Source organism: Lycium ferocissimum, chromosome 9, assembly GCF_029784015.1.
Source record: "Lycium ferocissimum isolate CSIRO_LF1 chromosome 9, AGI_CSIRO_Lferr_CH_V1, whole genome shotgun sequence".
Lineage (NCBI taxonomy): Eukaryota > Viridiplantae > Streptophyta > Magnoliopsida > Solanales > Solanaceae > Lycium > Lycium ferocissimum.
The window spans coordinates 8981133-9046427 of record NC_081350.1 but is presented as its reverse complement, the minus strand read 5'-3'; the positions used below and the strand labels follow the sequence as shown (position 1 = coordinate 9046427).

The 65295-nt window shown below is 34.9% G+C and overlaps 2 protein-coding genes and 1 long non-coding RNA gene across 4 annotated transcripts; 2 read left to right on the top strand and 1 right to left on the bottom strand.

The window, feature by feature from the left end:
* Positions 1-17610: 17610 nt before the first annotated feature.
* LOC132029599 (uncharacterized protein At4g33100) lies at positions 17611-21811 on the top strand. 2 transcript variants are annotated; one of them, XM_059418875.1, is made up of 3 exons: positions 17611-18018; positions 18683-18767; positions 21691-21811. In XM_059418875.1, exons 1-3 carry the CDS (start codon positions 17924-17926, stop codon positions 21745-21747), a joined length of 237 nt encoding a protein of 78 aa, XP_059274858.1. In that variant the 5' UTR covers positions 17611-17923; the 3' UTR covers positions 21748-21811. The 2 variants fall into 2 exon arrangements, with proteins under 2 accessions (XP_059274858.1, XP_059274857.1); XM_059418874.1 differs by lacking the exon at positions 21691-21811 and adding an exon at positions 18852-19264 and having other exon boundaries at positions 17629-18018.
* A 2696-nt stretch (positions 21812-24507) lies between these two features.
* LOC132029595 ((S)-coclaurine N-methyltransferase-like) lies at positions 24508-40318 on the bottom strand. Its single transcript, XM_059418866.1, has 8 exons — positions 40032-40318; positions 26693-26801; positions 26315-26539; positions 26080-26179; positions 25875-25985; positions 25682-25765; positions 25055-25113; positions 24508-24960 (listed from the first exon to the last, which is right to left on the bottom strand). Exons 1-8 carry the CDS (start codon positions 40216-40218, stop codon positions 24768-24770), a joined length of 1068 nt encoding a protein of 355 aa, XP_059274849.1. The 5' UTR covers positions 40219-40318; the 3' UTR covers positions 24508-24767.
* Positions 26816-37352, top strand: LOC132029596 (uncharacterized). Its single transcript, XR_009407874.1, has 3 exons — positions 26816-26897; positions 27187-29559; positions 37247-37352. It is a non-coding gene; the product is annotated as an uncharacterized LOC132029596 (long non-coding RNA).
* Positions 40319-65295: the final 24977 nt, after the last annotated feature.

Here is a 65295-nt window from a genome sequence, read left to right as displayed (position 1 = left end):
CCGTTAGGTCATTATGTGTCTTTTGACCATTTTACCCATGTTGACCAATTTCTCACACTATATGAAAATTGAAGGATTTAGAATCCTTAAGTGAAAGTATTTGACCAATAGTTGACTTTTAGGTAAACAGACCTTTTTCGGATTTTCGTCGATTCCGTGAGGTCCAGAGGATCGATTATGACTTGGTGGGGCGGACTGTTCAGTTCCCGTGGCGTTTGATTGCGTTTTAGGTTCTTGGTTGGAAATTTGGTTTTATTCGTTTGGGGGTTGACTTGGTAAATTAGACATCTGTTGGGAATTTCGAGGCCACGGGTGAGTTCGTTGCGCGTTTTTATGTGTGTGTGCATATCTTGTGTATAGGAGGCCTCGGATTTATGTCGGGATTTCGGGAAAGACTTGTGAAATATAAGATTTTGCTAGATCTGGTGTGACCGCTAACGCGGGCTTAGTGACGCCATAGCGGTACCGCCATGGCGGGGTTTTGACCGCCATAGCGATGGGATGGACTTTTTTGTTTCCGCCATGGGGGATGGTCTGACCGCCGTAGCGGGGCCGCTATGGCGCAGTCCTGACCTCCATGGCGAGGGATGGCCTTTAATGGTTTCCGCTATAGTGGAAGGCCCGACCGCTATAGTTGGGTCGCCATGGCGATCCTGGTGACCGCTACTGCTGTTCGATTGGACCAGAAACTCCTTTTATATTCCTAAGTTCGAACCAATAGTCTAACACTTCTAAAACCTAATTTTAAGAGCTTGAGGAGGTGAATATTGAAGAGACTTCATGGAATCATCTTTGAGGACAAGTTCGAAACCTTTATCTTGCTTATCTACCTTCCTTCCTTTAGTATCCATGGTGGTTTAAGATCCTAGAGTGTTGGGTGTTGAGACTTAGACTCCTAATCACGAAAACCTTAGTATAAATTGTTTATTGTTGATTAAATTACTGTTTTTAAATCTAGATGTGTAGATTAACACATTCTAGGATGGATTTGTTCTATAGTTCAAGAACCTATTTATGAGACCTAGGGTTTCACCCAAATTTGGGGGTTTTGACTAATTTATGAAATTGAAGGGTCTAAAGTGATTAGAAACCCATGAATTTGAGGATTATGATTGTTGGGACTAAGGGTAGGGTAATTCACCCTTAATTTATGATTTTACCCATATGATTTGTTAGGGGTATTTTGGGTATTTTTCCTCAAATTGATTCTTCTTCCAATTAGATGGTCTATTATTTACTTAGCAATGCTATTGCTAGACTTTGAGCGTTCCGAGGCATTACGTAAAGGGAAAGCTTGGGTAGAGTAGCTCTCATTCCAGTTTTGCATTCGAGGTAGGTTATGGCTTACTTAAGTTAGACTTTGATTAGTAGATTGTATATATAGTAGAAATGACGAGAGAAAGCATGATTAGGCATTCGGATATTAAATCACGATTGATATTACCTAGGTTACATTACGTATGACTTCGATTATGTGGGCTTGTCATCGTTATATATATATATATATATATATATATATATATATATATATATATATATATGTATATACATGTATATATTGGATAGTGTGTGTGTGTATATATATACGGTGTGCGCGATATATATATTCTTCGTGTTGATTGAGATGGCTTGTACGTTTCTGTCACGACCCGACTAGGAGGCCATGACGGGTACCCGGAGCTAACTACCGAGCACCACTCATACTGCTAGTCATCATACTTATTCTGCATTTATCTATTACTCTCACACTTCTAGTCATAAGGAAAACCACTTTCGATTTCAAGCATATCTACATTTATATACATAAGCCCTTCGGCTATCAAAATAATATATATACAATGAGGAAAATCGTAGGACCATAATACCCATACATACGTATCTACGAGCCTCTACTAGAGTACTAGACATAAGGACGGGACAGGACCCCGTCGTGCCCAAATATGTACACAAATAATGTCTCAAAATAGCACCTCCGGAATAATGGAGTGCTCTCGTAAATCTGCTGATCAGCTCCTATGAATCCGGGTCGCCTCCCTGTCTACCTGTGGGCATGAACACAATATCCAAAGAGATAGGGACGTCGGACGAGCATTGTACCGAGTATGTAAGGCATGAAAAGAAATTTAATAAAGAAATCATGAACATGAGGTGAAGATATAACCAGCTTAGCCTTTAAGAATAAATGCATTTTATACATATCACATATATCAACATATCACATATACCATCGTCATTAACCCGCGTCCGGGTAACCATCATACGCCGCCCACTAGTGGTGTCATGTCCGGCCCTCTAGGCACGGTGTAATCATAAGCAGCCCGCCTTTGCGGTGACATGTCCGGCCTTCTAGGCACGGTGGAATCGTATGCAGCCCGCCTTCGCGGTGACATGTCCGGCCTTCTAGGCACGGTGGAATCTCATCATTATATACATCTCATAGGCCTATCATAACCTTATCATCATCATACATTCATCATGAAACATGCATTAGAACTCATGGATTGTCTATAACTATGTCGGGGTGACGTAAGGTCTAGAACCCTCGATTCCATTATGGCAAAATCATAATCATCATACCTCACCTTGAAGGAACTAGCATCATAAGGTGGGTCTAGCAGTAAATGAATAACATTAAAGGGTAGTATAAGGATCATTAGCTTCGTAAGAGTATCGTATCCTAAGCTTTAGGATCTCTAGGCTTTAAACTCATCAACATCATTATCATATTCATGACGTATTTCTCATCTCTAGATCATAAAAAGCTATTTAACAACATTGACTCATAGTTCATGGAACGTAAGAAAGTCATGGAGAATAAGGATAGTCATATCATAAGAATCATGCCTTAGAAGGAAGGGACTAGCCTTACATATCTTTCCGTTTGGCTACTCTATCGCTTGAACGTTCCCCTCTAATATTCACATTTCTACCTTCAAGAGAGTTGTTGTACTAACATTAGATAATCGATAGCTTAAGCATACTTGACTAAAGCTAGAGAAAATTGGGCAGCACTTTCTTTGTTTATACAACGTTCTCCATATCATATATCAACTCCCAAACGTCAATAATAACATTCATAATATCATAAGCAACAATCTTCATTCACCTACATTATCCAAATCTCCCAATTTCACTTCAAATCATCCATAACCATGGTCATAGTACAATATTACATTCACCCCTATATAATGTTTCTTCCATGTTCTCAATGTCATTTATAACATATTTATAATCACAACATGTCAAGAATCATGATTCATTCTAAGCTACCATTCAAAGATGTCACTATTCTCATATTTATGACCCATCTTCCACTTCCTTTCATAATCTAAGTCTTTCAACCCCTCAATACCCTAAAAAACATGAAATGATCATAAAACTTACCTTTGATAGAGTGGGAATGAGTTTTGGGTGGAAACACTTCACTTGAGCAAAACCCTAGTTCCACTCCCAATGAGATTTCTTGTCTTGGATGAACCCTAATGAGTTTCTTGCACTTAATTCTCTTGGTTTGATGAAGTTGATCATTAGTTTCTCTTGAATTCTTGTAGGAGAAGTGTGTAGAACCCTCTAGAAGTCTTGAGAGAGATGGAGAAGTGGAAAGAATGAGAAAATAAGAGTGGGAACATGTATTTATACTTTCAACTTATTCAGCCAGTCGGGTATTATACGGACCACTTATATGGTCCGTATAACATTTTGCGGTCCGTATAAGTATCCGTGGTTCATCATCAGGGAAAACATCTTCCTATTGGGTGTTATACGGACCGTATAAGCGGTCGTATAACCCCATTTCTCTGAAATTGTTTCCGTCGTTCGTTTGATCTCCAATCCTTATGGAACCTTCTTAACACTTGTTTAACACTTCATTAACCATCTAAGGACTGTTATAACTCTTCTTTTAAGACATCATTAGGTCAACATTATCTCGGTACTTTACGGAACTTTTCCAAAACACAATATATAATTTGGCCTTTCTTAAGGAACTTTCTCCTCTTACTTCCAACATCTTTGAAACCTTAACTAGAATCGTTGAATAACCTTTCTTACTTATAGAAGCATCGCATACTCCTTACCCTGCGTTAGTCTGTTTACTATGCAATGACATGGAATTTCCCGAGGTGTAACATCTTTCCCCCCTTTAAAAACATTCGTCCTCGAATGTTAAGTTCTCGGGAATTCTACGAAAATTTCGCTAGAGTTTCCCCTGTAACATGGCGCTATCACCCTGTCACAACAGCCCACAATAAACATGCCTCACAGGGCCACAATACAATAGCAATATATTTATGGCCACACACAACCAAAAGCATGAAAAGAAAGCATACATACCTCATAATGCCGGTGCCTCATCTTGGATCTCTTCCGGGGGTTGAAATAAGTGTGGCTACTTAGACTTCATATTTTTTTTCGCTTCCCAAGTCATTTCTTCTAGGTTATTATTTCTCCATAAGACTTTGACTGAAGCTACTTCTTTATTTCTGAGCTTCCGCACTTGCCTATCTAGTATAGCCATAGGTACTTCTTCATAAGCCAACTTTTCTGTCACTTGAACATCATCTACCGGCACGATCCTAGTAGGATCTCCGACACATTTTCGGAGCATTGAGACATGGAAAATCGGATGGACTGATTCAAGTTTTGGAGGTAAGTCCAATTCATAAGCTACTTGACCCACCTTGCGACAATCTTGTAAGGTCCAATGTATCGAGGACTCAATTTCCCTTTCTTACCAAATCTCATCACGCCTTTCATCGGTGATACCTTCAGAAATACCCAATCATCAACTTGGAATTCTAAGTCTCGCCGACGGTTGTCCGCATAGGATTTTTGGCAACTTTGGGCTGTCATTAATCTATCTCGGATAACCTTGATCTTTTTCACCGCTTGTTGAATCAACTCGGGGCCTATTAGTTGTACCTCTCCTACTTCAAACCACCTAATTGGGGATCTACACTTTCTTCCATATAGAGCTTCATACGGGGCCATTTGAATACTGGAATGGTAGTTATTGTTGTAAGCAAACTCAATTAGAGGTAAGTGGTCATCCCAACTACCACCAAAATCCAACACGCATGCCCGTAACATATCCTCCAAGGTTTGAATAGTGCGTTCGGCTTGCCCGTCACTTTGCGGATGAAACGCCGTGCTAAGCTTTACCTGAGTACCCAAACCTTCTTGGAAAAACTTCCAGAATTTAGCTGTAAATTGGGCTCCTCGATCTGTGATAATAGATATTGGGGCGCCATGAAGTCACACAATCTCCTTGAGATATAACCTTGCATAATCTTCTACTGAATAGGTAGTTTTGACTGGAAGAAAATGAGCTGATTTCGTGAGTCTGTCCACGATCACCCATGTGGATTCATACTTGCTTCGGGAATGAGGTAACCATACAATGAAATCCATGTTTATCGCTTCCCATTTCCAAGTTGGAATTTCCATTGCTTGTAATAATCCTCCTGGCATTTGATGTTCAATTTTCACTTGTTGGCAGTTTGGACATTGAGCTACAAATTCTGCTGTGTCTTTCTTTATTTCATCCCACCAATACATTAACCTGAGATCGTGATACATCTTTGTCGCTCCTGGGTGGATAGAATACCGAGAATAATGAGCTTCTTCTAGAATCCGACAACGTAATTCCGCAACATTCGGAACACATAACCTGCCTCGGTATCTAAGAACTCCATCTATAGAAAGTTCAAATGGAGACTTCTCTTTCTCATGAAATGTATCTCTATAGTGGCTCAATTGAGAATCTTCATATTGACGTTCCTTCACTTCCATATCCAAGGATGAAACTATTGGATTATTAATATCAATTCCCGCACTGCCTGAGTCAATTAGACGAACTCTAAGGTCAAGAGCGGTGGATCTCATGAATTAATTCTTTCTTCCCTGAAGGAACTTTACATAAACTACCCATTGATTTGCGGCTAAGTGCATGAGCCACTACATTCGCTTTTCCAGGGTGGTATAAAATACTCACATCATAATCTTTCAATAATTCCAACCACCATCTCTGTCGAAGATTCAACTCCTTCTGTTTGAAAATATACTGGAGACTCTTGTGATCCGTATAGATATCAACATGTACACCATACAAGTAATGTCTCCACATCTTTAATGCATGAATAACCGCAGCCAACTCAAGGTCATGGGTTAGATAATTCTTCTCATGTTTCGGCAACTGCCTTGAAGCATAAGCAATGACTTTACCGTGATGCATCAACACGCAACCTAACCCAACACCAGAGGCATCACAATATACAACATAACCATCTGACCCTTCTGGGAGGGTCAAGACTGGGGCCGAAGTTAATCTGTCCTTCAACTCTTGGAAACTGCTTTCACAAGCATCGGTCCATTGAAATTTCGCTGACTTCTGAGTTAGCTTCGTCAATGGTGTTGAGATGGAGGAAAATCCTTCCACAAATCTTCTATAATAACCTGCCAATCTCAAAAAACTACAGACTTCCGTAGGCGTTGTAGGCCTTGGCCAAGTCTTCACAGCCTCAATTTTCTGAGTATCAACTCGAATGCCATCAACTGAAATAACATGGCCTAGAAAAGTCACATAATTTAACCAAAACTCGCATTTTGAAAATTTTGCATACAATTCACGAGTACGAAGAATTCCAAGGACAATGCGTAAATGGTCTGCATGCTCGGATTCTATCCGAGACTACAAGAATATCATCAATAAACACGATCACGAACAGATCTAAGAGTGGCCTGAATACATTGTTCATCAAATTCATAAACACTGTCGGAGCATTGGTCAACCCAAATGACATTACCCGAAACTCATAGTGGCCATATCTCATTCTAAAAGCTGTTTTAGGAATATCTTCTTCTCTAACTCTCACTTGATGATAACCTGACCTCAGATCTATTTTGGAGAACCACTTGGCACCCTGTAATTGGTCAAACAAATCATCAGTTCTAGGGAGAGGATATTTGTTCTTTATCGTCACCTCATTCAGCTGCCTATAATCGATGCACATTCGTAGGGAACCATCTTTCTTTCTTACAAATAGGACAAGTGCTCCCCACGGTGACAAACTGGGCCTAATAAATCCCTTCTCAAGCAAATCTTTCAATTGTGCCTTTAGCTCTTTCAATTCGGCGGGAGCCATTCGGTAAGGAGGCATAGAGATTGGTTTAGTATCCGGCAACACATCAATGGCAAAATCAATCTCTCTTTCCATAGGAAGGCCTGGGAGCTCATTTGGAAATACATCCAAAAATTCATTCACTACCGGGACGAATTGAAAAGTCGGTGGCTTTGCTTCGGTATCATGAACTCGAACTAGGTGATAGATATAGCCTTTAGCTATCATCTTCCTTGCCTTAAGGTAGGAAATAAACCTACCTCTAGGAGACACTGTATTACCTTTCCATTCAAGCACGGGTTCTTCTGGAAATTGAAATCGAACAACTTTCATGCGGCAATCAACATTTTCATAACATGAGGCCAACCAATCCATACCCATAATCACATCAAAATCTAACATTTTTAGCTCAATTAAATCAACTTTGGTCTAGCGTTCACATACCACAATTACACAATTCTTGTATACTTGCCTAGCTATCACGGGATCACCAACCGGAGTAGATACCTCAAAAGGTTTAATTGGCTCGGGTTTCACCCCAATACGACCAGCAATATACGGAGTAATATAAGATAACATAGAACCCGAATCAATCAACGCATAAACATCATAAGAGAATATAGTCAATATACCTGTAACCACATCTGGGGAGGACTCAAGATCCTGTCGTCCAGCCAAAGCATAAATACGGGGCTGAGTACCACCTGAACTGGACGCTCCCCCTCTGCCTCTACCTCGACCTGCTGGAATCTGGGGAGTCTGCCCTATCAGGCGCACAGAAGAAGAACCAGCCGCTGATCCTGTGGGCTGAACTCCACCTCTACCGTACCTCGAGGGACAATCACGCATGACGTGCCCCGTCTGTCCACAAACATAACAAGCATCTGTACCTTGGCGACATAGCCCCGAATGTAACTTTCTGCACTGACTACATCGTGGGACCGGTGGTCTCCTCTGGCTATAATCACCCCCAAACTGAGAACCTGAGGCTCTCGAACTCTGACCCTGTCCTGAATGAATGGAGCGATCAAATCTCCTGCCTGCAAACCGAGGAGGTGCACTAGTCGCTGACTGGCCTGAATATCTGGAATATGACTGCCTCGATCCCCCTCTATAGTCGCTACCGGCACCCATAGATCTGGCCCTCTTACTCTGCCCCCTATCAATATCGCGCTCACCCCTTTGCGGATGTTGCTGCTCTTCTAAATTCAGGGTATGAGCCTAAATACGGGAAATATCCATCCCCTCCTATAATGAAGCTGTCAAACAATCTTTAAACAAATGCGGCCCTAGGCCTCTCACAAACCTATGCACTCTATCTCCCATATCGGCCACCATGGTCGGAGCATATCTAGCCAATGAATTAAAGTGAAGGCTATACTCCCGGGCACTCATGTTTCCTTGCTTCAAATTTAAGAATTTATCCGCTCTAGCCCGACGAACCTCGGGTGGCAAATAGTGGTGGATGAAGGCATCTACAAATTCTTGCCAAACTGGGGGAGGTGCATTTTCCTTTCGTGAAGATATCCAATTATTATACCAAAGAACCGCCACATCCCAGAGTCTATAAGATGCCAACTCCACAGATTTGGTTTCGGAGGCATGAATAATTTTCAATGTCCTCAACATCTCATCAATAAAACCTTGCGGGTCTTCATTTGGCTTTGACCCAAAAAACTCTGGAGGGTTTAAACTCATAAAATCTCGAGCTCGAGTGCTAGTCGCCCTATCGCCTGAACCTGTACTCTGTCGCTGTGCCTGAGCGGCAACTAACTGTGTCAATAAATGGATAGCTTCGGTCATTTGTTGACCCGAAGTAGCCGGTGGAGGAACTGGAGGCATAGGAGCTGGGACTGAAGCCCCCTCTTGTTCTTCTATAATAGGTGGAGTATGAGAGGTGTTTGATGGAGCCTCATTATGTGATTCACCTTCTTCTACATTAGTTGGCGGCTCCCTTTCTATCCGCCTTTCTGTAATGGTCTTGCCTTCTGGGCGGCGGTAGCTTTTCTCTTTGGCGGCATCACTGAAATCATAACACACCATTAGGGAGGAGAAAATCTTATAACATGGCTCTATCGCACGATCTCATAAGAAGAAGAATGGTCATTTTTCCTAAATGCCCCGCAGCTTCTTGTTTATAAGTGTGGCGCGCTTCACACCATAAACAAGACACGGATCGTAGACACTTCCTAGACTGAACCGCCGATACCACTTTTGTCACAACCCGACTAGGGGGCCATGACGGGTACCCGGAGCTGACTACCGAGCACTACTCATACTGCTAGTCATCATATTTATTCTGCATTTATCTATTACTCTCACACTTCTAGTCATAAGGAAAACCACTCTCGATTTCAAGCATATCTACATTTATATACATAAGCCCTTCGGCTATCAAAATAATATATATACAATGAGAAAAATCGTGGGACCATAATACCCACACATACGTATCTACGAGCCTCTACTAGAGTACTAGACATAAGGACGGGACAGAACCCCATCGTGCCCAAATATGTACACAAATAATGTCTCAAAATAGCACCTCCGAAATAATGGAGTGCTCTCGTAAATCTCCTGATCAGCTCCTATGAATCCCGGTCGCCTCCCTGTCTACCTGTGGGCATGAACACATCACCTAAAAAGATAGGACGTCAGTACGAGCATTGTACTGAGTATGTAAGGCATGAAAAGAAACTGGCATAATAAAGAAATCATGAACATGAGGTGAAGATATAACCTGCTTAGCCTTTAAGAATAAATGCATTTTATACATATCACATATACCATCGTCGTTAACCCGCGTTCGGGTAACCATCATACGCCGCCCACTAGTGGTGTCATGTCCGGCCCTCTAGGCACGGTGTAATCATAAGCAGCCCGTCTTTGCGGTGACATATCCGGCCTTCTAAGCACGGTGGAATCGTATGCAGCTCGCCTTCGCGATGACATGTCTGGCCTTCTAGGCATGGTGGAATCTCATCATTATATACATCTCATAAGCCTATCATAACCTTATCATCATCATACATTCATCATGAAACATGCATTAGAACTCATGGATTGTCTATAACTATGTCGGGGTGACGTAAGGTCGAGAACCCCCGATTCCATTATTGGAAAATCATAATCATCATACCTCACCTTGAAGGAACTAGCATCATAAGGTGGGTCTAGCAATAAATGAATAACATTAAAGGGTAGTATAAGGATCATTAGCTTCGTAAGAGTATCGTATCATAAGCTTTAGGATCTCTAGGCTTTAAAATCATCATCATCATTATCATATTCATGACGTATTTCTCATCTTTATATCATAAAAAGCTCTTTATCAACATTGACTCGTAGTTCATGGAACGTAAGAAAGTCATGGAGAGTAAGGATAGTCATATCATAAGAATCATGCCTTAGAAGGAAGGGACTAGCCTTACATACCTTTTCGTTTAGCTACTCTATCGCTTGAACGTTCCCCTCCAATATTCACGTTTCTACCTTCAAGAGAGTTTTTGTACTAACATTAGATAATCGATAGCTTAAGCATACTTGACTAAAGCTAGAGAAAATTAGGCAGCACTTCCTTTGTTTAGACAACTTTCTCGATATCACATCAACTCCCAAACGTCAATAATAACATTCATAATATCATAAGCAACAATCTTCATTCACCTACATTATCCAAATCTCCCAATTTCACTTCAAATCATCCATAACCATGGTCATAGTACAATATTACGTTCACCCCTATATAATGTTTCTCCCATGTTATTAATGTCATTTATAACATATTTATAATCACAACATGTCAAGAATCATGATTCATTCTAAGCTACCATTCAAAGATGTCACTATTCTCATATTTATGACCCATCTTCCACTTCCTTTCATAATCTAAGTCTTTCAACCCCTCAATACCCTAAACAACATGAAATGATCATAAAACTTACCTTTGATAGAGTGGGAATGAGCTTTGGGTAGCAACACTTCACTTGAGCAAAACCCTAGTTCCACTCCCAATGAGATTTCTTGTCTTGGATGAACCCTAATGAGTTTCTTGCACTTAATTCTCTTGGTTTGATGAAGTTGATCATTAGTTTCTCTTGAATTCTTGTAGGAGAAGTGTGTAGAACCCTAGAAGTCTTAGAGAGATGGAGAAGTGGAAAGAATGAGAAAATAAGGGTGGGAACATATATTTATACTTGCAACTTATTCAGCCAGTTGGGTATTATACGGATCACTTATACGGTCCGTATAACATTTTACGATCCGTATAAGTGTCTGTGGTTCATCATCAGGGAAAACATCTTCCTGTTGGGTGTTATACGGACCATATAATGTTATACGGACCGTATAAGCGGTCATATAACCTCATTTCTCTAAAATTGTTTCCGTCGTTCGTTTGATTTCCAATCCTTATGGAACCTTCTTAACACTTGTTTAGCACTTCATTAACCATCTAAGGATTGTTATAACTCTTCTTTTAAGACATCATTAGGTCAACATTGGCTCATCATTAGGTCAACATTGGCTCGGTACTTTACGGAACTTTTCCAAAACACAACATATACTTTGCCTTTCTTAAGGAACTTTCTCCTCTTACTTCCAACATCTTTGAAACCTTAACTAGAATCATTGAATAACCTTTCTTACTTATAGAAGCATCGCACACTCCTTACCCTGCATTAGTCTATTTACTATGCAACGACATGAAATTTCCCGAGGTGTAACAGTTTCATGCTATTGTTGAGTTGATTTATCTGAGTCTTGTTATGACTTATGGCATTGGGAATTGTACTTCTTTGGCATGGATATTATTGATTGATCATGCTTACATTGGAGTGGTACTTCATATTGGGTTCTAGACTTGAACCATATCTTAAGACTGTTCCGGTATGGACATATATATATATATATATATATATATATATATATATATATATATATATATAGGGGATGAGGATGTGGCCTCATTATGGGATTGCGATTCGAGGTCAGTTGCGGAGCGAGTAGTACATGAACACCATGGGTCCCCGCGGGTCATGACTATCGTGTGAAGAAGACCTTTAGCATGTGTGCACGGTTGAGATACTTATCATTGGTTGCATTGCATTGGACATCATCTTATTCCTGAGATTCGTTGTTGATTGTTTGTTATTGTTATTGTGCCTATCTGTCTATCTTGCTGGTTTTACGAATGTATGCATGATACTAATCTTGGTCGGCCTATGATATCTACCTGTACATAGTGTTAGTCTGATACTACCTTGCTGCATCCTTTTTTAGTGCAGATTGCGTTCCGGAGTCGTCTTCTAGACCTCGCATCTAGCCTGAGGCTACTTCCTGACCAGATCCAAGGGTGAGCTCCTATCCATGCCATGCCGCCTGAAGATCTCTCTTTATTTGATGTCTATTCCATTTCCAGACATTATTGTTATATTCAGACACTTATGTATTTCTTAGACATTATTTATGGTTAGAGTCCTTGTACGATGACTTTCGGATTTTGGGGTTGTAATATGTAGTATTCCGCACTTATTTACTATCTATGGCATGACTTTATTATTGACGTGGATAAAAGATTGATTAATTGGTTAAGGGGATGGTGCGGCCACTAGAGGGGTTAGTGTGGGTGTCATCACGACAGGTTGGGTGTGACAGAGAGTGTGTTTCACACTCTCTAAGAAGAGAAGCAAAAAAAGAATGTAATAAATATTTTTATAATATATTACTATTAAATAGGAGTATATATTTGGAGTATATATTTTTCTATTTTGTCCTTTTCCTTCTTTTCTTTTACTTCACCTTTTTCGCGAAAAACATGAATGCCGACGATTATTTTCGCCAATTTTTTATGTTTTTATTTTATTTTTTTCTCTAATGTTTTGTTTCTCTCTCTCTCTCAACCATCTTGATACGATTACCATCACCTCGTTATCTTCACCTTTCTCCCACCTTTTTTTCATTCCTCACCTATTTAATCTCTACCTCGGCATGCACCACCCCAACAACTTTACAGTCCCTTTAGGTTTAAAAATTCTTTAACTGAAGAAAGGTAATTACACATGGTGTAAAGAAATAATGAAAAAAATTAAGTAGGAAATTCACGCTTCAAGTTTGGATAGGTGCTAGTGTTCTACCATTTATTTCAAATTTGAGAGTGACAATTTAATATGAATATAATTTTACTTCTAGATTATTATTCACGAGGGATACTCCCACAACAAAATATGTTGTAGTTGAGAATCCGACTACAATATTTATGTTCTTTCCCTTCTTATATATCATCTAATTTTGAAAAACTTATTAAAATGCTCCTTTTGTCTAAATTGAACTCGGAAGACGTTCGTGCACTAGTTTAGCGATAAAATAAAATAAATAGTGTTACATCTTTGATAGAAATTCAAACAACACTTGTTTTACTAAAATTGCATATTATTGAGCTAATCACACCAAAGCTCATATCTTACGTCATAATTTAATATATATATATATATATATATATATATATATATATATATATATATATATATATATATATATATATATATATATATATACTAGTTTCTGGATACGTGCTTTGCACGTGTATATCTCGTGTAGGTTATATGGATTCTTTTCTTGCTTATAAAGTTGTTAATATTATTATATGAAGTACAGAATGATAACAATTTCCTATCGTGGAGATCCAATCTTCCTCAACTTGATACTTGTTAATTCACTGCTCATTCAACTTAATTTTAAAAGATATTCGCATGATTCACAAAGTTGAGCGAAAATAGTTACTTATATTAAAATAAAAAATTAGGAACAAGAAAAAGGAAACATATCATATTTTCTGTTCTAACTGGGGAACTCTTTAATATCAAAAAGCAAGATAGTTGCCTCCACCATAGGAAAAAAATAGTAGTTAGTTTCCAACAACATACTACAAGAAATCAGGTCTACCGCGACAGTTATTTACCGACATCTATAATAAACTAAAACTTAAGTTTCGTTTGACATTTCTAAGGAAATGCCGTAAAAATGAGAAGGTTAATGAAAACTGTCAAAAAAATTGTGACTTTTGATTTTAGTGTCACAATATTAGTCGGAATTTAACAACTTGTATAGCTAAGTGTTGGGATTTTACTACATCTATAATTAAGTCTGGTGAAAATAAAGAAACAGATTAGTAAATAGTAACGCACATGTTGATTTTCGAATAATCCCCCGAGCAGGCATCATCATCTTCTCCGTCTGTCTTGATCCAAGCATACCGAACAACAAATCGTCGCTCATCCCTTGAAATTCAACCATCTGGAGTCCTTGGAGAATTATTCCAGACGAAGTGTTGCGAGGAGCACGTCGTTTCTTCAAACAAAATGTCCTTGTTTGGAGGGAAAAAACTGATTAGATTTATAATGAATAAAATAACATATATTCATGAATGAAATAGGTAAAAAACAAGAAAGCATGCAAAAAAAAAAAAAATTGAAAATACGTAAAAGTAAAATTTTCATGCTTCCTTCACTCAGTCAGCATAAAATTTCCTCTATTTAAACTTGACATATAAATTCTTATTCAGGCAACTTTTGATAAGTTTCTGTGGTAACTAATGTTGGATTTAAAAGTCTAATAGTGGTAGGATGTGGAAGAGACCCACGAGCTTCAGTTACATGAAGGTTACTGCTATTATGCTTGTAAAGAATTGGAAGAGAGACTCACATGCATCAATAATAATGAATAGTGTACCTGAAATTTTATTCATTTAATAGAAATTTTTTTTTCTTTTTGGGAAGAAAATCCTAATTTTTTAATCCAACCCCAACCATGTGGCAACAACAAAGAAGTAGGAATCTTACTTTCACGACGGCCTAATATTACCTGGTAATCAATAATTCCTTTAATAATTCTCCTCTTCATAATTTCTCCTCATTAAATTACATTATTAAAGTCTATTGCCGCGATGTTTCTTCATTTGCTCTAGCCCTGCCATTAATTGGTACTTTACGTCTGAGTGTTCAATTTTACTTACTTCTCATAGAGTAATACTAATGGCAAGAATTGTGAGAGTTTGCCTACATTAGTATAGTAATATTAGGATTATTTATTATGAGATACATTTACCTTTTGGTACAAAAAATGTGATAAAAGTAGTTTTAAATGAAGGGCCAAAAAGTATGTTTAACATTTAGGAGCATTATGATAATCCAACTTTACACTTGGGGTGTTTCCACTTTTAATATAATATGATATGATATGATGTGTGTGTGTGCTGTACTTTTTTAAAAATATTCAAACTGCAATTGTTTTACTAAAATTGCATATTATTGAGCTAATCACACCAAAGCTCATATCTTACAACATAATTTTTTTATATATGTGTGTGTGTGTGTGTGTGTGTGGTACTTTTTTAAAAAATATTGTTGATAATGATTTCTCTTAAATGCAGTACAAAATATTCAAAGTTAAGAAAAACATAGACTAATACATTTATGAACTCCTTTACGTTTGATCTCCACCAAACAAAAAGATAAAGAACAATTTTGCGAAAACATTTCGATATTTATTTTCGAAATTCGTATTCAAGGAAAAAGTGCAAAGGCCGCCAACGAAAGAGGAAAATTGTAATGTTTAACATGGAAACATGATTTTTTTACCTCATAAAAATTTTAAGCCCTAAATGGGTTATGTGAATACGCATTGATTGGATTCAATGAAGAATGATGTAGATTAATATTGTTGGATGTGTAGGATACCATTTGGATAATTGGAGCTTACGTTTGGCAAATGAGATATTTAAGGCAAGTTAAGATGTATCATTTCCTGAGTTTTTGTTCATAAAGTCATGAACTTCATGTGTTTGCATAAATGTTTAGAATGTGAATGTGACTTCGTGGGAGCGAGCAATCATTTTTCATGTCATCCATGAAATTTATGATTTATATTGACTTAAATATGTCATTACTTTGATATGAAATATGAAGATAGCACCTCATGTTATGTTTTATAAGTGATTTATGAATATGTTTTCAAGAACAAAGATCATGTTTATGATAATAGTTATGTTTACTACCGAGCTAAACTAAGTTCTTGAACTTCAAATTGTAACTTTTACATATAAAAATGATGTTTTGAAGAAAATTAGGATTTTCATTTAAAATTTGGTGTGCTCTATGAGGACATGATACACAAAGGAAATGAACTGCTGGGGTATCACGATCAACTTTTTTTTTTTTTTTTTGAGATTATGTTTGGGCCAAAGATGGCAAGTGAAAATGAATAATATTTTAGCAGAATTCTTAGTTAGTTGTGAGGGTGTTGGACAAAAGGGTCCAATAATAAAAACAACACGTGTCGGATTAGGGCTATGGTTGTAACCATTTGTTTGGGTGATTAGATAGTTTCTCTTAATTGGAACTTTTGAGATAGTATTTGTGTGTCTCGTTCATACGACACTATGATGAGATGACTTATCAAGTCTAGCTGATACCTTTGTATATCGAACGCCATGTGTACTTATAGTGGATTATGTTGAGGTTCGGGTCCATAGGTGCTACCATCTAAAATCATGATATATGTTATGAAAAAGGGATAAGGCTACGTGTTCAGTTGCAAAGAATATTTTAAATTTTAAATGTTTCATGAATTATGAAATGTCTTTCTTGATTTGAATTGTACATCTATCGCATGGTGTTTTATTAAATTCTTGCCCTAGTCTTGAGTTAGAGTAGGTGATACTTGTTGATCACGATATTTGATGTACTCAGCCTTGTGTGGGTGATATTTATGCTTTTCTTTTTCAGGGCATGTGAGTTCACACGCGAAAATACGAGCTAGGCATTTGACTCCTCCAACTTTTATGATGAGCCAACTACTGTACCAGTGTTTGTCTTGGTGTCTGATTAGTTCTTTTATGTGCCCTTTAGTCATGTTAGAAGCTCCATGTACACAATGTGGATTATGTATTCATGTCAGACAATATCATCATGTTCACTCGTGTAATGAGTATAAATGTTGTAAATAGTCTTAGGTATAGCCAAATATTGATGATTTTTTAGTTATGAGATTCCCTTATCATGAAATATGTATAGCTTGTGAATATTTAGAGATGTCTAGTTGGTTCACTAGATCACAAATAATACATCGAGTGTCAATCACATTCTTCAATTTGGGATGAAACATATAATTTTCAGAGAAGACTTCTGTGACATCAATCTGTGACATCAACATATTGATGATGAACAAGATTTTTTCCTAAAGAAGATTAGCTGATAATCAAATTATATTTTAAGCTTGTTTTATGTAGTTGAATATATAATTGCCTTTTTTTTTTTTTTTTTAATATTTGCCTGTTCAACCTGAAATTCGTGCACTTATTATTTTTCGATTTATTTACTAATTGGAGGTATCCATTAAATGGTCAGAAAGTCTAGTATATCCCCAAAAAATATCTATATTACATGGTTTCACTTGTAAAAGTTGCGTACATAAAATTTCCAACTCTAGCACACACTGTACCGTAGTTCACTTGTAAAAGCTGAAACTCCAAGATAAAAAAGTTAGAATTTAAATTGTTGCTATTTCTTCAATTAAGTTGCAAAACTAGCCGTATTTCAATAGCGCCCTAAAAGTGGTTGTTTGTCAAAATCATCCCGATCTAAAAGACTTCCCCACAATCCAATTCTTGACAGCCCAAAACTCCCTCCTATGGTTTGCCGTTGAAGCAAGACAAGTGTAATTGAAATTGCAGGAATTACATTTCTTTAAAAGTAAACTTTCAACTGCAGCTGTGCAGATTCATGGAATTGTAGTAGTAGGACATTAACATGGGAATCTTTAAGGAGAAGAAGAAAAATGCATCTCCATTAGCTACCTCACCTTGTTCTCAACTCAGAGAAGCTTACCATAATTGCTTCAACAGGTCTAAATTCCAATCTTTATCATATATTCTTCACCCCTTTGTTGTGGGATAGTTCTCTTTAGATTATTGGTGTAAGGAAAAATACTCAAAATTCAAACTTTATGATATATTCTTTACCCCTTTTAGCTAATTTTTGTTGTGTTCAAGAGAAAAAAATAGTTTTCTTTAGATTATTGAATATATTGGTATAAGGAAAATACTCAAAATTCAAACTTTGTGATATATTCTTTACCCATCTTAGCTAATATTTGTTGTGGGTCAAAAAAAAAAAATAGTTTTCTTTAGATTATTGAATTTGTTGCGTTGAAGTATTTGACCATCTCATCTAAAAGCTTAAGCTGTTAGAGAGAGCACACTTCTAATAGTTAATTATATTCTCAACACGCTCCCTCACGTGCGGGCCTGATTTTGTTCATGAACCAAGCACGTGTAAATTCTCTTTGATAAAGGGTGGCGGTGATTTGATCCCAGGACCTTTGTAGTCCTTTGACCTACTACGATACCATGTTGAAGTGTGTGACCATCTCATCTAAAAGCTTAAATTGTTAGAGAGAGCACACTTTTAATATTGAATTATATTCTCAACATGTTGGTACAAGGAAAAAACTAACTGTTTACCTAAAACCCTGAACCCTGAGATTGATGATGGTTTTTTTTTATGTAGGTGGTATTCTGACAAATTCTTGAAGGGTGAGTGGAATAAAGAGGAGTGTGTTATAGAGTGGAAGAAATATAGAGATTGTCTATCTGTGAGCAATTCTTTGAATTCTAAGCTCAATTTATGTTGATCATGTGTTTACTTTTGAGCTTACTTTTTAAATAAAAAATTTCAGCAACATTTGGATGATAAGCATTTGAGTAGATTCTTGGAAGCCGATGGAATTGTGGGTGGTGCTAATCAATATGATTCTAAGAGCTCCACTGGTGCCCCCAAATAATACAACACACAAGTGAGCATCTTGAAGAACCATGGAAATGAAAGGTGATTTAAAGTAAAGTATAATTAGATTGTTTTTGTAATTGTATGTGATGTGAAGTGAGGTGACATGTAATCAATCGAGGAAAAAGTACTTGAATCTTCCTCTGATTGAACGGCTTTCCTCTTTTGGAGTTTTGCATGTAAACATTTGTGTAGAACTAGGCAAGCGTGCTGCATAGCACTGAAAGATTGTCTTACAATAGCAATGCTCCAACTGGAAATTTTGACACTTGATATAATTTTAAGCTAAGGATTGTTAGACTGTGATCCTGGTTAAATTGCTTGTGTTTTGTGATGTGTGAAGTGTTCTCATTTGAACTTGTTCTGCCCATTAAACCAGTTGCATATGATTCCATCAAAATTCTTGTCTAATTTAAGAAGAAACCAGATAATTTTAAATGAAGATAGTTTGGATATGTAAATAATGAGAAAAGATGAGATGTTGGGAATGAATTTGTTGGTTATTCCCTCAACACTAGCTCATGTTCCTATTTACACAATTGTAGGGATTCTGAGCTCTTGCGATTGTCTTTTTTTCTTTCTGAGAAAGAGGTCTTGCGATTTTTTTATTTTTTATTTTTTATTTTTGAGAAAGAGCTCTTGCGATTTCCTAAGTCTTAATACTTCTCCTCAATATGTATGCTCCTAAATTCCCACAAAGTGATTTAGTAAGAATATTTGCAAACTGATCATTCAAGTCAATGAAACCTGTCAAAATGCACCCCGATTCAATCTTTTGTCAAATGAAATTTCAATTTACTTTTGTATGGTCTGTTCTCTCATGAAACACATGATTGAAAGCAATACTTACTGCATCTTGATTGTCACATATTAATTTCATGTGTGCATCTCCACCATACCTCAACTCTTGGAGAAGTTATTTTAGCGATATAAGCTCTCACTTGTAGCTAAAGTCATTGCACAGTATTCTGGCTCTGCACTTGATCTAGCCTTTACATTCTGCTTTTTGCTTTTCTAAGCTATTCGATTTCCTCCAACTAGAACACAGTACCCTGAAGTGGATTTTTTGTTTGAAGGAGATCCTGTGCAATCTGCATCAGAATATTCAATAATATGTGTGTCTTCTCTATTCTCATACAATAGACCTTGTCCGGCTGAACCTTTGGTATAGCTTATTATACGAATCAATGCATTCCAATGACTGTTACGAGTCTAGAAAAATTGGCTAACCACGCTGACAACAGATGAAATATCTAGTCATGTGATTGTTAGATAATTGAGCTGCCAATCAATCTTCGATAATGACCTGGATCTTTCAAAGGCTCTCCCTGTTCATGAACAATCTTAATTTTTGGCTCCATAGGAGTATTAATAGGTTTGCAATTAACATGCCAGTGTCTTCCAATATGTTGTCCAAAGCATATTTCCTATGTAAAATGAAAATTCCACGATTAGATTACGCCACCTCAATGCCTAGGAAGTATTTTAGTTTACTCTTTTGTCTGAAAGTGACTGCTAAGATGCCGCATAAGATGAATAGTGCTTTCATTATCATTACCTGTTATACCAATGTCATCCACATAAACAACCAAGAATATGTGTTTGCAATTATTAGAATGTTTATAAAACACTGAGTGGTCATCTTCACTTCAAAGCATGCCAAACTGATAGACGACAGTACTAAAACGGCCCAACCATGCCCTTGGTGATTGTTAAGACCATAAAAAGATCTGCACAATCGACATACTAATTCAGACTCTCCCTGAGTGACAAATCCTGGTGGTTGTTCCATGTAGACCTCGTCAGCAAGTTCTCCATGAAGGAAGGAATTCTTGATATCCAACGATAAAAGGGCTGATGAAAATGGCTGCTGTTAGACCCTCAGTACAGTGGCAAGGATTTGGCGTGTATCTCCTTGCCATGGGCCAACACATGTGGGCAAAGCGACACGAAAGGGGGAAAGACCTAGGCGTTAAGGCAGGGTGACTTGGTACCAAGGCAGTGACAAGGGCCATTTAGTGATGTCTTGGTTTAGGTGAGCGGGCTGGCCCCTAAGCTAAGCGTGGCACAGGATAGGACATCATGGCAAGGCAAGGTTGTGGCACGACTCTGGCAAGGACAAGGAGGAATTAGCATGGTCATGTGCTGGACTTGGTATTGCGTTGTGCGGGTGCCGTTTGCATGTGTGTGGGGCTTGAATGGTATTGGCATGGAAAAGCTGGCAAGACTTGGCGCCCACAGTAGCCACACAGCTGAGAGCGAGGCACAAGCGTGCAGTGCACATGAAGCGGTTGACAAGCATGCAAGCACATGGCAAAGTAGTTGGGCGGTTGCTTCTGCCCTTTCCAGGCGTGGCAGTTTTATTAACTAAGTGTTTGAATTTTTTAAATGGCTATCAGTTGGGGATGTCAACTGAAAACGTGGGATATGGATATGGCTGACAAGTGTAAAGGGCAGTTTGCACATTACACAAGTGCTGAAAACTCCCTAAGTCAGGCAGGTCGAAATTCCCAAGTAATTCCTAAGGTTAGGAAGAAGGAAATAGTCATTGATCGAGGTGATCTGTATATTGTGGTTTGAGTCTAAAGGTTAGGCTTGTGTTGTGTTCTTGTATTCACATTATCAATACATGGTGGGAATAAATTCTTTTAATTGTGTGTGCCTTTTTTATTTACGTGCTGCTTAAAATCTGAAGAAAGTCCCAAACCTCTAAAATATTCTAAGTGTGGAAGGGCGATGTCAAGTGTTGGATCTTGGCTACCGCACAGTCGGGCGAACTTCGGACATAGGAGAACTGCCATGGAAATAAGGAGGCGAACAGATGCAATCTTCGCTACTGGAGAAAAGGTATCACCATAATCAAGATCATAAATCTAAGTATATCCCTTGGCTACTAGTCTAGCTTTGAGAATATCAACCTTTCCATCAATACCCACACCTTGATAGTAAATAACCAGCGACATCCAATTATTGTTTTGCTCGGTGGTAAAGGAACTATCTCCCAAGTTCCACTATTATGAAGAACAGTCATTTCCTCCACCGTAGCCTTAGCTTTAGTATTTCTTGGTGATCCTTAAAGGAGAGTGAAGAGCTTGCACTTTTTGTTACTTGATTAAGTTTTGTCTCGTTGGAAATTGAAAATAGAGGCTTGAAAATGATGTTTGTTATCTGTTGTTCATCCACATTTGGCTCTCTACTTTCTTAGATATGAAGTGACATATCACGACATGCTTCTAGATTTTATGATACTGTTGATAGTCGAAGATACAGATTATTTGGGTGGAGTAATTCCTGATTCCTTATGGATTTTCCTTTTAACCCATGCCCAAATCCTTCCTCCCAGGGGCAACCTTCGTTCGCTGCTCTATCTCCTTGGTGATTAATGGTGGGGTGGAGGGCCTCCCTTCCTTCCTGATTCCAGTTTATGTTAAGGTTTAATGTGGATAACGTTCGTTAGTCAGAAACCTGTTCCTATATTTTCATGGATTGCCATTGATTGTGGGACACAAATTTTGATGATGAACCGCATTGGATACGTCAAGCCTATAGCTAGGGGTGAAATTTAGCTAAAATTTTGTGATTACAATAGCAGTGTCCATGTTGTATGGGTCTTTGCAATGGGTACTGGTTTTAGTCTGATATTCTCCCTTCAGCAATGGTCATATCAGCAGTCCTTGTGTAGAATGCTAAATATTTACCCAGTTTTTTCTGCACATTCAGTTTAATATCTCGAGTTTAGTAATTTTTTTAAGTTAAGCAAGCAAGGTTCTTGAGTTTAGTACTAGCTCAACGCAGTACTGAATCGATGCTGTTTTTTTGTCAATCAGCTTGCACTGAAAATATAGTTAGACTGAACGGCCAGGCAACTAACTTAAATTGCTGAAATTGAGGTGATCTATCTTGCTGAAGTTCTGCTTCATGAATGCCAGAACCTGTAGGAAAATGAATTTGAAAAGCAACACTCTCCTTGGCTCACGTTTCCATTTGATGTTAGATTGGGAGTAATAGCTACTGTCACTGTTTTCTCATTTCTTTTGCTGTTCAAGTCCAGTAAAACTTTTTGAAAAACTGGACTGATGGTTTGACTTTATGCTGCATATTGTGGGAAAACCTAGTTAATTACGATTAGGTAAGTTGCGCATTGTAGACTCCAGGAGAGTTAATGAGATTCTGATGTCTTTTGGTATCAAAGGCAACACTAGGGAGATTGTACCTACCCTATCAGTTTTCATAAAATATTTTTTATGAAAGTAATAAGATATGGTGGGGGACAAAACCATGTAAACCAAAAACTAGAAATCTAATATTCCTAACATGTAAGAAGTCATATTCCATCCCTTCAAAAGTTCTCTTGTTCCTGTCCCTCCAAAGCACCCACTTGCCTCCCAAAATGACTTTTTCTCTTCTCTGCCTTTTCTCTTCTGGGATCTTCGTTATCTTATGTTAGTTCCTTGCTGAATCTTTTCAAATCTTGCTCAAGTTAGTTTTGCTAGCAAATAGTCTATTTATGCAAAAGGTTTAGAATGAGGTTTCTTTCTTCAATTTTGAAGTGGGATTGGATAGCATTATTGTTTTGTTTCTTGATTTTCTGAGGAAAAGAAACAAATTGAGTTCTACTATTGTTGAGTGACCTGAGTCTAATGTTTATATTTCACACTTTCCAATTTTATTTGGTGTAATTGGATCTAAAATTGAGTATATGTTTCAATTGCAATCCCATAGGATGGGTTCTGGTTTTTGCTTTTGAGGTTTTTCTCGTCCTCTTTTTCCTTTACATGTTGATTCTTTCATCTTGTTTTTCTTGTTTATATTTGGTTCTGATGTGTTGAAGGCACATTTCTTTATATTGGTTAAAAACAATGCTCTTTCAACGTCAAAATGATTGTATATTTCCTGAATCAAACAAAGTGATTTTGGCTAAAAATTTAACTATATTATTTGTACTTTTTTATATGGGAAAAGGCAAGTTATAGTACTTTCGTGTCGGTTTCTCTATATTGTGATGTGTAAAGTGTTCTCATTTGATCTTGTGGCGTTCTCCAAATACACTACTTATCATAACAATGAATAGTCCTCTAGAAAATTAAAAAACGACTCTCTACTGAAAATATTGTGAATATGCAGAGTCAAGTAGTCCTAAATGTAGATGCAGAGTTTTGTTAGTGAGCTTCCACTGAAAATATTGGGAATAACCAGAAAACTAACTTAAGTTGTTGAAATTGAGGGTGGTCTGTGTTGCTGAAGTTCTCCACATGAATGCGAGAACCTGTAGGAAAATGAATTGGAAAAGTAACGCGTTCCTCGGCTCACATGCTCATTTGTTGTTAGACTGGCAACACTATTGCTGCTATCACAATTTTTGTGTTGCTGTTCAAGTGCCCGTAAACCTTTAAACAAAAGGATGGCTCTGACTTCATGCTCAATATTGTGGGCAACCTACCATCTCCAGAGAGACAGTGAGGAGGGGGAAGATGAATGGAACAGTTTTGCCAAGAAAAACAACAAAACACACACCAAAAAAGAGGATCAAATTGCCATTCAACAACTTTTGTCCAATTGGATTTCAGTAACAAGTCAAGTGATCACATTTATTAACTGCATTGTCTTCGTAATGCCATCTAATACTATAATTTTCTCTCCTACTGCTCTGAAACTAATAGGCAAAGATAACAGCAATCGGCACGTTTTCTCTCCTAGTACTCTGTAACTAAGGAGATCATTACAAGATCACAACTCTTCAAACTTGTGACGTACTGAGTGTCCTCTTATTGAAGCTTTTGGGTAAAATGCATTTAGGCAACTGCCAAATTCATTTCTTCTTGAAGAGGAAATGTGCAACCATCCATTCTTCTCCATTGTTGTACCCGAACAGTTCAGCAACTGATATGAAAAATGTTCTCCAGTAGACAGTCCACTTGACAGCTGAATCCTTACCATAAGTGGACTCCATTATTGGCTTTATGGAATTTTTGTTCTGATCCATTCTTTTAAGCCATTCTTCGCTGCAAAAAAGAGGTACAAAGCTAAAACCGATTAAACATCACCACTACATGTCTCCTCTAAAATTATTCAAATTGGCAAATAAGATAAGCTCACCTTGTCTGTGCATAATGTTTTCCGTTAACAAGCCAATGATTAACCACAGAAACGTCATCCTGCAAGCAAGCATCACAATAATTATCATTCATTGATTTTTTTTATTTATCAAGAAAAAATTGTAGTATATAAATGTTTCATTTATAAAAAAGATTAATTATTGACAGACTTTTCTTCGCCATACAGCTACATGACAATCCGTAGTGCATGTCTTTCTTTTTTTTCATCAGAGATTGGATTCTTTGTAACTCTCTTAGACTTTCAAGCATTGTTGAGGAATCTAATACGGCCTCAATACAACAGTCAAATTAGAAGATTATGCTGCAAGAATACCAAGATCCTCTTTAGTTTCCTGGTTTGCCGAAATCCACCTCAAGGCCACAAAGCCTAAAGGCATTTTCTGTCAACAGCAAAACGCCTGTTTCTTGTAATTTTTTGTAGTTGTTAAGTCATTTATGCAACTATCTATGAATTCTGTGATCAAATGTACCAGATGTAAGCATCGAAATAATGTCTTAAAAATGGATGGAAAGAGGAAAGAAAGCAGATACAAACTACATATTCAAGCTATATAATTTATAAGGTGAAGAGGAAGCCAAAGCAACATATTCGATATTAGAAGCTCACCTGAAAATAAAGGAGGAGATCTGCAGAAGGCATAGTACCTCCACTGAAGAAGTACCTAGTGATCCAATCATCATCGTTCACATCCTGCAGAACATTAGTCACTAGATCTGTAATTGAAGCAAGGGAGGCTTCATGATGAAATATTTCCAGTGAATAACTAAGTAAACATGCATCGGCAGATCAATGTGTGTACCTCAAAGTGGTAAGCAAATGCCTTGTGGCAAAAATGATGAACAAAAAGAAGACTATCTGGCTTCATCCATCCTGAGATCTTCTTCAAGAGATCTCCATAGTTCTTCATATGCTATAAATTAAGTGATATAAAGTTTCTTAGCTATAAGTATATTAACAGGAAGTTTTAACCTAATAACAAACAGTACTCAGCTTGAACTCAATACCTCAAACATTTCAATAGACAATATTCGATCATAGGATCCTTCCATCTCAAATGTGCTAATATCTGCAACTATAATCTCCACATTCCCCAGCTGAAGCTCCCTAACCACAGGAGAATAAGATATTTCGATAAAAGAAATTACACAAACACATGTGACTGATCTAAGGTTCTCAGAGGAAGTTATCTAGATGATGACAATATGCTTAAGCTCATCAAAAGCATGTCAAAAGAAGTACCGGCACTGCTCTTCGATATGTGCTTTTTGGGTCACTGAATTGCAAATCCCGGTGACTTTGCAGCCACTGAATTTTTGTGCTATGTATATAGAAAGGGAGCCCCAGCCGCATCCAACATCAAGTACAGAGTGTCCATCTTTCAACTGTGACCTTTCACAGTATAATTCCATCATTGCTTTTTCAGCATCCTCTAGAGTGCTTGACTTGTCTTGGAAGTAACAGCAGCTGCACTATTCATATATATATATAAGCCACTAAGACTGTCAGATTTCTTATGTAGTGACAAAACAGAATATACAGGAATGACGCACCACAATTAATGGGAATAGAGTATATGTATGAATAGAAAATGTAGGTAGATTGGAGATATATAGTTGCCTGTATTTGAGGTGTTTTCCAAGAACAATCTTGAAGAAAGAGGTAGGAAGCTCGTAATGTTGGGACTTTGGCTTCTCAGTCATCACAGCTATAGGCATCTCTCTTAAACCTGTAAAAGAAGCACCCAGTCAGTCAAAATTCTTTAAGCTGCCGTTGTTCCTTAATTTTTGAGTCTCAATCCACATGAGTCTGACACTTGGTGGGCGTTTGGCCATAAAAATTATTCACTTTTTTTGGGAAAATTTTTTCACTTTTTTAACTTTTAGCATTTGGCCATAAAAATTATTCACTTTTTTCCGGAGTTGTACTCCGGAATACTAAAAACAAGAAAAACTTGTTTTTCAAAAAATTTCAACTTTTTTCACTTTTTTACACTACATTTCACCAAAAACTACAATTTCAAAAACTATGGCCAAACACAACTCCAACTTCAAAAATTCCAAAAAAAGTGAAAAAGTTTTTGGTATTTATGGCCAAACGGGCCCTTAATTAAGTAGACTACAGAGTACAGAATAACAGATAAACCTATGAATATAGCAGCATTTCATTATCTTGGCAAAACATAATTGTAAAAAGCTACACCATTAAATATATCAGTAATATATCATGTATATTATTAAATATATAGATATACTATATAGTTCTACAGAGTGGTGGTTAGAATGACTTTATTGTATGCGACAGAGTGCTGGCCAGTCAAGAACTCTCATGTTTAGAAGATGCAAGTTGTGGAAATGAGGATGCTGAGATGGATGTGTGGGCATACTAGGAGAGATAGGATAAGGAATCAGATATCCGGGATAAGGTGGAAGTGGCCTCTGTAGTGGACAAGATGAGAGGAGCAAGACTGAGATGGTTTGAGCATGTGAGTAGGAGATGCGCTGATACCCTAGTAAGGAGGTGTGAAAGGTTAGATATAGGGGGTATGAGGAGAGGTAGAGACAGGCCGAAGAAGTATTGGGGAGAGGTGATTAGACAGGACATGGTGCAGCTTCAGCTAACAGAGAATATAACCTTAGGTAGTAGGGTTTGGAGATCACGGATTAGGGTAGAAGGTTAGTCGGTAGTCGAGCCTGCCTCGCTTTTCAATAGGATTAGGCTTGGTGGTAGTCTGGAGCACCGTGTCGGTCGTAATATTAGCCTTATCATGTAGTTTCTTGCTTTTTGGTAGCTATTAACATCTATTGTGTACTGCGTTTGGATTATCACACTATGTCGTTGTTGTTACTATTCCTTTCTGAATGCTCTGCACAACTTTCCTTATTAATTGTCATGTTTTCATTATTGCCATAGTTCCTCTTTCATAACTTCTTTGCTTTGTTGCATTCGAGTTGAGGGTCTTTCGGACACAGCCTCTCTACCTACATGAAGTAGGAGTAAGGTTTGCGTGCACTCTACCCTCCCCAGACCCACTTGTGGGATTACACTGGATATGTTGATATTGTTGTACAGATATAATATATACTGGGAAAAAAAAAAGGAGACAATTGTTCAACAATAACTATGGTAGACGACAAAATATATTTTGTGTACTGTAAGTGTCATTTAACATATCAATATACATTATACCATGATTCAAAAGTAATCATGGGATACTGCCATGATTTGAGAATGATCATGGTATACTGTATAACAATATCCATTGGTGTATTGCGAATATGATTTCACATACAAATCACAGTAAACCCATGATTCAATAGTGTTCATGGATATACTTACCAATATATCGTTTTTATATGATGAATATCATTTAACATACCAATAATCATAGTGTTCATGGTATACGACATAATATACCCACATAAAACAAAAGTCAAAAGTATACTGGTATACTAAATAGTATTGACAAAATAGAGAATTCAACAAGAAGCTCTCAAGGAGCAACAATGGAGAAAATGAGAAGTAAGCTCCCAGTTGTGACTGGAGAGAATCGATTGAATTGAATGAGGATATTACAAGTACTGTGTTCTTATATAAAATAAAGAAGAGAGGAAAATAACTAACTAATCCTACAGCTGGCACTAAACTAACCGACCTAGTCAACTAAAATATCTAAGGCTATGCTGAGCTAAGAGTGACTAGATAAGTAAAATGTGTTACATTAAATACAAGTCCCCCCCCCCCCCCCCCCCGGCTGCAGGTGGAGGTGAGGGACTCACTAACAGCTTGAGAAGAAGAAGAGAATGCTTGACCCCAGACAAGGATTTGGTGAAGATGTCTGCCAATTGTGCATGGAGTTGAGATGTGATGCAAAGAGATTAACCCTTCCTGAAGCTTGTCCCGGACGAAATGACAAACAACTTCGATGTGTTTGGTACGCTCATGAAACACAAGATTCTTAGCAATGTGGAGAGCAACTTGGCTATCACAATACACAGGGACAGGTGGTGCAAAGGGCACTGTCAGTTCTTCAAGCAGTCGAGTAAGCCAAACAAGCTCTCCAACAACCTTTCTAACTGACCTGTACTCTGCCTCACCAGAGGACAAAGATATGGTTGTTTGTTTCTTTGACTCCCAGCTAATGGGAGTGTCACTAAGGAGAACAATATACCCACTAACTGACTTCGTAGACTCAGGGCAAGCAGCCCAATCAGAGTCACAATAAGCATTGATTGAGTAGCCCTGCTTGTTTGACATGAAGACACCCAGACAAGGATCACCTTTTAAGTACCTTAGAACATGAAAAGCAGCTTTGAGGTGAGTATCTCTTGGATGTTGCATGTATTGGCTGAGGTGCTGGACACTGTAAGCAATGTCCAACCTTGTGCCAGTCAGAAAATTGAGCTTCCCAATGAGTTTCCTGTAATAAACAGGATCAGACAACAAAACACCTTCATCAGCCCTGAGTTTGATGGAAGGATCTAGAGGTGAGGACAAAGCTGTGCAATGAGTACAGTCAAATTCCTTGAGTAAATCCTCAGTGAACTTCCTTTATGTAATCAGAACCCCATCATGCTTATAAAAAACCTCCAGCCCTAGAAAATAATAGAGTAATCCAGGATCCTTTATCTTAAATGTTGCATGAAGAAAATGCTTCAGGGACTGGATTTCCTGTGAGTGTGTACCTATGATGATAATATCATCTACATACACAGCTACAAAATTACCATAAGAGTCAGATTTCTTATAAAATAGTGAGTAGTCAAGCATAGAGTGTTGATAACCTCTGGAACACAGTGCCTCGGTCACTTTTGCATACCATTGCCTACTGGCCTATTTGAGACCATACAAGGACTTCCTAAGTTTGCATACTAAACCAGACTGCTCTATCACTAAACCAGGTGGGACTTGCATATAAACCTCTTCATGCAAATCTCCATGGCGAAATGCATTATTAACATCTAATTGGAATATATCCCACCCCTTCTTGACTACAGTCCCAATTAAAGCCCTAACAGTTGTTATTTTAACAACAGGGGAAAAGGTCTCAATATAATCCACTCCTTGTTGAGTGTAACCCTTCACAACCAATCTAGCTTTGTACCTCTCAATACTACCATCTGCCCTATGTTTGATTTTATACACCCACTTACACCCTATGGCTCTCTTTCCAGGTGGACGAGGCAATAAATCCCATGTATGATTAGCATGAAGAGCTTCAAATTCCTGAGTCATGGTTGTTTGCCATGCAGGAATTGCAGCTGCTTCTCTGTAAGAATCAGGTTCACAATCTAAAGAAATGCAGTTGAACAAATGCTGACTAGTGGGTGCTAAAGCATTAAGAGAAAAAGTCTGTATATGAAAAGAAAATGATGAAGAACTATTGTCTGCACTGATGGCAAGAGAAGGAGTAGCAGCAGAAGAAGGTAAGCGGGGTAGATTATAATCATAGTCTTTTAGATAAGTGGGAACCTTGTGAGATCTGGTAGGTTTGTTGTTGTTAGTAGATAGAGGAATATGAGGTACAGTAGATGAGGGCAAGGAAGTGGAATTATCAGTAGTGCTATGTTGAGGTGAAGAAGAAGTAGGTGGTGTATCAGCATTTGGACTCACTGGAGCAGCTGGGAAAACATCAGAAGTATGCTCAGGTGAAGACACAGGTAACCCTTCATAGTGATGATTAGATGAAGAAAAAGGACTAGACCTATTAGGAGAAGTTGACTGAGTTACAGAATTCAAAGAATCAGAGATAAAGTGTGATCTATCATCACTTGTAGAAGAAGTAGAAGAAGGAAAGACACCAGACTGCACACACAAATCAGCAATAGTAAAAGGTTTGGCAAAAGGGAACACATTTTCATGAAGCAATACATCCCTTGAAACATGTATTCTTTTTGTGACAAGATTTAGTACTTCGTAACCTTTGGTGCCATAAGGATATGCCACAAACACATCAGGTGTGGATCTAGGTTCAAATTTGTCTTTGTGAGTTTTCAGTGTTGTGGGGTAGCAAAGGCATCCAAAACTCCTAAGATGGGAATAGGTTGGTTTTCTTTGGTAAAGCAGTCCATATGGGCAATGGTTTTGGACATATGAAGAAGGCAATCTGTTTATTATATAAGTAGAAGTAAGTCTGTATTCACCCCAATATGGCATGGGGAGTTTAGATTGGTATAATAAAGCTCTTGCAGTTTCAAAGAGGTATTTGTGTTTCCTCTGTACCACCCCATTTCGTTGGGGTGTGTATGGGCAGGTCTTTTGGTGGATGATGCCCTTATCTTGGTAAAAAAAAGTTGTTGCACTGCTAGTGAACTCAAGTCCATTGTCAGTTCTCAAGGTTTTGATGGTGGTTTGGAATTGTGTTTGGACCATGGCAACAAAAGCTTTGACGATTTGTAATGCATTGCTTTTGCAACTGAGTAGGTGTGTCCATGTGCACCTACTGTAATCATCTACCAGTGTGATAAAGTATCTATTTTTGTCATGAGTTGGAACCTGATACGGACCCCACAAGTCAACATGTAGAAGTTCAAAAATTTTGGTTGTAGTAGTGGTTCTCTGAGGGAAAGGCATTCTATTTTGTCTAACCATGGGACAAATGGGCCAAATAAAAGGCTGTCTTGCTGAAAAGTTAACTGGAATGGAAAGGATACTCCTCATTTTACCAAAAGACAGATGACCTAATCTGTGGTGCCACAAAACATCTACCTTTGTTTCAGGGAATAAAGATGCATTGGATACAGAACTATCTTTTCCATTTGATGAAACCGAATTCATTAAAATGGGACTTGCACCTGGCTGTATATTATTTATCATACAACTCAAATGAGGCTTATTTATCTTACAAGAATCAGAAAAACTCAACTGTGACTTATTTATCATACAAGGATCAGGAAAACTAGAAATGTCAGGTGCAGACACATTTTGAACCGAACTATGACAACTAGAAACAGTAGTAAGAGGAAAATTGTTACTAGGACTGGGTGAGTTTGTAAAATGCAAGTAGAGACTGCCCTTGGCACTACCAATCTCCAGAGGCCTCTTCACTGAAAGGCCCTGTAGAATAAGACAAGCAAACCTTATGAATATGACAATGCAATCAAGCTGTACTGTCAAAGAATGAATGGAAATCAGATTGAACTTAAAACTAGGCACAAACAGGACTTTTCTCAAAATGAACCTAGAGCTAAGAATGACATCACCAATTTGTGTCACCTTCACTTTGTATCCATTTGGCAATGACACTAGAAAGGGATAAACTAAGGTTTTAATGTTGGTTAGCAGGTTTTTATTATAAGTCATATGATTTGTTGCCCCGGAATCAAGAATCCAGGTGTCAGCATTTGAATCAAAAGCACTGCTAGAATGATTACCAGAATTAACAGAGGTGGAGCAGGCAACAATACCTGCAAAGTTCACAGTTCCTCCATTGAAGTTTACTGCTCCTCCATTCATGTTTGCATTTCCTGAGTTGTCTCCTGATTTTCCTATTTGCAAGTTCTCCAAAATGTTGATTAGTTGTCCATATTGCTCTTGAGTTAGGTGTTGCATCAATCTCCCTTGTCCACCACTTGAGCTTCAGCAGTGTTCAAACCATCACAGTCTACAGAACCATACACATTTGCTACAACTCTTTTTCCCTTGTCATTGTTGTAATTACTGTAGTTATTGTTGTTGTGCTTGGGACCTTGTGGATATCCATGCATTTTATAACACCTGTCTTTGGTATGACTAGGTCTTTTGCAATGTTCACAGAAAAGTTTGGATCTACTTTGAGATCAGCTTCCCCTATAACTAGTGTTTACAGCAGAAGTCATCTGATTATTCTAATTTGTCCTGAAGTTCCCAGTATAGTTTGCACTTTGATTGTAGTTCATTCGAAGGTTGATGTTACTGGTGCTACTGCTTCCAACTCCATATACATTGTTGTAATCTACTCTAGGATTTTTATTGTAATTTCCAGGTCCATTCACATTCAGAGATGTGGATTCAAGTACTAGCTGATTATTTGGTCGAACTTCTCTTTGTTTTTCCTCCTGGATAAGGATAGAAAAAGCCTGCGCAGTTGTAGGTAGTGGATTCATCATCAAAATACTCCCTCTCACAACAGTGTAAACCTCATTTAAGCCCATCAAGAACTGGATTAATCTCCTGTCCTGTTCTGCTTTGTGCATGTTTGCTTTTGCAACACAAGTACACACACAACTACACTGTGCATGCTCATTCAAAGTATTGAGTTCTTCCCAAAGTTTCTTCATCTTAGTGTAAAAACTAGTTATATCCAGTGCTCCTTGACTTAGTTCATTTATCTCCTTTTGTAACTGGTACAACCTAGGTCCAATCGTCTGGTCATAACTCTCCTCTAATTCCTGTCACAATTCTTTGGCCTTATTTACATATTGCAAACTATCTGCTAAGTCCTTTGAAAGGGAATTCAAAATTCACGATGTCACCATTTCATCACAACGCAACCACTGTTCGTATGTAGCTGCTTCGACATCTGGCTTTTTGCACTTACCAACGATAAAACCTACTTTGTTCTTAACGGAGAGTGCCCTAAGTATACCTCTTCTCCAAGATCTGTAACCAATACCATCAAAAACCATTGGAACAAGTACAGTTCCAGCACCCTCTGAAGGATGTGCATATAGTGGATTGCTCGGATAGACAGTTTCCGTATTTTCCTTTTCTCCGGCCATTTTGTGTGAAATTGATGTGATTGATTGTTAATTGAGCGTAAAATTGATGTGATTGATAGTTGATTGAGCGTAAAATTGATGTGATTGATTGTTAATTGAGAGTAATCAGAAGTGAATTTTAACACGAGAACAGAAAAATTAACTTTTGTTTAAAGAGAATCAAGGAATAGAGAAGCAAAATCGCACTCAAATCGCGATACAGAGAAGAACTATTGAATTAAGTCAACACCAAAAATTGAAAAAAAAAATTGAACTTTTGATCGATTCTTAGAGATCTGTGCTCTGATACCAGGACAAAATAGAGAATTCAACAAGAAGCTCTCAAGGAGCAACAATGGAAAAAATGAGAAGTAAGCTCCCAGTTGGGCCTGGAGAGAATCGATTTAATTGAATAAGGATATTACAAGTACTGTGTTCTTATATAAAATGAAGAAGATAGGAACAAAGAACTAACTAACTAATCCTACAGCTGGCACTAAACTAACCGACCTAGTCAACTAAAATATCTAAGGCTATGCTGAGCTAAGAGTGGCTAGATAAGTAAAATGTGTTACATTATAAATACAAGTCTTAATAAGTATATTACTGGTTAAATATAAACTTAAATCAAAGAGACGCTGGTATACTAAATAATATACTAATTGTTAAACATAAACCTAAATCAGAGGTATACTAGTACACTAAACGATTACTATTTGCACTTCACAACTATTCTTATTCCCTCATTGTAAAAACCTAATTCTTTACCCTCCCCGATTTTTTTTAATAATTAGGGTTGAAATATTTATTTGAGGTCTAGTTTTATTTTTATTTTTTTACTTTGTTTCAATTAGCTTCCAGAAAATCGAAAACCAAAAAACTAAAGTTAAATGTTTCATTAAGATTTCAAGTCATCCAATTTTGAGTTTTATGCCATTTTTACTATTTTGCGATCATTTTGAACATTTTATGACTATATATCTCTCGTTAGTTTATGTGACTTCGGAATCTTTGAGTCTTAGTGAACAATTGAAAGCTAGTTATGTAGTTTTATTTGAGTTAGTAAATGCTAATTTGATCTTTAAGTTCAATTTAATTGGTTGACTTTAAACATTTCACTTAATAGCATATATGGAATTTTCCTCAAAGACTATACGGCTTTCCACAATAGTGCTCTACATGTGTGTACAATCTTATTACTCCATCAACTACTTTTGTTTGATATCAAAATAACTTGAACGAAGGTTGTTCAGATGGCAAGCACCTCCACTTCCTATTTGAATAAGTAAAAAATGTTATAAAAGTAATATTTATATGCAATATTCAATAATAACAAGAGCATATTTGTTTCTATATATTATTAAATTTTAATAAAAATGGCAATACACAAATACAACATTAACAAAATAACCTGTGTAATCCTACAAGTCGCAATACACAAATAATAATAATAATAATAATAATAATAATAATAATAATAATATTGTAACGACCCGTTTGGTCGTTATAGTTCTTTTGACACTTTCGCTCGTTCCCGAGCATTGATTGGCTCACTTTTAACCCGAGGGGACCGTTGACACGCTTCCGGAGGTGCCTAGACTGGATTCGGGCAACTTTGGGAAATACATAGACTTGAAGTGAAAAAGGGTTGACCCGAGGTTGACTTTTGGGCAAACGGACCTTCTTCGGAATTCTGTCGATTCCGAGAGGTCCGGATGGTCGTTTAGAACCTGTATGTATATTTGGTTCGGTTCCCAATGCATTCGGACGCATTCCGGGACTTGGATGGGAATTGGGAATTAAGGCATCGGTGGTTGACTCGGTCAACGAGACCTCCGTTGGGAATTCCGAGGCCACAGGCGCATTCGTAGTGCGTTTTTATGTGGGACTAGGTATCTGATATGTGAGCAGATGGCCTCGGGAGTTAGTCGGAAAATCGGATCGAAAAGAAAAACTTAGGCCAAGTTCTGGCGTCTGGTGCCCGCTGGGGCGGTATCCCGCCGGCTCGCAAGAAAGACCGCCAAGGGGGCGTATATCCCCGCCCGCCTGCGGTCGGTCTGTCTATTTAGGCTTGACCGCCGATGCGGTCGGTGACCGCCGGGCGGTCGCGATCGTCGTAGCGGATGACGGGCAATTAAATCCATTAAATGAGTCTTAAATAAGTCTTAGGCCCTCCTTATTTCATATCTCGATATTGGAGCTTGGGAAAGCTGTTCTTGGAGACAAATTGAAGGAATTCTTGGAGGTAAAACCTTGTCTAATCCTTTACTCCTCTTTAATCACAATCATCTTAGATTTTCCCCTTCCCTTTTCAATCCCTTAGAAATGAAATTTGAAGGAGGATTTTGGGAGACTTTCCCCTAAGATTATACTTGATAAATTGATGATGTTAATGTTAAAATGTGATGAATCTAAGCTTAGTAAGCCCATATCTTCTACTTTTAACGTTGAATTTCAGATTTGGAGAATTAGGGTTCATACCCAATTTGGGGGTTTTTACTTGGATTAGAAATTAGACAAGTTCTTGAGCTAATTCAACAATTAATGGTTGGGTTATGATTCCCTAGTACTTAATTTGGTATTTTGCCCGCAAATTTCCCGTTTTGGCCTTGTGGGCCCGTTTCCCCAATTTCTAGGGTTAAAATGGACCTAATGGATATGATAACAATATTAGTATCATTCTCCATCATTTCTAATTTAGAATTTGATTATGCTTAGACTACTTTGGTTCTGAGATTCAGTGGAAGGGCAAGGCGATAGAGTGACTTGTTAGTGTTGCGGTTCGGCAGTCCAGATAGGTTATGGCTTACCTCTAATGAGACTATGCATAGCGAATCACATATTTAGAATATAATGTCGGAGACAGCATGCGAACCTTCGGGTATGAAGCTGGGTTGGATATTGCCTTAGGTTGGGCCCTGTTGTGTGTTGGGACTAGCCACCCCGTTATATGTGTTTATTGTTCCATTTTGATGGTTTGTCGCCACGAGTAGTGGTAGATATCAGAATCTGCGCTACTGTCATGACTGAGATATGATTGGTATACCGTTGTTGGTATTTGCATATGATACCTTGTTGACGTACCTGTTGTTGGTACTAGTGATATCGATATATTGTTGGCATACCATTGTTGGTATTGTGATATGATACATTGTTGGCATACCCCTTCGTGGTACTTGTGATATTGAACTTGATTGTTGATACATGATGTACGCATTGCACGTATTCTCACACATTCATGATACATGGCCGATACCCGGTGATGATCCGGTATCGTTGATGAGTGAAACTGATATTTGATAAACTCCTTATTTGAGTGATTGTAAAAGGCCGATGTCCGAAGATCCATTCCGGAATCGTTGATTGTATGAAACTAATGTCTGATAAACTCTTTTACTTGAGTGATTGTGAGAAGGCCGATGTCCGAGGTTCGATTCCGGAACCGTTGTATGTGCATTGCATACATTCCCTCATATTCATGGTGCATGGCCGATAGCCGGTAATTATCCGGTATCGTTGATTGAGCAACTCTTTTACTTGAATGATTGTGAGAAGGTCGATGATCGATGATCTATTCCGGCATCGTTGTTGCATGGCCAATTCCGATGTTATTCTGGAATCATTATTAGTGCATGAGCTTCGCGGGTCCCCTAGAGTGGTGCCGGTGAGACTCCTCCTGTGAGCAATTAGCCAGGGTCCCGTTTGTCTGTTGGGCAAAGATCCGAGACGGGTGGCACTTAGACTTCGCGAGTCACACTGGGTTGTGCTACCGAGACGTCGATATTTCCGTCCGGAGTACATGTGTACACCTCATTTGCATGACATTACATCTCATCCATTCCATTATTGCATTGCATTAGCTTGATTTCGATTTGTGGTGATTGATTGTGATGATTGGATTGGATATATATATTTCGGACTTGGTGTACTTGGGTTTAGAGGCTTTACGTAGGCGATGACGAACACCTGGTTGTGATCTTACTATCTTATAAATACTTGTTGGATTCCTTGCTATATACTTATTTTGTGAATTGTGTTATCTATGCTTGGTCGGCCGATGATGCCTACCATCGTTGTTGCTTGTCTTTCGCACTTGCGTCGCATTCTTTTATGAATGCGAGTATCGAAATCGGATCTACTTCTCGACTCGTGGTTGATCGACTCTTCGGCCTTCCACTTGAGTTTTCCGGGGGTGAGCTTGGCGTCCGCCGACCTCGAAGACTCTTCTATTACTTATGTCATGTTTTCCATTCAGAGACATGATTTGAGACTACTTATGTATTATTATTCAGACTTTAGTATTCGGATTTAGATGCTCTTGTATGACCGGACATCGTATACGAGGTGGATTTCATTTACTTCCGCACTTGTTAACATTATATTATATTGTAAGACTTACGTTATTTTACTTTCTTCCGCTATTTTCTATTATTGTGAATGTTGAGCTAAGGGTTCGCCTACCGAGGTGGGAAAGGTAGGTGCCCGCACGACTTAGTGAAAATGGGTCGTGACAAATATGTAGTAGTTTTGAATTAATGTGAGAATATTTTACGTCTTGCAACCAGTGCTTTAAGGACAGGGAAGAAGAATAATAACTTTTTTGTGGTCATATAAATATAAATAGAATAATAACATTATCATGGAGATGGAATATATATCCCCACTAATGAAATTGACAAATGATCTCAATTTGTTTTTAGTAAAAGCCCCTTTGGATTAGCTGGAAAAAAGTAGCTTTTAAGCATAAGTGCTTAAAGTACTTTTTAAGTGTTGAAAGTTATTTTATAAATAAGTAGTTACGTGTTTGGATAAAAGTGCTTAAAGGGTTTTTAGAAGTAATGGAATTAACAGAAAATATAAGGGACAAAAGGGTAAAGTTGTTGATCAAACCAAAATGACTTTTAAGCCCAAAAAAAAATTAAGTTGGGGTTAAGCAACTTATTGGTTTTGACTTATTTTAAACACTTTGTAACTTAATTTAAATTGTTTTCTATTTTACCAAATAGACAAATAAATTAAAAATGGCTTATAAGCTGATTTGATCAACTTATAAGCCAATCCAAACAGGCTCTAAGTTAAGTAAAAAATTGCGAAAATGGAAGACATCTAATTGCTTCTAAGAACCTATCACATCACATTAAATGTAAAAGATAAGGATCATGTCTAGAGAAATCAAGTAGCAATGACAACCGACTTTTTGTACTAGGGAGGATTTTTTGGTGGAAAAAAAATGAAGAAAGGGATAAAGTTGCAAGCACCATATGTAATTAGCAATTATGGGGCACGGGACTAGATTCTTTGTACTGATGGAGTATTTTCGTGAAAGAAAAACAACAATAAAAAATTTAGTATAATTCCACAAGTGAAATTTAAGAAAGGAAAATGTGTACGCAACTTACTCAAAAAAGCAGGAATATTTTCGTAAAAGCCCCCCACCACCCACCCAAAAAAAAAAAAAAAAAAAAAAACTTGTTTATTTTCCTTCCTCTTGCCACATCTGGACCTGAATTTTCGACATATATGTTTGCTTCATATGCATAATCTGTCTCAAATCTTCCTAAAAATTGAAAATTTACGCTAAGGAGTTGTTTGGCCATAAGAATGAGAATGAGTTTTTATTTTTTTCCGGAATAACTTTTCATGTTATATCAAAACCAATATTTAGTTATAAAATTTCGAATCCAACATGGAGGTGTTGAATTCGGAATTTGAAAAAGTGCTTCATACCTTTTATCCAACTCCATCTTCATAAATTCCAAATAAAATGCTCTATAACTCTTTCGCAAAAATATAACCAAACATAATTCTATCTTCAATTTCAACTTTTAAATTTCAAATAAAATGAAAAATACTTGGAATCTATGGCGAAAGGGCCTGCTAAATTCTTCAATATTTACAAACTCCAGAAAACGTGAAACCCCACCATAACTAGAACCCGGAAACAAAGTTCAGCAAGTAATGCGCTGTGCTTCCATAGCAGTAAAAAGCAGAAGTAATTTTCTAAAACCAAAATAGAGTTTGAATTTTACGAAATACAAACAAACAACAACAACATAACCAATGTAATACACAAGATGGGGTATGAGAGAGTAGGATGTACGCAGATCTTATCCCTACCTTCGTGGGTAGAAAGACTATTTTCCGATAGAGCTTCAGCTCACAAGAAAAGAAGAAATGGAAGCAGGGTTGCAAGAAAATAAGACAACAAAAAACAGGAAACAGATAAAATGAAGCAGCAGATAGTAATAAACAGTAAAAAGTTAGAAAGAAGTAATGCGTACAATGCACAAAGTGGAGAAGATCAGAGAGTTGAAGCTCAGCGGAAGGCTTGTAACCGGAGCGAAGTCTGCCAGCTAAAAGCAGTCGTGTCAACCGCCTTGTAACGGCGTCCGGCAAGAGGTTACGCTCTAGCGAAGTCAGCATCAACCTCACCGTAGCATCATAAGGCACCTTCACGATCGCATCCATCTTCAAGGAAGAATGGTGTGGATTTTTTCTTTATCTTCACTCTTTCTTAGGGGCTTATCTACAAGTTATGGTCAGTTGTACTGGCTCGCCTTTAAGGTGGAATTTCTTAAACATTTTAAGTGGGCGTTTGTCACAGAAATTAAAAACTTTTTCACTCTTTTTTTAAATTTTGGAGTTGGAGTTGGCCATAATTTTTATAAATAGTATTTTTTTTAATTGAAATGTACTTTTTTAATAAGGTTTTGGTTGTCAAAAATAAGTTTTTTTTATTTTTTAAATTCCAAATATAACTTCAAATTGTATTTGAAATTTTTATAGTCATATACTAATTTTTAAAAAAGGTGAAAATAAATTGCTAAAAAAGTTGAATAATTCTTATGGCTAGACGGGTCCTAAAATTACATAAATGGAGCAGCGCAAACAGACTTTCCCTTTTTGGTAATAGTGACATATTATTTTGCCCAATTATTAGAATATTTACACTTAATTACATAATATAACAATATTTCTATTATATATAAGTGCCAAAGGAGGACTAACATGGCTTCACCAACTTGTACCAAAAGCTTTACAACTTGTACACGCAATGAATGTTTCTATCATAAGCTATATAACTTGTACACTTTACTCAACTATTTTTTAATCTCACGTGGATATATGTCATAATACTTAATCTTTATACCCTCCTCATATATAGACGTATGCACTTCAATTTTAATTTTCCGACACATTTATTTCCTCCATGTACTTTTACTTGTTCGCTTTTGACTTTTCTTGTTCTTGCTGAATATTTATTCTCTTCTCATGTATAGACGTATGCAGTTCAATTTTAATACTCCTACACAAATTTCTATTCTATTTATTTATTTCTATTATATATATATATATATATATATATATATATATATATATATATATGTATGTGTGTGTGTGTGTGTGTGTGTGAAGAGAGGACTAACATAGCAATACAAATTTGTACCACAAGCTATATAAATTGTACAGTTTAACCAACTACTTTTTTATCCCACGTGGACATATGTAATAGTATTGAATATTTATCTCTTATCATATATACACGTATGCACTTCAATTTTAATTCTCCTACAGATTTATTTCCTTTGTGCACTTATACCTGTTGACTTTTCAAGTTCATCAAGAATTAATAAATAAAGTACTTCCTTCGTCTCATATTACTTAGCCACATTACTAAACAATTTTTTAATCTCACGTGGACATATGTCATAGTACTGAATATTTATTCTCTTATCATGTATACACGTATGCACTTCAATTTTAATTCTCCTACACATTTATTTCCTCTATGCACTTATACATGTTGACTTTTCAAGTTCATTAAGAATTAATAAATAAAGTACTTCCTTCGTCCCATATTACATGGCCACATTACTAAACTATTTTTTTATCCCACGTAAATATATATCATAATACTGAATATTTATTCTCTTCTCATTTATACACGTATGCACTTCAATTTTAATTCTCCGACACATTTATTCCCTCTGTGCACTTTTACTTATCCACTTTTGACTTTTCACGTTCTTTAAGAATTGATAAATGAAGTATACATTTTATCATAATATTAGTATTTATTGGTTTATAGTCTCAATAGCCTCAGAAAATGATTTGAAAATGAGTAATTAATGTGAAGGGTAAAATAAGAAGAAGAAAAATTTCTTTCTCTTGATATGTTAACGTGGACAAGTAAAAGTGAAGAGAGGAGTGGCTTTTATCCCCGTTTTCCTTCTTTGTCAATACTTTACTTATTTTACTCTCCTTTGCATTTTTTTATTATTGTTTCTTTACATTTATAAAATGTATTGCTTTATAGTTTCATTTCAGAATTAAAATGTTGGTGATTTACGATGTAACATATATCTTTCTAATTTTGATTTCTTTGTAACAATTCTTTTTATCTATAATTGTTAATATAAAAAATTATAATATATTTTTTAAGTAATTTAATAAAATAAAAATTAGTTTTGCTTTTAAAAAATTCAATATATACATTAATTGACATGGATATCAACATGTCGGTATACATATAAGATGTTAAAGAATTTAAAAGAAAAAATTTAGAATCAAAATATTAATTTTTCCTCACATTCTTACTAATTTTCTTTTTCACATCGATGAACAACTTTCATTGTCATGAAAATGAGAAAAAAGTCTGATTCTTTCCGTCTCAAAGACTTAATTCCATCATATGTTTTTAATTTTTGAACTCCATTTTTAATTATAACTAAAGTAATAGTACATAATATGTTGCTATATATAGTAGCAATTAGAATATTTTTAAAAGTTATTTTCAAAATACAAACCTTAAAGAGTAGCTAATTAAAGTGAATAGACATGTTCGGTGCACGGGCATGTATTGCTAATTTTTACTAATAATAGCAATAAAGTAGGAAAGCTCGAATCTTCTTCATTTTAGGCCTTAATCATTTCTACAGCTATTTTTACACAATGTAGAAATTGTGATTACTAATTAGATAAAAAAGTAGAAATTGTGATTACTTATTAGAGTTAAAAAAAAAAAAAGTAGAAATTGTGATTACCCTTATCTTTCCATTTTGTATCACTATATTTAAGAAGCAAATTAAAGATGCGGATACAGATGAATCTAATAATGTACATTCAGGAAAAAAAGAAAAGAAATTTAATGTGACCACGCTAAAAAGTTTAGAAGTCAAACGAAATGAGTTACTGCAAAAGCAATTTTTAATCTTTTCTATGTCAACAAAAACTCCACGATTGATATTGTAAATTTAGTTTGTCGTTTAGAAATTTTTGGTGATATAAATCATATTATTGAAATATAGTAAAAACTGTCAAAATCAATACCTGACCAGAAAATTATTATATTTTCTAAAAATAATCAAAGTCAACTTGTCTTTTATCTTCTTCTACTAATTTAATTAAAAATATATAAAAATTAACTTTTCATATATTTTTCATGAATATTCTATATTAAATATCCTAACATATATTCTTTTTATATTATTTTTATTATAATTGGTTAAAATGTTGCCTCTTTTGAAGATTTTCTATCACTCACGTTTTTAAATTTATTAGATAATGTGCTAATAAAGGAAGATGCATCAGCAATCATTTTAGTCAAGATCAAAGATTTAGACAAATATTTCTCAAAATATAATTTCATGACGATCTTGAGGAGCTTTAGAAACTATCTTATATAGTAAATTATGTCTTGCTTATTATATATTTTGTTTTATATAAGATCCTTCACTCATTGATTAATTTTATTAAATTAATAGATACACAAAATGGAAAAAGAATATTTAGATTAAAGAATTCCTATATAAAATCGTCGTTAGTTTGAATATCAAATTCTATCATCCTCCTTGTTCATCTTATAAAATTTTCAGTATTTCTAAACATTTGTTATAGTTCAAATAGCACCAATTACAATTTCTGGATTTTTGAAATCTCTCTTTTTATCCAATTATCATTGTGTTTCTCTCTTGTAATCCTACTCCTCTTCGTATTCATTCCAACAGTACCTTTCTTTTCATTTTAAAAGAATACCTATTATTATATTTTCTAAAAATAACCTAACAATTTTTAAAAATCTTATATTATTTTTCATGAATATTCTATATTAAATATCCTAACATAACTTTTTATATTATTTTTATTGTAATTGGTTATGTTCATGATTCTCACTCACGTTTTTAAATTTATTAGATAATGTGCAATCAAATATCAGTTGTAAATATGTAAAACGCAATTTCTTTTTTCAATTTTTTGCTTATTATATATTTTGTTTTATATCCTCATATTCATACCCTTCAAAAATTGTATCTTATAAAAACAGTTCTGAAACATTTGTTATAGTTCAAATCAACAATTACAATTCTGGATTTAATTACCTTTTTATCCAATTATCTTTTCCTATTAATCTAACATAAATTATGAATATATAATTCTAAAAGTTATTTTTCTATCTTGATTAATTTCTCTTAGCATTGCTCAAATATTATATTCAAAAATTTCCATGAGAAATCAACTCAATTTTCTTTTTCAGCCGATCTCAAAAAGATACAAAATTTTTCTATTATTACATTGCAACCTTTCCACCATCAAAAAATCATTCATCGATAAATGATAGAAAAAAAATAATTAATTACGGTCCAGCAAAGAACAAATATTCCTCGCTAGGGGATTTAAGTTAATAGCGAGAGACAAACAACTCTACTAAATCATTTGTATCCTAGGTCAGTATTTATGTATTTTTTTTCTCAAGTAGTAATCTCAAAAGAGTCAGACCCAACAAACGATACTAATGTTCTATGAAAATCTAAAAAATTAGAAGACTTTTATGAACAATAAAAACAAAATACTTGAGTAATGTAATTTTTCATATCTGTAATTATGTAACTTTCTTATGAATTAAATTGCATTCTAAGAACTACAAACTTATTTTACATTCTTGTATTCTATTATGCTTACTAAAAGCTAATCCACATGTGGAAGGATATATACGTACTTCCTTAAGTAGCACACACATATGTGATGATTCTTTTCCGGTGTTTTCACTTTCGAAACACCCTAATCTAGAGACATAAAAAGTTATTTAATCTCGCCGACAAAGAAAAAAATCAGAAGAAAGAATTAACTAAGCAAATGAAAAATTTAGACACATGAATTGAAGAGGGAAATCTATATGGTGACATAAGGTAATCAAATTCTTTAAAAAGTGAAAAAAAATAACGTTTTTCTTCATGTTTATGAATGGAGAAGGGGAAAAAACTATATTGTTAACATAAGGTAATCAAATTCTTTAAAAAATAGAAAAAGAAAGAAAGAGGAAAATCGAAATCATTTTCTAAACCTAAAAATTTGATTTGCTACAATTGACAATAATCAAGAAAGAATTCTACTATAAAGATACATGAAGCACCAAGCAAACATAAAGGAAAACCTAAAATTTCAATTACATAACACATGACTGATGAAACCATAGACCTATCAAAAACAGAAAACTGAAAGAAAACTTACTTTGGAGGTAGAGAATAATTTATGTGACTCAAAACATGCATATTTATTTGGATGAAAACATTATCTTGGTATGATTTTAAGGTGCCATAAATTTACACATTAAATAATTGGAGGTTATGAATATAAAAAGCTTGGGAGTTATGAACATTATTAATACTAATTAAAAGTAGAATTTATATAGATAAAGATGTGTGAGCTATGGAGATGACTTTTTAAAATAAAATAATTGAAAAAATAAGGAAAAAATGAGAAAAAAGATAAATAGGATCCTTGGCCATAGAGAGGTGCCACATCACCTTGTCTATGCACACCTTTATATTATATATAGATAGATATAAATTTTATGTTCACCTAATCACTATATGTGTGTGTATATATATATATATATATATATAGACACACACTCCATCCGTCTCAAAATATTTGTCGTGATTACTAAAAATAGTTGTCTCAAATTATTTGTCGTATTGGAAGTTCAATACATAATAAATTATTTTTTCTCCATTTTACCCTTAGTAGAATTTTATCAATAATGAAAATGACACATAAATAGAGTAAACATTTAATAGATAGTAATTATAACTTAGACAATAAACAAAGGCAAAGTAGGTCAAATATCCCTCTTAATTAATATTTCTTAAAGAGGGCGTAAAATCAAAAAAATGACAGATAATTTGAGACCTAAAGAGTACATCAACGCAAAGAGTGCGAAGAGACATTCCCTTTTTGGAAATAGCGAGATATTTTGTGCACCTAATCACCTGTTTTAGGAAACTATCCCCATATTTATACTCCCTCCGCCTCAAAATATTTGTCGTCCTTACTAATTGTCTCATGATATTTATCGTTTTATTTACTCAAGATAAAATTAAGTAGTTTTTTCTATTTTAGCCTTATATTAATTACATCAATGGACTGATTTTGTGAGTTCACATACCAACATTTAAGATGTTTCATCATTAATGGAATAAATATTTATTGAGAAGAGAGAACATGATTAAATATGTTAAGTGGGTAAAATAGTCAAAATGTTACCCTCAAAAATATTTTTCTAATGGGAATGATGAAAAATGAGACAAATATATATTTTGAGATGGGGGGAGTATATGTATCTTCTCGTGATACATTTTCTTTGTTAAACTTCTCGTGATACATAAATACAAAAGAGGGTGGTCCAATAGAAAATAGAGTAGTGTCTTCTCTAAAACGTGTAGCATCTACCAGTTGGGGAAGCGTTTAGCTTGCATCTACCCATTGATTTTTAAGAGCACTGTCTTCCCAAAAACGTTTAACTTGCGCCTAGGGGTGTACATAGATCGGGTTGGTTCGAGTTTGTCAAACACCAAACCAAACCAATTGCATCAAATTTTTAAATCTATAAATCAAATTAAACTAACAAAAGACGTTTTTGACCTCGTTTCTCTCGATTTTTTATTACTTTCAAGGCTTTTTGATTTTTGTAAAAATACAAAACATACAACTTGTACTTCAAATACTTCTTTAGTTCTAGTAAGATACGACCATCTAATTAAGATATTATTTAGGAAAATAACACAAAACGAGAGATGAGAGATGACATTGTACTAAAATATTCAACAACAAAAAGGTAATGAGAAAATCGCATAAAATAGAATGATCATAATCTAAAAGTACTAAGTCATGCTAAAATAAGGCTAATAAGAATCATTAATTACATGACTAATTTAAAGGCAAATCAAAAATTTTCACTATTTAAACCAATATAAAAACTAAAGTGATATCCAACATTATTGTCATTCCTAAAATATTTCTTTTGTTAGGCTAATATTTTCTTTTTAGTAAGCATTATTTTTGTTGATTACAACATGACTAGATATTAAAGAAATAAACTTGAAATAATATGTTAAAGTATGAAAATTTTTAAGAAATATTTAAAATTACATTATAAATAAACATTTTTGTGTAAAAATAAAATATATGTAATACATATCCAAAACAAACCAAACCAATGATAAACCAAGTCAAACCAAACCACTAGTCTGCTTTTTTCCTTGATTCGTGTTAGAATTGATTTCTTTTACACTTACTTGCGTTAAATTAATTATTTTTTTTTATTACCTTGTCATTGTATTCCTTAATTTTTTTTAGCAAATTAGTATGAAATTTTACGAAACAACCTTTATCTCCACGAGATTAAGGTCTCGCGTATATTTTATCCTCCTCAAATCCCAATTTCTTAGTATCTTATTATTTGATGCCTTATTTATTTTATTTTTCTTTTTCAAACTTGAAATAATACGTTAAATGACAAAAACTAGAAAAAACCTCTATTTAAGAAATATGTTATAAATTATTATAAATAAACATCTTTTTTTAATTATAAAAGAATAACCCCTTTCGATATTTAGAAATTTTATAAAAGTATTAATAAATGATTTACAACCACACAAATATCCAAAGCTTATTTTAAACCAAAAGTCTAAATTAAAGTCTTTCCATATTTATTAAACTCCGTGACAAGTCAAACACACTTATATAAAATGGGACAGAGGGAGTACTTAATTATTTACCATGCCGCTATATAAAACTCTAACCAAGTCAAACCAAACCAACAATAGTGATTACAAATTTTATTTCACGTATGAACTATGCAGAATCAATATGAAAATTTTGTTAGTCTTTTTTCTTCAATGTAAGGAACAGTGAAAAGGGATTCCCTTACTATTTTTGCAAGGGTTAATATTATTTTTAACCTCTCAGTTATTAGTAAATTCAATTATTAATAAATCTTGAATTTAATATTTGTGATATCTGACTGAGCACATTTAGCTCTTGATTAAAATGTGTGTTTTTTATTCTTTTTGTTATGTTATATTTCAACTATTTTACATCTATTTTTTCAAATATGGAAGAAAAAAAATCTATATATATATAAAAGGAGAGGTTTTGTGGTTAAGCCAAGTGGCAAGCTAAAAACAAGCCACTTGGCAATTTTAAGACAAAGTTAATGAGAATTGTAATAACATTTTTGAATTTAGAATGAAAAATAAAAATAAATTGAAATTGAATAAAAAGATAAATCTGAAAATTTCAACAATAAATTTATCTAAGCTTAAATACATCAATTTCTAAGCCTAAATATATGGAGCTTATTATTAACAAATCCATTCATCAAAACTAAAATGCCTTATTATATTAAATGGATTATTCGTATTAAATTTATTTTTAAAAGAAGTGAGTATATTTAGACAAAGTTGGTTAAGCCAAGTGGAAAGCTAACAACAAGCCACTTGACAATTTTAAGACAAAAGTTAATGAAAATTAGACAAAAATTTTTAATAACCAAAAAATATTCCATAACAATTGATATCTTAATTTTCAAAGCTAAAAAATAAATTTTAATTGAACTTTGAATTCAAAGTTAGCCTAATTTTTCTAAATGCGGTTACACTATGTCATCTTTATCCTTATCAATTAGAAACTTGATATATTAATTTTTAAAGTATATGAATTTTAATAACACGTACATAGATAAAAATTAGCTAAATGGGTTATTTTATATTTACTATTTTTTTTTTGTCTAATAATAATACTAAAAAATTAGCTAATTGATAATGCAATGAACACCACTTTTACAACAAACTTAATGAAATGATTTACAAATGTCTAAAGTGATCATAAATATTTCCAAATGTCGTTATCGTCATTCAAAATTGATAATATTAATTTTTAAATATATAGAATAAGTTTAAGTTTTTTAATTTGAGTATAGATTTTTTAAAACAAGAAATAACAATAAGAAACTAGATATTTCATATAAATGGTAGATATTATATAATATTTTAAATAATATTATTCAGATCAATTTAAATATTTTGAAATTGGTGAAATATAATAATGTTTGAATTTACAAAAAAAAATGATGAAATTTCAATTGGGCTTGAAAGATAAGATATTGAATATGGGATAAGCTTTGCTTCTTTTTTTTGGTTAGAAGATAAAGAAACGGGAAAAGAAGGAGGACAAATAAGAAGATAAAATTGCATTTTACGTATCATTTTTTTCTTGAGTACAACTACTTTATTTGCATAATCGTATGGAGATATTCTTTTAATCTAAATTTTGAACTGTAGATATATTTTTTGAATTTGAAGATAAAGTTTTCATTTCAAGTTGAATACCATCTTTTTTTGAATTTGAATCTATATCCTTATCCTTATCAATCTCCCTCTTTCACCTATTTAATCCCCTAAAATATGAAGTAGAAGCCAATATTCACAAAGCACAGTAAGTTATTCATTAGAAAGAATATGAGAATTATTGTGTTCATTATTTTAAAGCTAAAGTTATTTCCATTTTTATTTTTATTAATATTCTCTTGATCATATGGCTTATAAGTCAAACACACTTTCATTATTCATGTTTTCAATTATTGTACTTCGACGTTGATTAATTACATTATAATTATTTACCATGCTTTTTCGCTATCTCGTATATAACTCTACGCATGCAGCAACATCAAGTTTATTGTCAATATATATATATATATATATACACATCTCTCTCTCTCTCTCTCTCTCTCTCTCTCTCTCTCTCTCTCACACACTTGCTCCTCATTTTCGAATGTTTTTTTAAAAGGAATAGTGCTCTATTTTTCCGTGCTCAAATTTGAAAATTGAAATAGAGAGAACGATGCAACAAAAGTGATTACAATTTTTTTTTCATATATGAACTATGCAGAATCAATATGAAAATTATTTTTTTTATAGAGTTGTTATTTATAGTTGTGTAAATTTATTTTCATTTCAACAACAAAATTCTTTGTTTTGATATAAGGATCTTCTCATTATTCTATTTTAATTGTCTAATAAAAATATCAATATCACGAGGGTTATTATGTTTAATAGTTATTTTTAATTGGTTAAAATATGTCAAATCGATATAATAAAAAATTATTTTTAAAATCAAAAATGGTGTATTAATAATTTATAAACTATATATATATATATATATTAATGGGATGTGATAGAAATGTTAGGTTTGTTATATCAAAACGTCTAATGTAATCACAAATGTGATATCAATATTGAATTCTTGAATTTGAAATTTTCTTTAATTTAAATTGTTTCTTCAAACAGATGCTAAATGTTTTTAAATCATTAAAGAAACCTACAGCATAAAGTTTAGTAAAAATGCTATTTCAAGTGAAAATGTTTCAAGATGGGAAACTTATTACTGTATTTTGTATTAGTAGTAGAAGTTTAATTCTACGGAAAGAAAAAAATATATTTGCTTTAAAAAAAATATATGGTATTATAAGAACATAAAAGAAAGAGGAAAAAGTGAAAATTCAAATTTACAGGTAAAAAAAAAGAAGGATAGACTATTTCCGTTTGATATGAGAAATTGTGAGAAAACTCTATCTATTGATAAGACACAAAATAAAAGATAAAGTTAAAAATAAAATAAAATAAAATTCAGAAAGGTCTGGGGGGGGGGGGGGGGGGGGGGGGGGGGAAGTTTGAAGTCTCAAATGTTATAATTTATGTATTTAATAATTTGAAATATACAATTGGATATAATTAGTTTTTTATCAATATTAAGAGACATTTTAAAAATATTATTACCCTGCAAGCTTAACATAAACATGGATAAGTAAATGGTAAAACAAATTTGGTAAAATTGTGAATATCACAAGCAAAAAATCAACTTATTTCAATTAATCGAAGGTCAAATATGCTTAATCAAATATTAGACGAACTAAATAAAAATTTATCAATAATTGAGATACCAAAAATATTAGAGTTGTAATTATTTTTTAAAATTTCTACTGTGAATTCAAGTTAAACAAGAGAATTTCGTCCACATTTTTAACAATCTTGTGAGTCTGTTTATTTCACTTTTTTGGTTGTTTATATTGGACCTAATACGTTGCCAGCTGGTTCAAGTTTTAGAAGCCCTTTAGGACTCTCTTGTGTTTACCATCTAGTAGTTGTGTTCACTTAGAAGGCTAATATCTCTTTGTACTATATATTCATTGTAACTGTGCTTGTGAATTAATGAAGAGCTGAAGCCTTTCTACACCGTAAATTGTAGTTTAACATGGTATCAGAAGCCAGTTCTGTTTCCTCTTCTACTTCATCGCTTCCTTCAACCGCTGCTTCTCCCACCGCCTCTGTTATGTCTTCTTTTTCGTCCAACCCCCTAAACAATGCTCACCACTTTATCTCAATTAAGCTCACTTCCCAAAATTACATATTCTAGAAGACGCAATTATTGCCTTTCTTGCAAGGTTAAAATCTTCATGGCTTCATTAACGGATCAAAGCCGTGTCCACCTGCTGTTATTTCTGTTGAAGGTTCGGATACTACTACATCCAACCCCGAATTGCTACTTGGATCCAACAGGATCAAATCATCATAAGTTTTCTAATATCATCTCTCTCCGAGGAAACAATTCCCATAGTTATTGGCTTGAATACCTCCAAGGATATTTGGGACACTTTGGCCGCAGCCCTATCTTCTCCTTCTAATACTAGAGTTCTAAACCTCCATATGCAACTACACAACCTTAAACAATATGATCTCTCTGTCACTCAATTCCTTCAAAAGGGAAAACTTCTATCGGATGAATTGGCAGCCGCAGAACGACCTATGAACACCTCAGATTTTAATATTTATGTGTTTAAAGGATTGAGGCCAGATTTTAAAGATATTGTCACTACGTTGTCTGCAAGACCCGAACCAGTTTCATACTCAGAGCTCCATAGCATATTGTTGAATCATGAGTTCATTCATGGTTCCTCCATGTCTTCTCTCTCCCTCATTCCAGGCGACTCATCAAATCCACCATCAGCCAACATCGTCCAACGCACCTGCAGTGGTGATAGGCAGAACACTAGACAGCCCAATAATAATAATAATAATTCTTACAGGGGTCGCGGCAGATCATATAGGGGTCGAGAGGGATGAGGTGGTTGTCATCAATACCCACGTAATGCCTACGGAAATAATTATTCTAACACTGCTCAACCTTGGAATGGAAACAGTGATGGACGCACAAGGTGTCAAATCTGCAATGGAACCAATCACCAAGCTTCTACTTGTTTTCAGCGCTACAATCACACTATTAATCCCTTGGCTGACCTCACTCATCAAGCGCTAATTCCATTGACTCAGAATTGGTTCCCGGACTCAGCTGCCACCCATCATGTTGCACCAGATCTCTCAGGCTTCACACATGTTGAGGAATACAAAGGACCGGATCAACTTCATGTTGGTAATGGACAAGGTTTGCCAATCCAAAACACCGGTAGTGCCACTTTCTCAAACCTTTCAAATCGAAAATTTTCTTTAAATCACATTCTTCATGTTCCATCTATCACTAAACGCCTTCTTTCTGTTCAAAAGTTTGTTCGTGATAATAATGTTTTTTTTAATTTCATCCTGATTATTTTCTTGTCAAGGACCGGGACTTCAGGATTTCACTTCTTTCCGGTCGGAGTAACAATGGCCTCTACTCCATGTCTATCAAGCCACCATCCTCCAGCTCTCCTTTGGCACTCTCGGCTACCAAAGCTTCTTCTGCTTGCTGGCATCTTCATCTGGGTCATCCGCATCAAAAAGTTCTTAGTCAAGTGTTATCTACGCATCAACTTTCTAGTTCTAGTTTTAGATTAAATAATTTATGTACTACTTGTCAACTTGGCAAGTCACATAAGTTGTCTCTTCCTATTCGTGTTAATAAAAGTACTTCTTTCTTGCAACTTATTTTTGCTGATGTTTGGGGTCCTTCCCCTTTTCTATCTTCTCAAGGCCATCGTTTTCTTCTCGTTTTTGTTGATGATTGTTCTGGCTATACATGGGGCTATCCACTTTTTACAAAGTCTGATGTTTTCTCAATTTTTGCTCACTTTCAAGTGCTGGTTGAAAGACAATTTAACACAAAAATTAAGTCAATTCAAACTGACGGGGGAGGTGAATTTCGTTCTTTATCAACTCTTTGTGCAAAATTAGGCATTGTTCATCGTCTTTCCTATCCGCACACTCATGAGCAACAAGGAAAGGTTGAACGCCAACATCGACACATTGTCGAAACTGGATTGAGCTTCATGGCACACAGCTCTACTCCTTCGAGACATTGGCACTTTGCCTTTGACACTGCTGTTTACCTGATTAATCGTCTTCCTACCCCAATTAACAATGGAAAATCACCTTTTGAGGTTGTATTTCACACATTACCGGATTATCACTTCCTTAAAGTGTTTGGGTGTCTCTATTTTTCATATCTTCGTCCCTACAATCGCCACAAGATTAATTTTCGAAGTCAAACTTGTGTGTTTTTAGGGTACAATCTAATGCACTATGGTTATAAATGCCTTGATACATGTACTGGTCGACTCTATATCGCTAGGCATGTTCAGTTTAATGAAACAACATTCCCATTTGCCAGCAAGTCCATTCTTGGTCCCCCCACCTCCGGTAAGTAAACAACCTTGGGGATCTTCACCTATCATCTTGCCCAATTCGTAACCATCTCCGTCTCCAGTTGCTTCACCATCCACGTCTCCCAGCAGCTCCCCAATATTAAGCAGTTCACACTCTTCCCAATATCTCCCTTTGTCGAGTCCATCTCCTGGTCCAGTTCCTACTCCACCCGCTCCTCAAAACCGTTCAGTTCTTCCAAATCCCTTAGTTGTTGAATCTTCTATGTCTCCAATGACCAGTCAACCCCCTCCACCTCCCTCTATCACGACCAAACAACATGTTTCCAGACACAAGGCAAGTTCTCCTAACCCACCCTAAAGAACTCACACGATGCAACTACGTCTAGCATCCAAACGTAAACCTACTGGTCACCTTGCATCCAAATCTGCCTCTGTCCTCTCTTTCCCTCCATCAACTGAGCCTACAAACTTCACTGAGGCCTCTAAATTCTGAGAATGGTGCACTACTATGTCGGCTGAGATGACAGCCTTGTTCAAAAATCAAACTTGGTCGTTGGTTCGGTTTCATCCCTTTATGGATATTTTAGGGTGCAAATGGGTTTTCCGCATCAAACGTAACTCTGTTGGAGCCATTGAAGGCTACAAAGCTCGCTTAGTTGCTAAAGTATTTCATTAAGTTGAGGACCAAGATTATCATGAAGCATTTAGTCCAGTTGTAAAACCCACTACCATCCGCATAATCTTGTCTTTGGCAGTAGCCTATGGCTGGCCACTACGTCAACTGGGCGTTCAAAACTCCTTTCTACATGGTGAGCTACAAGAGGATGTCTACATGGCTCAACCTCAAGGCTTTATTCATCCTCAATTTCCTACTCATGTATGTAAGCTTCACAAATCTCTTTATGGTCTTAAACAAGCCCCACGAGCATGGTATAATAAGCTTCACCAATTTCTCATTACAGTTGGCTTCACCACCTCTAAAACTGATGTTTCTTTATTTATTTACTCTCATGCCAATGTCGTTGCCTACCTCTTGGTCTATGTCGATGATATTTTGCTCACAGGAAACAATACTTCATTTCTTGATTCCTTCATTCAAGAGCTTAGCCGTACCTTTTCCATTAGGGATCTCGGCCTACTGCAATATTTCCTAGGTATTCAAGTGTATAGCTCCAGTGGTGGACTTTGGCTCTCTCAATCTCAATACATCCATGGTATACTCACCAAAGCTAGGATGCTTCACTGTAAACCTCTCAGTACTCCCATGGCCACCAATGCCAAGCTCCATAAGGGTGACAGTCCTATTTTTGATGACCCAAGTCTTTACAGGCAGGTGGTTGGTGCTCTTCAATATCTCACCCTCACGAGACTGGATATATCATTTGTGGTGAACAAAGTCTGTCAATTTATGCATAATCCATCTGTGAATCAATGGGCTGCAATGAAACACATTCTCCGTTATCTCCATCACACCAAGAACATGTCATTTTTCATATCAAGAGCTTCTAATCTTCACTTGCAGGAATTCACCGACTCTGATTGGGTTGGAAGCATAGACGATTATAAATTTACAGGTGGCTATGCGATCTACTTTGGCCCAAATCTGATCTCATGGTCCTCTCGCAAACAACGAACGATTGCACGATCATCTACGGAGTTCGAGTACAAAGCTTTAGCTGATGCTGCTGCAGAATTAACATGGAATCAATCACTAATGTTTGAGCTTGGTCTTCAACTGTCCCGTGCTCCTATCCTTTGGTGTGATAATATTGGTGCTGCCTACTTGTCTATTAATCCTATTTTTCTCTCTCGGACAAAGCATGTTGAGATAGATTTTCATTTTGTGCAAGATAAAGTAGCCAGGCGCGACCTACTCATCTAGTCTCTCTCCTCTAAAGATCAGGTAGCTGACGTCCTCACAAAGCCGCTCTATACTGCAAGATTTCAGTTCTTACGGGACAAAGTGAAGGTGAAAGGCCCACCTTCAGTTTGCAAGGAGGGTATTGGACCTAATATGTTGCCAAATGGTGCAAGTAATTAGAAGCCCTTTAGTCTCTTGTATTTACCATCTAGTAGTTGTGTTCACTTAGAAGATTAATGTCTCTTTGTACTATATATTCATTGTAACTGTGCTTGTGAATTAATAAAGAGCTGAAGCCTTTCTATACCGTAAATTGTAGTTTAACAGTTTGTAAAATCATATTTCTTAACCTAACAAGGAGCTCCAAAAGAGCCAAAAAAGCGAAAACTCAATTTCAATGTTGTTGGCAGGAAAAGAAAGCTAATATATGATCGGGAAAACAAGAAGCTAGTCGTAGAAGTGCAGAGCTAAATAATGAGGTAAGGAGCACAGTCCACGTGAAGAAGTACAACTGTTGGAGGAGAAACTGACAGATACATGAGCAAAGGGCTAAATTGGTCAATGCACCAAAACATTTATAGAAATGCTACAGTAAATCAATTTTTGGGCCAATGACATAGCTCTATTATAACAAATTTATGAAAATATCCTTATTGGCCCACTGTGGGACGCGTTTGGCATTGATGAAAAATTCATGATTCGTCATTTTGGGTCCGGAAGAAAACATTGAAGTGAACAGTTCAAGCATTCAATGCATTAAAATTAACTGAAATGACTAAAATGACCCCAAAATGCTAAGCAGGCATGTTGACCAGCTGCCTGCTTATCCCCTCTTATAAGATATATAAAAACAAAAAAATTGACTTAAATAAATAAGATTAGGACCTAAAAGTAATTAATTAAAAAATTTGAAAATTATTGTGAGGACTACAAAAGTCCGAGGTTCGATAGCAAAAGTAGACTTTAAAAACAAACAAAAAAATTGACTTAAATAAATAAGATTTTTTAATTAAAAAGTTTTTAAAAAATTGGATTTTTTAAATTGTTTGCTCTTATATAATATAGTAATATACTTAATATCTTTCGTTTTTAAACCGACATTAAAATTCAATTTGTAGAGAGATTTTTTAATTTTTTTTTTATGCTCTTGGTTCTTTGTTTTTGTAACATCAGTTTAACACTTTCGAAAATACTTCTAAAATACTAAAGTACAGAAACGTATCTAAAAGTTAAAAGAAAATATTTTCTTAATTTATATATTATTTAAACAAAAAAACAATTGAAAGCTCTTGTAATTTCTATTTTACTAAAAAAAAATTCAAATTAAAGTCTTTGGTGATCCAAACCAATCTTTTTATATGTTAACTTAATCTCATTTGTTTCTTCGAATTGACCCATATTGGCAAACTTATTTTTTTTACCAAAAGATATTACAGTACCCAATTAATATCAAAAATATTTAATTCAAAAATATTTTCTTGTGATGATATCAATAAAGTTAACTTATAAATAAATATAAATAATTAAAAACCTTGATACTGCAAGATACTTTTATAGATGTTCTTTTCAAATTAAACCACACAAAAAATAATGAAAAGTCAATAAAATTAAATTGTTTATATTTCAAACTTTCTTTTTTACTTCCAAAAGATGCATGTTAGAAAATAACATTTTTTTTCTTTTTCTTAATTTAATTAACTATTTTTTGAAATAGTCAAACATAAATATTTTGTCCTAAATTATATAAAATATTGATTATCCGATATTTTGCAAAATAATTTTATATTAAAAAAAAACATACTTTTTGCAATTGTCTAGTATTATTATTGTTTGGAGATCAAATCGTATTTTCTTTAAGTATTGTATTTCTTCAAACTTTTTCATAATATATATATATATATATATATATATATATAGTTCGTTTAATATAAAATTTATCTAATAAATTTTATATTAAAAGAGAAACGATAAAAAAATAATATAATATAATATATATATATATATATATATATATATATATATATATATATATATATATATTATATTATATTATTTTTTTATCGTTTAATTAACTTTAATATAGTAATTTATTAGATAAATTTTGTTAATTAAAAGTTTGAATGCATGTAAAATTTGATTAATGAACTTCCGTTCTTCTTAATTCATTTTTCGATTGGAAATTTAAGGACTATAATTTGCATTTTTGATACATTTTTAAAGTATTTAACAATGATATAAGTTATTTGTGTTTATTGTTTTAATTTAAAACTTAATCCTACTTTCAGTGAAATCTTTGTTAATTACTTATGTTTCAAAATGCACGACACAATAATTCACAAAAAAAAAATATACGTTTAATCAGACGAATGGAAATTTAAAATAGAAAAGGATAAATGATAAATAACATCAAGAAATAATATAAAATATTATAAGAATAATATTTCAATTCAATAATTAAGCCTATATTAAGATATAATTGAATGACAGGATAATTCTTTACTACAATAATAAATTTTATAAGGAAAAATAAAATTAATAATATATTCACAATTGTATTAAGACTCAAACAATATTTATGTTTGTGGGGACCACTTGATAACAAGTCTCAAAAGCATCATCATTTTAGTTATGATAGGTTAAAAGATCACAAATTTTCAAAGTCATTTTAAAATTTATAAAAATGCGTGTTAATAAAACTACAAACATATAAAATTTAATTAAGGGTAAAAAGAGACAAAAAAAAAATCATGTGAAGACTACAAAAAATGAAAATTCTGCCTTATATAGTGTAATAATATAAATATACTAGATGCAAAGCACCGTAAATTGTATTAAGAGTGGTCTTAAACAATATTTATGTTTTAATATTATTCTTGATAACAAGTCTCAAAAGCCTGATAATCACATTGTTGTTATGATAGGTTAAAAGATCACAAATTTTCAAAGTCATTTTCTTTTTGAAATACTATCTGCGTTGTTAATAAAACTCACATTAACATATATTAATTTTAATTAGTTTTGTTTTCTTACCTTTTAAATAAATCAAATAATACTTTTTGAAATACTATCTGCGTTGTTAATAAAACTCACATTAACAGATATTAATTTTAATTAGTTTTGTTTTCTTACCTTTTAAATAAATCAAATAATAGAGTATATGGCAAGAATTACTGTTGAAATGATGTAATTGAGATAATCTTTTGATTTTATTTTTAGCAAAAGTAGTAATCAGGTGTATGAAATGACTATTAGCGGGACCCGCAAGGTTAGAAAAAGCCCAAGTAACAAATGCAAAGTTGCAGTAAGAAAATGTGTTGTCAGTGGTCCCCCAGATGCAGGAAAACTGAGACTTTTAGCACGTTCAAAAAGGAAAAACAAGTGGGCCGTAGGATGGTCAATGGCGCGGTTTGGGTGATTATTTTATAAAATTTATATCATATTAATTTTTCAGTTATTGAATTTTGTAGAATCAAAATTAGACTTTTCAAAACTATCCCATCATCTCGGTTTCTCTTCAATATTAGTACGGTTTGATTAATTTTCGATTTTACTTATATTTAAATTTGTTATAGTCACTATAAAAGTTAAAGTATAAGATCACTTATTCTTTTATAAGACTTTGTATTTTTCCGTAGGCATTCGTGATTTTTATAAAATTGAAAACGTACAACCTAAAGATTGATCCCACTATAAATTTTTTTAAAAAGACATAAAAAATACAAGTATTAAAGTAGTCAAGTACAACACCTTTAAGGCACAAAAATTAAACAAAACACCTAATATACCCTTGAGTGCTGAAGCAGACATGTTGTTGAACAAGAGTCTGCTTCTAGCCCATATATATATATATATATATATAATATTTTACACATATAAACTTATTCAGTACGGTTTGATATTTTTTGGATTTATTTTTATAAAATTAAAAATCAACCTAATTATTTGGTACAGTTATAAATTTATTTAAAAACTGTCGATTTTATTTAAAAAACACTAAAATCGATTTGATACGGTACGATTCGATCGGTTAAGTCATTTTTTTGAAAATCATTGACACCCCTACCTACAGGTACCATAACTTTTCGGCTGGCACAGAAGTTAAGAGGGCCCCACTATCTCAGAACTTTTTTGTCCAGTATAGAAAAGATATGAGTATTAAAGCAGTCAAGTGCAACACCTTTAAGGCACAAAAATAAACAAAACATCGAATATACCCTTGAGTGTTGAAGCAGACATGTTGTTGAACAGCAGTCTGCTTCTAGCCCCTTATATAGAGTAGTAATATATATATATGCGCTATAATATTGATAATTTTTTTCCAGTTATAACATATAACATTATATTGATAGCCACAAATCTTTTAGACTGAACAATATATATATAACTAAAAATCCTTTGAAATAATGAATACCAAACATAAAATCTCCAAAATTGTTTTCACAAACCAAACCGACCCAAATTTAAACGCCATAAAATTTAGACAATAATGGAGTAGGTAATGGATTAAATTGTGCGTTTTTACCTTCGTTATTTCTTTTAGGAACCAGAATACATAGATTATCTCTAAATTTGGCACATTTTATTAGTGCACATCTAACTTTATGTTGTCTTATTAATTATCTCATGGACTTGACTATTTGCTGTTTGGAGCCAAATTTTTCTTTAAATCTACCTAAAATCTTACCCCTGGCCAACGGACGAATTTGCAATTTAACCATGGGGCAATAACTAGAGTAAAAATGGGGCGTCCGGAACTAAAATGGCCCAATAAAAGTCACATTGAACCAAAATACCCAAAAAAAAAAAAGGAGCGCGAAATCTTTAAGAATTTTACCGCGTTAGCGGATATTGCCTTCTCTCCTTTATCGCAAGAAAATACATGTTAAGACTCGACATTAAAACTCATCGGCCCACCACCGGCCCTCCACCCTAAAAAAAAAAAAAAAAAAAAATCAAAAACCCCATTAGAGGTCGTTTTACGGACCCACTTCCAAAAAACGTCTTTTTCTATTAAAATTTCATCTAAAAAGTTTAGATTCTCACGGTATATTAAAATCTCCAAGGAAAGAAGATTCGAATTTTGGAAAAAGGCGGATACAACTCGATTTAAACAACCTTACAACAAACTTCGATCAAGGTATTCTACTATGAACTTTTTTTATTATTTTGTTAAATACATTATATCCTATGCATGTTTAACGTTAAATAGTCATGAATTTCGATTTTTTTTTTGTGGTTGATCGTTGGCAGTAGCGTTTTGCTACTGTTTTCTATTTTTTTTTTTGTTTTTTTGGTTAATTTATTATTTGTTAATTGTTTATGAATTGTTAATTTGTTAATTGTTTATGAATCGTTTAATATAGTAATCTACTATTATTTGTAAAATATGCCATTATTAATTAGTAGTTAATTGTTGATTATGAATTGATATTTTGTTAATTGTTTATGAATTATTATTTTGTTAATTGATTATGAATTGTTAAATTACAAAAAATATAGTAATCTCCTATTATTTGTTAATTATGGTATTGTTAATTTATTTATTTGTGAAATTATTTATCCCATGTTAATTATTTGTTTATCCCATGTTAATCGTTAAATAAATTAGTTCGTTATTTCTTTAATTGTAGTTAGGAGAACAATTGTAATTAGATATAATTATTCACAAAATATAATACAACATAATTCACATATTCCCTATAAATGATTAATTAGTTAATATAATTTCTCTTTAATTTCAAGAATAATGAATAATTTAGTTTCTCTGAGACCGACTCTTTCATGGATCCGAATGTTCACCCCATCAGTACACCGTGGCCCAATGATAGATCGTCTTTTCTTTGCAAGACACTCATAGGTCGATTTATTATGGATCGTGCTTTAGGGATAACGACTAGGCTCCGCCCCGTAGGCTGCAGAGAGCGTATGCTCTTTTACGTGAGCGCCCCTCACGCCCTCGCGTCTTAGAGATATTATTTCGGGGCAGTATCTATCGTTGCGTGTCTGTTGCTCCTGCAGGTACAATGATTGGGGGCGCTCATTATGGCCATGGTTGAGCGGTGGAGGCCGAAGACACATACCTTCCATCTTCGCACCGTGAGGCCACGATTACACTTCGGGATGTAGAGGTCCCGTTTGGATCATGTAGATGGAGAGCCATTATACAGTCGGTACGAGCCTCCTCTTGGTAGGACATGGGTGTCGGAGTTGACTAGGCTCACCCACTTCGTGCCTGGTGCCGCGGCCCAGGTCTCGGGATTGAGTCGGGTGCAGATTAGTGCACTCTGCACTTATTTGCTCGCAGAGCCTCCTATTGAGGATGACACTCAGCAGGACGTTGTTGATCGTCATGCCCGTTTGTATCTGCTTATTATAGAGCTCCGTTTGGACGTGGCTTAAAAAGCGACTTATAAGTCGTTAATTTACTTTTTTGGCTTATAAGCCGTATTTCAAATAAGTTGCTTTTAGATAAGCTAAAAAGTGCCTTATTTTAAGCACAAAGTAGGCTTATAAGTGTATCAAACACAAAAAAAAGACGAAAAAATATAAGCTTTACTTATAAGCCAATCCAAACGTTCTATATTCGAATAGACTTCGTATTTTCTCCGATTCGTATTTGCACTTGCCTCATTTAAAAACGAAAGTATCCCGGGGAAGTAATTGTCAATGCGTACGGAAAAAGGAAAAATATACTTCACGTGGATGGTGCTCTAAATGGACTTTATTTTGGAGTCGCCACCTAATTTTTGTGGAAAATTAGGAAAACCAGGTCGAAAAGGGTTCATTCAAAACGGTTAAATTTTAAAGAATCCTAATCTAACCAAAGTTCGGGTGAGGGTTCCGGTGATCCCTGGAGAAGTGTTAGGCACCCGGTAGATATGATCCATAAAATATGATTGACCTACGGTTCTAATAGTATGTCTTTGTAGATATGAATTGTTTATAAAAAAAAAATTATTTCGGTTTATATTTTCACAACAAAAGATTTTAGTCATTCATGCGAAATATATCACGTTTTAAGAAACAAAAGTGGTAAAATTTTACCCAAAATTGGGCGTTTAGGGTGTCGGACTAGAACACTTAGGCTAATACCCGAAGGCTCTTAACCTAAGTAGGACTCTACGTAAGTCCATCCAAAAATAGTTTAAAATATTTTTTAAGTATTGGAAATAGTTTTTAGGAAAATAATTTTTAGGCATACTATTATGATCCGTATATTAATCGTATTCTACATATATAGTCCATTTTTATTCTATTTTTTGGTCAAGTTTTAACCAAGTTTTATTTTTTAATCTAAGTCTAAATAGTCACAATTAGTCCCACAAGTTTTGAATATTAGTCCAAATCAGTCCATATGTCATGAGTCCACAGGTTTCATAAATGTTCAAATCAGTCCTTAATTTCATAAAAATCGGCAGTTTTAGTCCTTTTATCCACATCAGTCCCAAGTTTGCATTAATGCCCCAAAATTAGTCTTAACTTTTATAGCAAATTCATTTTTTGGCGACTTTAAAATACGTGATAATCTTATAAGGGTTCCAATTGACGTAATAATTGCGCAAATAATAATTTTGGGTACATAAATTAAAGAGAGAGAGAGTTTGGGCCGACTCAAGCCCAAAAGGAAAGTGTTTGTGCAATCGGGTCTGCCTTAAATCCAACGTATGCTCCATTTCGCTCCAAGTTGGGTTGACTCGATCTAGATACGTTAGTGGGCCCAACGGGTTTTGATGGACAGAGGTAAAGGACATACATGACATTAGAATACATCCATAAATTAAACTAAATACAAGAATTTAAATTGAATACAATCATTACATGGCCAAAAATTAATTACACCACTGTTGGGCCAAGCCCAGATATCAAAATGAAGCTGATCAGAATCAATCAATAAAGGAAGCCCATAATGAATGAAGTGTTCAGGCCTGGATAGCCCAGAAATAGCCCAAGCCAAGCTATTCTCAGGATTAAACTAAGTTTCAAAGCCCAAATATACGCAATATACTTACTATATACGCATAGAGAGCAAAACAAAGATTGTATGCCCGCTATATCACTATGTTTCAGTCATCTCAGACACCAGAAGTCAATACAAGTACAGATCCAGAATGTCTCATTTTAAGGCTACTATAACTCACATTTTATAATCAATTTTAACAAAGCTAGGACTTTCAAAGCTATGGCAGAATCAAACAACTTCCACGAACAACTAGGTGAACCATAATGGCCTAATCAAACTCCAATCTAGTCACAAAAGTTAATCCCCGAATGACAACAAAATCTAGGAAGATATCCAATTGCAAAGCAAGCAAGGTAATGTGTTGGAAGTCTCAGTTTACAAGTCAACAAGTTAGATAGTAAGGCGTTATGGGTCAAGTAAAGATAGAGGCAACAATACCACAAATAAAGAACCAAGGTGAGAATTCAAATGACTTTGTGTGCAAGTAAAGCATAAAAAAGGATGGGGGAAGGGAGTGCCAAACCAAGCCAAAGACACAGTCAAGACAAGGCAAGAGCCATATACTAGTTTCCAGTTTTAAGAAATCAGGAGTCAATGAGCCAAGTGAGTGGATTAAGCTAGTTCAGAAGGGTATTCTTAAACTAATCAACAAGTTAAACTGATGTCAAGTTCATTTATAGTCTTTGATTACCAAACAAGAGGTCACAGAAATAAGATTACAAATTCAGGGAACCAGTTTAGCTCAAAACATGTCCAAGATGTCAAATGATGCAAGTTACAAGTTCGAAATAGTCTCAGATTCTCAGTTTTATTAGTCAAGGCTCAATACAGGTCCTATACTTAGCTTTCAACAGAATCAATGGACAACACAAGGCAAGATAAGAGATAATACAAGCTGACAAGTTTATTTTTTAACCAAGAGGGAACTAAACTAGTTGCTAGAGGTCCTTTTTAGCCATATTCCTCACTTAAGCAGGTTACAGATTCAAACAACAAGGTTCTAAGTCATTACAGACTAGATTTAGCTTTAAGCAAGTTCAAATACCTAATGGACAAGTAGATGTGTGTTCATTAAATATAAATGAGCTCAAAACATGGTCAAAGGGAGAAGTTCAAACAAAGCACTTAGTAATTCGAGTTTCCAAAGATATTAAAATGAGGACATGATACTATCTTAGGTACAAACATGAGTTAAGTATGGCCACAAATAAGTCATAAATGATAGAAAACTCATATGAAAATCGTTATATCCGGCATTTTTGCGTATTTGGAAAATTTGGGAATAACCTTGACTTGTAAGTGAATAAGGTCATGCGTTTGGATTTTTCTTAATACGTGTATGCCGGTTGAGCATGGGGTAATGGATGCAGAGATATCGAGGAAGCGCTAAGGGCAAAAATCGTACCTTAAAATTGTTTAGAATTTCAAAACGTGATCCATAAGTCATTGGCTCAAAAAATGGATGAAAATGAGGCCCAACTCTGGAGAGGAGGTGGCCGGCCATTAATAGCCCAAGTCCACCAAAATAATAAATATTTTTCCATACAAACACGTGACTAGTCAAGGGATATATATATATATATATGTGGTCATCTCTAGAATTTTCAAGAAATCCAAACAAATCAAGAAGAAAGAAAAGAAAAAGAGCCATTCGGCCCTGGTGAGAAGAAGAAAAAAAAAAAAGAAAATTTCGAGCTTGGTCTTTGATTCAAAAATTTGGTTCTTCTTGATTCTTATTAAGTTCAAGGCGCTTATCAACGTGGTATAATTAGTTTTGCAAAAAAAACGCTT

Bases quoted from the DNA above. Each gene is read 5' to 3' on its own strand.
- LOC132029595 (XM_059418866.1), bottom strand. From the start codon at position 40,218: ATGGATGCGATCGTGAAGGTGCCTTATGATGCTACGGTGAGGTTGATG. The intron at 26,180-26,314 runs GTACTTCTTTTG...TCCTGTGGTTAG, and splicing joins CATATCGAAGAGCAGTGCCG to GGAGCTTCAGCTGGGGAATG. The intron at 25,986-26,079 runs GTATTGAGTTCA...CTTAATTTATAG, and splicing joins TGTCTATTGAAATGTTTGAG to CATATGAAGAACTATGGAGA.
- LOC132029599 (XM_059418874.1), top strand. From the start codon at position 17,924: ATGGGAATCTTTAAGGAGAAGAAGAAAAATGCATCTCCATTAGCTACC. The intron at 18,019-18,682 runs GTCTAAATTCCA...TTTTTTATGTAG, and splicing joins TACCATAATTGCTTCAACAG to GTGGTATTCTGACAAATTCT. The intron at 18,768-18,851 runs GTGAGCAATTCT...AAAAAATTTCAG, and splicing joins AATATAGAGATTGTCTATCT to CAACATTTGGATGATAAGCA.